The 72,089-nt window shown below is 42.0% G+C and overlaps 1 protein-coding gene across 1 annotated transcript; it reads left to right on the top strand.

Moving 5' to 3' along the window:
* Positions 1-19,617: 19,617 nt before the first annotated feature.
* On the top strand, positions 19,618-62,932 carry LOC132821677 (probable G-protein coupled receptor 149). The gene is made up of 4 exons (XM_060834386.1): positions 19,618-20,487; positions 22,403-22,595; positions 38,498-38,922; positions 62,360-62,932. Exons 1-4 carry the CDS (start codon positions 19,618-19,620, stop codon positions 62,930-62,932), a joined length of 2,061 nt encoding a protein of 686 aa, XP_060690369.1.
* The last annotated feature ends 9,157 nt before the right edge of the window (positions 62,933-72,089 follow it).

Here is a 72,089-nt window from a genome sequence, read left to right as displayed (position 1 = left end):
ACCAATCACAGTTCATTTGCCAACAAATTTGCATTCTTCTCTAACACGGTATAAATGTAGCTGAGTATTTACTTTGGTATTACTTGCGAATTGTCCTGATGTGTGGAAGACATAAACCTCTTCAGCAATATCATTGATGGTGAAAAATACTTGGCTTACTGGTGTTCTTTATGAAAGGGGATCCATCATCGTTACCCACATCTGAGTCAGTATCAAAAGTAATATCATTGATTTTTAACTGCGCTAGGAAATTGTGTAACTAGCTATTTGTTTCAAGGCAATTAGAGGAGGGCAAAAATGCTGATTTGCCAGAGATGTCCACATCTATGAAAGAATAAAGGAGAAAAAAAGACAAGCTTTTCATTGCTGTCTTCAAATCACAATCTTCAGTGCGGCGCAGGAACCAAGAGATCTGGCATGACATACAAAGATCTTTGAAGGAGTCAAGACAACTTGAGAAAACTGTGACAAATAAATCAAATGAAGATTTTGGTTTTACTAATAGACATGCAAAGCACAAAAACTTCGCTAAACTTTATAAATTACTGACCTCAATTAAAATATTGCATGCTGGGCATCAAATTTAGAAAGGATGTGAAGGTCTCAATAAGAACAGAGACAAGATTCATCAATATGACACCAGTGATGTGGGACTTCAGTGAAATGGGCAAGAGAAGTTGGGTTACTCTTTTTAGGATGGAGAAAGCTAAGGGAAGATTTAATAAAGCATTCAAAATCATAAGATGCTTTGAAAGTGCAATTAATGAGAAATGAGAGTGTTTTGATTTATTGCAAATAGCAGAAGAATTAAAAGTTAGACAAGGAGGATTTTTTTTAAATACGGTGAGCTGTTATGATCTAGAATTCACTGCATGAAAGGAGATGGGAACATCTTCAATAATACCTTTCAAAGGGGAGTTGGAAACATATGTGAATGGAAAAAAAAATTACATTACTTTGGGGAAATGAGACAAATTGGATTACTGGCAGAACCCCAACCAGCTAAATAGTCTCATTCTATGCAGTGGATTCTTACTTACTTTTCTGGAATCCAAGCCTGGTAGCAGATTGCAAACTGCATATCAATTCAGACCCTGGATGAGTTTCACAAGTGGCAAATTATTAAGTGTGGTTGGTAGCTAGTACTTATCTGTGTTCAAAATAGCAACAGCTGAAGTTAGATCATTCAACTAACTCAAATCAACAGATATGTTCAGGTGTAAATGACCAATCCTCCGTTAGGATCTACAGATGCTCCACAACAGTCAAGGAGTTAACCTGCTTCTGTCAACTACCAAAGCAATTATTAAAATAAAACTTGAATCAATAACTGCTTATTAAGCGTTGAAGCATAATTACATAAACGTGAATGCTATTGTTGATGATCCACCCAAACTTCCTTCTACCCTACTTAATCTTACTGCATCGACATATTATCTTATTCAATTCTCCAACATGTTCATACAATTTCACCTCAAGTTCATCAATGCTACTGACTTTGAACAACCTTGTTATAGTATATTCAATCTTCAAATGAAAGATTAATTAAATAAACCAGTTACAAAAGTCAGTGACTGATGACAAACTTATTGCTGAGGTCTCTAGTTGAGATTGACTGGAAAATAAAATAGAAAAGTTGTAAAAAAAAGGCTGCCAGTTCATGATCACTCATTTTGCAATAACTTACAAAGCCAAAAGGATCTGCCAACTGTTAGAGAGAGCAAGTCTGCACTTCAAAATGTCAAAAAGATTTTGAACCAAGGTTATCTTTACTGATGCTTTCACTGCAGTCTTTTGCAATACCAAGGCCACACACTGTGTGAAGATATTGACTTTGCCATGAAAGTATGTCCGAACAATATTGCAAAGAGGGAAGTTGCAACAGCATCAAAATTGCAGATAGTCTCTCTCAGAGATATTTTCTGACATATTTTATATATAAAATTACGTGTTTGTTAATCCAGCCACACATACATGGGGATGGAAAACAAAACTTAAGAGTAAAAACAAGCAAAATCGTGTGCTCAGTTAACAGAATTAAGTAATAGTATTACCCCTTTTGAGTCATGTGACGAGCAGCAATTATGCCTGAGCCTCAATGACAAAGTCAGTTTCACCATATTTTTTGTGCAAGCTTTGAGAATTGGGAGTTTTACTATAAATATGAAAAGTAATAAGCATGAAAGGTCCAACTAGTCCAGCAAGCCAGGCTTAAAATATGGAGTGGTGGAGGGTCAAATCCAATTAATCATTGTCCCCTCACCACATTCCATCTATCTTCAAAATAATCTCCTGGGAGAGAAAAGAAACAAGAGAGGGAAAATAAAAACAGAATCAACAAGGAACAAATCTTGCCTTACACCACCTCAGTACCTCCCCCAGCAATTGAAACTCAGCCAGAAGGTCATAAACAGAAACGTTTAAATGATCTTTCAAGACACTTGAAGAGATGCAATCTCTGCCCCAATCAAGAACTGCTCCAGCTCCCTCTTAAATACATTCATACTTCTTATGAGGCTGTAGCAGTCCAGAAAGCATTTTATTAGGTGTCACATCAAAGATAAAACAAAGTACTGTGTATGTTGGAGATCTGAAACGAAAACTGAAATTGCTGGAGAAACTCAGCAGGTATAACATCATGTGCAGGAAGAAAGCAGAGTTAATGTTTCGAATGCAATGAAACTTGACCACATCAAAGGTTAGTCTGGAAAATTAAAGCTCATGATGTTGTGGGCAACATATTAGCATAGACAGAAGATTGGCTAGTTCAACAAAACAGATGAGGCATAAGTGAATAATCCACAATTTACAAGTGGTATGCCACAGGGATTAAATCTAGGACCTTAATTTTTATAACTTTAAAAGCAGGAAGGAGAGTCTTTGAATATATTTAAGGCAGAGATAGATAGAGTACTATTAAATTGAGATGTTAAAGATTAATGGTGATGGTGGGGAAAAGTATTCAGATCACCCATGATCTTATTGAATGGCAGTGCAGGTTTGAGGGACTGAATGATCTGTTGCCCCTGATTCATATGTCCATCAGGAGGTGAGTGGGAGTTAGGGGACTACAATGTCACAACTGGTTTTGTGTGAGACTTATCAGCCTGTGTGTTCCATTGAGAACTTCCATTTTACTCATGTAGACATGTGTAATTTTGGTCCTTCTAATCTGTCATGTTGAGAAGACTGTCTTAAATGGGTAACCCCTTACTTTTAAACTGTGACCCCTAGTTTTAGATTCTCTTATAAGAGGAATTTTTTTTACATCTATGCTGTCAGAATTCTTCAGAATTTTATATGTTTCAATCAAGTCGCCTCTTATTCTCCTAATCTCTATCGGATACATGCTTAACCTGTACAAGTTTTCTACCCATTCCAGATATTATTTTGGTTAAACTTCCCTGAAGTCAGTGTCTTTCATTCCCACTTCAGACTTTGTTTCCATGTTACTAACTTCACTGCTCTTTTTGGAAATGGTCTGAGACGAAACTTGATGGTTCTTACCATGATGTTATGCTTGACCCTGGGATGAGCTTCCAATCATGTGGAAACACCATCCACAACACCAGCTTTTTTCACCTCAATAACATTACCTGGCTTTACCTACTTCAGATCAACTGTTATCTCCAGAACTGACTATTTCAAAACATTCCAGACTGGCGTCAGACTTTTAATTCTCTGTAAATGAGAATATTCTGCTGCCCATGTCCTGATTTGCATCATGTCTCATTCATTTTCAGCCCTGTACTCACTAAAGAATCCAGTTAACTCTTCCATCAACGTTAAAATCCTTATACTTGTTTGTAAATTCATCCATGATCACTCACTTCCCTATCTCTCCGATAACTTCGCAACATTCCGAGATGTTAGCCTTCATCTAATTCAGGCCTCTTTGAGAGTTCCCAGCTTTAAATGGGTCTGACAGAATCTGATTCGAGAGAAATAGGGTTAACATTCTGAGCCTGGTGTGATTTTTCTTTGGAACTCTCTTCCAGACTCAAAGCATTAATTCTGTTTCTCTGTCCACAGATGTTGCCAGGTCCGCTGAGTTTCGCCAGCGTTCTATCTGCTTCTTTCAGCTTTCCAGTATCCACAGTATTTTGTTTTTATCCCAATTTTAATTGCTCCGATATTGACAGTTGTGACTGCAGCTCTGCTAAACTTATGAAATTCCTTCCCCGTATCTTTCAGCCTCCCTCCTTCCTCTTTCCCCTTTTACAACACCTGTTAAAACCCCAAACACGTTTTTGGCCATCTCATCACGTATCTTCTTATGCAATTCAATGCCACGTTTTATCATACTCTTTTGAGGTACTTTGGGATGCTTTATGTTAAAGGTGCTATATAAATGCATGCAGTTGTTGTGTTTGTTCATAGAGTCATGGTGTCATTGAGTCATAGAGATCTACAGCATGGAAACAGACTTTTCAGTCCAACTCGCCCATGCTGACCAAATATCCCAAATTAATATGGTCCCATTTGCCAGCACTTGGTCCATATCCCTCTAAACCCTTCCTATTCATATACCCATCCAAATGCCTTTTAAATATTGCAATTGCACCAGCTTCCACCACTCCCTCTGGCAGCTCATCCCATAGACACATCACCCTCTGTGTGAAAAAGTTGCCCCTTCGGTCTCTTTTTATATCCTTCCTCTCTCACCCGAAACCTATGCCCTCTACTTCTGGACTCCCCCACCCCAGGGAAAAGACTTTGTCTATCCTATCCATGTCCCTCATGATTTTATAAACCTTGATGATGTCACCCCTCAGCCTCCGTGCTCCAGGGAAAACAGACCCAATCTATTCAACCTCTTCTGATATTTCAAATCCTCCAACCCTGGCAACATCCTTATAAATCTTTTCTAAACTCTTTCAAGTTTCACAACATCTTTCTGATAGGAAGGAGTCTAGAATTGCACACAATATTCCAAAAGTAGCCTAACCAACATCCGTACAGCCAGAACATGACCTCTCAAATCCTGTACTCAATGCTCTGACCAATAAAAGAAAGCATACCAATCGCCTCCTATCTACCAGCGACCCTACTTTCAAGGAGCTATGAACCTGCATTCCAAGGTCTCGTTGTTCAGCAACATTCCCTAGGACCTTACCATTTAGTTTATAAGTCCCACTAAGGTTAGCTTCCCCAAAATGCAGCATCTCAAATTTATCTAAATTAAACTCCACCTGCCACTCCATCTGCCCATTGGCACATCTGATCAAGATCCTGTTGTAATCTGAGGTAACCCTCTTTGCTGTCCACTACACCTCCAAATTTTGGTGTTATCTGCAAGTTGTTGTTGTTCTTCTCCTTCTGCACAAAATTCATAACCACAATGCTTTGCAGCCAATGAATGAAATATTTATGACTCATGATCATTGCTGCAGTCGATGAAACGCAACAAAACAAATGGTACACTGCAAACTTCCACGAGCAATTTGTTCATGACCAGAAAATCTGTTTTCGAAACAGACAAATATTGGCCAGAAAACTGGTAAAACTCCTTTTTCTTCTTCTTTAAGAGCCTTGGGATGTTGTAGGCTTTCCTAGGAGGGCAGTCATGGCTTTGGTTTAGGAGAAAGTGAGGACTGCAGATGCTGGAGATCAGAGCTGAAAATGTGTTGCTGGAAAAGCGCAGCAAGTCAGGCAGCTTCCAAGGAGCAGGAGAATAGACGTTTCGGGTGCCCAAAACATTGATTCTCCTGCTCGTTGGATGCTGCCTGACCTGCTGCGCTTTTCCAGCAACACATTTTCAACTTTGGTTTACTTGTGTCATGGGAGCGAAGCCTACATTTTGTGGAGTGCTGATGGCTCTGCGTTGGTATTGGGAGGAATGCACAGCAATGAGCTTGATGTCTTTCCATATCAATATAGCACTTGACTAGCATGAATTATGGGCGGCACAGTAGCCCAGTGGTTAGCACTGCTGCCTCACAGCGCCAGAGACCTGGGTTCAATTCCCGCCTCAGGCGACTGACTGTGTGGAGTTTGCACATTCTCCCCGTGTCTGCGTGGGTTTCCTCCGGGTGCTCCGGTTTCCTCCCACAATCCAAAGATGTGCGGGTCAGGTGAATTGTCCATGCTAAATTGCCCGTAGTCTTAGGTAAGGGATAAATGTAGGGGTATGGGTGGGTTGCGCTTCGGCGGGTCGGTGTGGACTTGTTGGGCCGAAGGGCCTGTTTCCATACTGTAAGTAATCTAATCTAATCTAATTACCGTACCGAATAAAGCAGTCTGATTGGTGCTGAATCCAATAGTTTTCATTCCCTTCACATTAGCCAATTAACAGTAGCACAGTGTGTACCATTATGGATTGTGCTGTTGAAAAGCATCCAAGCTCCTTGAAGAGCACCTTCCAAGCTCTCGACCACTATCCTCGACAAGGACAAGGGCAACAGATACATAGGCACATTACTGCCTGCAGATTTCCCCTCCAAAGCACATGCCATCCTGACTTAGAAATATATTGCCATTTTTCCAACCATGCTGACTCAATGCCTTGCAACTCCCTCCCTGACAGCGTAACACTGGACAGCAGAAGTTCAGCTCAGCACAACCTTCTCAAAGGAGAGCAAGGGATAGGCAATAAATTCTGGCCCAGTTGGTAAATTCCTAAAGAAATGTTTATTAACAATTACCTGATGCACGGCAGGAATATTAAGAGGGCAGACAAATTAAAGAAAATGGACAGGTAAGATACACTGAAAAATGAGTGAGAAATGATGCTGTAAGAAATGTAGTTCCCCAGCTGTAACTCCGTTCTTGCCTCTAAGTTAGAAAGCTGCAAACTTATGGATCGCCCTCGGGAATCGAGCATAAAATCTAGGAGTGAAATTTGCAGGTGGCGGTATTCCCATGTCTCAGCCGCTTTTGTCCTGGTGATTATGGTTTATTTATTTGGGAAGATGCTATCGAAGGAGAGTTGGTGAATTTCTGCCCTCCACCTTGTATATTGCAGTCTCCGATGCGCAGATCATGATGGATTGGTTACTTGCAGGTACTGTGACAGTCAATCTCACCACCCTCAAATTTCCTCACCATGTGCATCATGCCACTGCAAGACGTCCACTTGCAGAAGCCGCATGGCTGGGAGAAAAGTGCATGCGCTTAACAGGCTGTGCTAGATAATTCCTGATGAAGGGCTTATGCCCGAAACGTCGAATTTCCTGTTCCTTGGATGCTGCCTAACCTGCTGTGCTTTAACCAGCAACACATTTTCAACTGTGCTAGATTTCTGTTTTGTGTTCTGGCTTGCTCAATTCTTACAGGCTAAAAAAAGTTTTGTGACGGCAGAAATATGCTGGGAACTGATGTGTAAAGCCAATATATTACAGCACAAGAAACACAAGATGCTGTTCAGCCCATCGTGTCCATGTACCCTTAGCAAAAGCAGTATATCTCGTTCTGTTCTTTTGCCCATTGTCTGTCGTCCTGCAGTTTAATTTTCCTTCAGCTGCTTATCTCATAACTCCATGCAGGATGAAGAACCATTCCGGGGAATTCTATTGCACCCCACATCCAATGTCAAAGTGACGCAAGCTGATGAGAAGCCCCAGTTAGATATCGCGAATGGAGACCTCATGTGTCTCCACCCTTTAAAATAGCAGCAATACTCTCCATGTCCCACGGGCACAGATCCAGAGGTGGATCTGCAGCTGCATCAACTGCAGAGTGACCGTCAAAAACTATTAAGGTGAAGCAATAATAGTGATGAACCTGGCCCATCCCAAAAGAAACCGAAAACGTACAATTTCCACGCAGAATGGGAAAATGAGTTTCTGTTCATAATGGTTGACAGGCCGCTTACTTGCGGAACGCTTCAGAGAACACCTCAGGGACGCCCGGACAAACCAACCCAACCACCCCGTGGCTCAACACTTTAACTCTCCCTCCCACTCCACCGAGGACATGCAGGTCCTTGGACTCCTCTACCGGCAGAACATAACAACACGATGGCTGGAGGAGGAGCACCTCATCTTCCGCCTGGGAACCCACCAACCACAAGGTATGAATTCAGATTTCTCCAGTTTCCTCATTTCCCCTCCCCCCACCTTGTCTCAGTCGGTTCCCTCAACTCAGCACCGCCCTCCTAACCTGCAATCTTCTTCCTGACCTCTCCGCCCCCACCCCACTCAGGCCTATCACCCTCACCTTGACCTCCTTCCACCTATCCCACCTCCATCGCCCCTCCCCCAAGTCCCTCCTCCCTACCTTTTATCTTAGCCTGCTTGGCTACTCTCTCTCATTCCTGATGAAGGGCTTATGCTCGAAACGTCGAATTCTCTATTCCTGAGATGCTGCCTGGCCTGCTGTGCTTTGACCAGCAACACATTTTCAGCTGTGATCTCCAGCATCTGCAGACCTCATTTTTTACTCTAAGTGCTTTTATATGTCACCAAAGTTTTTGTAGAAGTTAAAAGGAGAATTTGGAATGATACACAGCAGATTGAAGGTTAGTTTTACCTTGGAAAATATGCTTCTCCAAAAGGGGCCTCACAATGTTGGGGGCCTGGGTTCAATTCCACTCTCGGGTCGACTCTCTGCTCGTACGTTCTCCCCATGTCTGCGTGGGTTTCCTCCGCAGTCCGAAGATGCCCAGGTTAGGTGATTTTGTTGTGCCAAATTCCTCATAGTGTTCAGGTAATGTCTAGATTCGGTGCCTCAGTCAGGAGTAAATGTCGAATTAGAGGGAAAGGGTTACTCTTCGAAGGTTCGGTTGAGCCAAATTAAATGATTCAAGCTGAAGACTGGTTTGGAAGCCTGTGCTAAATTAATGCCTGCAGTAATACATCATTTTGTTTTTGGGAGAAGGTGAGGACTGCAGATGCTGGAGATCAGAGCTGAAAAATGTATTGCTGGAAAAGCGCAGCAGGTCAGGCAGCATCCAAGGAGCAGGAGAATCGACGTTTCGGGCATTCCTAAAGAAGGGCTTTTGCCGAAGCGTCGATTCTCCTGCTCCTTGGATGCTGCCTGACCTGCTGCGCTTTTCCAGCAACACATTTTTCAGCATCATTTTGCATTTGCTGTCTTCTGGCAAAACACAAGAAATCATTCACAGATGGTCAAGTAATTAAAAAGCAATAACTTTGGCCACTGAGTCCTCATTCAAAGGCTTTAAGAACAAAAAAATAACAATGGCAATGCAGAACCTGACACCCAGTGTTTCCAACAGTTGCAAGACAAGTGACATTTTTGTCCGACGATATTTTTCAGCAACTGCAGAAAGATCTGAAGGATTGGGAATGCTTACTTCTGTTATGCCAGAGGAAGTGGTGGAGGCTGGTACAAATGCAACATTTAAGAGACATTTGGATGGGTATATGAATAGGAAGGGTTTGGAGGGATATGGGCCGGGTGCTGGCAGGTGGGACTAGATTGGGTTGGGATATCTGGTCGGCATGGACGTGTTGGAGCCAAGGGTCTGTTTCCGTGCTGTACATCTCTATGACTCTATGACTGGCAAAGTATAGCTGACTGTTTTTGTGCACATGGCTTTTAAGGCCATAACTAAAGTGAATCTTCTCACCCTTTTGTTCCACAAGAGAGAAGAGAGGGAAGAGGGGTGAGGTATCTCCAAAAAATTCAAAAGATAAGTACTTGAGAAAAAAAATATTCCAGTCAAGGCAGTGGTTTTAATTGCAACTGATCGTGCACCCGCCATACTTGGCATAAATTTGGGTTTTGTTGCATTTGGCAGATATAATTCTATCTCCTATCTTTTGTCAATTACCATTATATAATCCACCAACAGGCATTAGAGAATATTTATGGACTTTTCTCATGTAATGAAAGTTGCTGTTATGGTGCAAACTTAATTTGAGGAACATCTCTTGAGCACTGCTTGTTTAAAACCTTATTTTACAAGCTCAATGTTGCTGATATGAATTAATCCTTCATGCTGATGTGAGATGGTTGTCAAGGGAAGGACCTGCAAAGATTTTCAGAACTAATGCCTGAAATCATCACTTTTCTTCAGTGAATGAATGAAGTATGCACTGAGCTGTCAGAGAGTGACTTGACTTTGAGTTCCTCACAGACATAATGTCTCAACTGTGAACTGCAAGGAAAGGACAGAGGCTTAATGCATAGGATCAGTACTATGAATGCATAAAAATGCAGACTGAGTTTGCATGCAATTAAAAAATAAAATGCTACAACACTGCCAGGGTCTGGAGAAAATGCTAAACTAAAATCCAAGACAAAAAAAGATTCTACCCACAAAATTTCTGTCCACACCTGAAGAAGTTAACAGAGAATTCAGGGAGTGATTTCAGATGTCAGATGGGAACAAATTAATATGTTTGTCTAAAATTCATTTTTTCAAGTAGACATTGGTGGGTTGTCTATCAAATTCGATTATATGTTTGATTTATGAAGCAGTGGAGTTGATGTGGAAATAATGACTTTGCAAAATGATACTGAGCTGAAAGTCAGATCAAAGGTTACCACTTCAACTCATAAATAAACTGCCTGCTCCTATCACATTCTGCATGTTTAAAGTGAAAGATTACTTTGGCTGCACATACCTCTGTGAGACAATGTTCTCCCAGCTGAATATATTCAAGTCCAAGTATCACACCAACTTCACAGATAACTATTCGATGTGCTGTATAGGACCAGCATCACAAACTGCAATCCAGACTTCAAGGCACTGACAGATAATATGCAGTCACAGGTGTCACACTGAGATTGGGAGTAGGGAAAAAATGAATAATGATATATATTTGGTTTTAGATTTATATATGTAATGGACGAGACACTCTCAGAATATTATAAGAAGGGAGCTTGGATTCTAATTTGTTATCTTTTCTTTATTTTAAAGGCACTTGTAAAATGCTGTGTTCCAGATGCAACTGGTCACACTACTCACCATTAAGCAAAACATAAGTTATTCAAACACAACAGTTAAAAATCAACAAAAATAAGAAGAACGTAGACTAATTTGACTCTATTGTAAAATTGAACAGAATAATAAATGTATTCACTATTACTTACTAACTGTTTGGTGATACAGTCTGTTCTGATGTAATGCAATTGTTCTGTTCCTGTGCAATCCCACGTTATAAGAGAGCCACGTAATAGCAGCATCATTTAAACCAATGGGACCAGAATCACACTATAGCCAATACCAGCAGGGAACGTTCATGTTCTAAAAATAATGGTGTAAATTCTTCAGTTGCGCTATAGCCAATTCGCATTGAAGAAATGCACATTATAGCAGAATTGCCTGCAGTAGCATCTCATAAACACATCCCATGGCAAAAAGTCAAATTCCAAAAACAGAGTTTCTCACATACAATGCCCGCAATAGGGAGAGAAATCCCAGCTTCTAGCTGCAACAGAGAGAGGGCAAAAGGAGCTTTAACCTCTTCAAGGCTCCAGCAGCCTCTGCTGAACATAAAAGCTGAAATAAGATTAGAAATCCTGATCGTTGAAGGCCAGCTACACCCATTCAGGCTACTTCTACTGTTGTAATTTAATTAAAAAAACAAAGCATCACAAGCTGTTTACAGTACCATAGACTGCTCAACGCCTCTCATTCAATCTCTCTTTTAAAAGAAACAAGGGCAAAATACACCATTTAAAGTCACAGCATCAATTATAGCCCGGAAGATAAACTGTCTATATTTTCTTCTGGACAGCTCTTAAGTTATTAATAAATACAAAAAGTCATCATGTGCTTAACAGCTGGAGACCACTGTTGTAGGTGGAATACATTGCTGCCACTGTGCACCAGTGGTGAAGGGGGAGAACTTTCATTAATGAGGTGCCAAACAAGTAGTCATAGAGTTATACAGCACAGAAACAGACCCTTTCATCCAATCAGTCTATGCTGAACATAATCCCAAACCAAACTAGTCCCACCTGCCTGCTCTTAGCTTATATCCCTCCAAACCTTTCCTATTCATATATCCATCCAAATATCTTTTAGACATTGTAATCGTACCTGCATCGACCACTTCCTCAGGAAGTTCATTCCGCACACGAACTATTCGCGGTTTAAAAAAAATTGCCTCTTATGTCCCTTTTAAATCTCTCTCCTCTTACCTTAAAAAATGTGCCCTCTAGTCTTGAAATTCCCCATCTTAGGGATAAGACAACTTCCATTAACTCTATCTATATGGTCTCATTATTGTATAAAGTTCTATCAGGTCACCTCTCAACCTCCTAAGCGCCAGTGAAAAACGTCCCAACCTATCCAAACTTTCTTTATACCTCAAACCTTCCATACCTGGCAACATCCTGGTAAATCTCCTCTGAACACTCTCCAGCTTGATAATATCCTTCCTTTAACTAAATGACCAGAACTGGACACAGTATTCCAGAAGAGGCCTCACCAATGTCCTGTACAACTGTATGTGTCCTGGGCAAATTAATAACATCTCTTTTCTGTGACTGCCTTTTTAATTCTCTCCTGGTCCCTGAATCTTTCTTCATCACTAATTCTCATCTGGTTTTCACTTTTTCTGTGGATCACTGTATTACATATAGCAGTCACTAACAGTGTTGCTGTCTATAAATATAGCAATCATTCCTATGATAAGTAACAGTAAGGCTGCAGTGGGAATCTACAATTCGTTAAACCATGCCTGTTTGATAGATGGGCAGTCAGCCAATATGTGATCCATCTATGGGTACTCGCTGGCCAGTGTCTAAGGTTGGAAATGTGTTGCTGGTTAAAGTGCAGCAGGTCAGGCAGCATCCAAGGAACAGGAAATTCGACGTTTCGGGCAAAAGCCCTTCATCAGGATGAAGGGCTTTTGCCCGAAACGTCGAATTTCCTGTTCTTTGGATGCTGCCTGACCTGCTGCGCTTTAACCAGCAACACATTTTCAGCTCTGATCTCCAGCATCTGCAGACCTCACTTTTTACTCAGTGTCTAAGGTTCCAAATATAAGAAATAAAAGGAAAAGATTCTGCATGACTTGCTTGTCCAAGCAGAACAAACAAATGACCATTGATTAGAAGATGCAAATGTGAGTCACACTTGCAGCCTGAGGCCTGCACAGTGGAAGCACTGATGGCCCTTGTGGTTATTGGGAAGAATCTGCAAGGGCTGGAACATTTGCTGGTCAGCTGCAGACAGAGAAACTCCAATTGTGGAGTAAGTTGATGGATGGACAAATCTCTATTCTTCCTGTACAAGTGACAGGCAGTTAAAAAGGCATACGGTATTGCCCAAGCCATCTCAGTCAGGACTGGGGGAGAATTTAGTGAGTGAGTCAGAGGCTGTGAGTTTCAAAGAATGAGGGAAGGAGTGAGCAAGAAAAGGAGAATGTGAAAAAATGACTGAGGTAAGAGTGTGAGTGATGGAAAGAGAGTGAGTGAGTAAAGACAGAGTCAAAAGGGAGGAAGAGGAAGAGGCAGGAAGTGAAAAAAAGGAAGGGAGAGACAGAAAAACAGACAGAGATGCTGGTGCTATGATCCCAGCTGATGTTATATCTGGATAAGTCAGATCTCAGACTGAAACTCTGATGGATAGATCATATTTTGTTTTACTTCTAGTTTTAACAAATTGGTCTTTCTTTCTCTCTCTCTCTCTGAGACATAGCACATAATATTGCAAATTCTTTTTTACAAATGTATTGATTTGGAATTATTTTGTTTCCTGAAACTGATGTTTACCATTGTGTTGAACATTATCTTTCAGAAATTTGCTCATCAGCCCCTCGGGTGAGTCAAAATTGAGATGTTGCCCTAACATGTGAAAGATTTGGGCAACTCTTCATTAAAAACCTTGCATATAACATTTATTTACATGATCCTTTGCAATAACACTCTTCAGTACTTTGTTTTCACTCTATGTGCTCTTCCATGCTGCACTGCATGGTGCAAATTAACACAGCAGCATAGAAAAGCCAACCTATTAAATGTTTCTGGAAATAAAGAGACCGAAGCTGGAATGTAATGAGGCATTGGGGATAAACTGGCAGGTGCACAGCTAAAGAATGGTGTGACATTCAGGTGTAGGCTGTCTGACGCCTTTCTGCCACCCTGCTGTTTATGCAGCAGCAGGTAAGGTAGCATATACTCTGACCACCAGAATTCATTTAAGTCAGTTAAGTGGCCAGTTCAGAACTTCTTCTGACTATCATTCATATTTTACTCTGCAACAGTCTCTGAGGCAAAGGGTCCTCCTTTGTGTGCGCTCTTTAACCTGTGAAAGGTCACCCAGGCAAAATCAGCAAATCTCATCAACGGAGCCGAGGTTGAGAGGATGGAGAGCACAAAATTTCCACAAAATGATGATAAAAACCGACAACCTGCCCTGGACTTCCCATGTAAATACAATGGTCAAGAAGGCATAACAATGCCTCTTCTTCGCTAGGCAGTTCAGGAAATTTGACATGTCCATAAGGATCTTCACCAACTTTTAGTGAAAGTGTGTAACAGCCTGGTATGGCAACTGCTCTGTCCAGGACTGTAAGAAACTACTGAAGGTTGTGTGCACAGCCCAAACCATCACAGAAGCCAACCTTCCATCTAGGGACTCCATTTACATGGCTAATTGCAGAGGAAAGGCTGCCAATATCATCAAATATCCATTGCATCCTGGTAATGCACCGTTACAACCTCTCCTGTCAGGCAGAAGATACAGAAACTTGAACGCACGCGCACACACATACACACACACACACCCCCCAACAGGTTCAAGAACAGCTTCTTCCTGCTGTTTTTAAAATGATGACTCTCTAACTTCAAATAATGTTGATCTTGCTACCGTTGATCTTCCTAGCACATGCCCTGTGTGGCGTAACCGGTATATCTCTGGCTATGTTTATTTTCACTTTATGATCTGTATGTCCTTGTTTACTGTGATCTGCCTGTTTGTAGACAAAACTTTTCACTGTACTTACATACATGTGATAATAAATCAAATCAAATCAAATCAAATCAAAGACGAGCACCAACACTTTGAAGTACTACTTACTTTGTTTTGAGAGCATTTATGTATTGATGCACCTGTTTCTACATTTGCAGCCCCATAAGTGGCCACCACCATCAATGGCACTGCTGAAGCTGTTGAACTATTGAAGATCTTATCATGCTGGTGTTAACATAGAACATAGAACATTACAGCGCAGTACAGGCCCTTCGGCCCTTGATGTTGCGCCACCCTGTCATACTAATCTGAAGCCCATCCCACCTATACTATTCCATGTACGTCCATCTACCTCTGACATCTGTCTTATACCTATCTCCCCTCACTTTAAAGTTGTGTCCCCTCATGTTTGCCATTGCCATACTTGGAAGAAGGCTCTCCCTGTACACCCTATCTAACCCTCTGATTATCTTGTAATGATAACAGCCTCAAGGCCCTCAGCCTTTCCTCGTAAGACATTCCTTCCATACCAGGCAACATCCTAGTAAATCTCCTCAGCACCCTTTCCAAAGCTTCCACATCCTTCTTATAATGCGGTGACCAGGACAGTACACAATACTCCTAGTGTGGCCATACCAGAGCTTTGTACAGCTGCAGCATAACCTCCTGGTTCCAGAACTCAATCCCTCTATTAATAAAGGCCAAAACACTGTATGCCTTCTTAACAACCCTGTCAATCTGGGTGGCAACTTTCAGGGATCTGTGTACATGGACACCAAGATCTCTCTGCTCATCTGCACTCCCAAGAATCTCACCATTAGCCCAGTACTTTGTATTCCAATTACGCCATCCAAAGTATATCATCTCACACTTGTCCACATTAAACTCCATTTGCCACCTCTCAGCCCAGCTCTGCATTCTATCTATGTCTCTCTGCAACCTACTACATCCTTCATCACTAACCACAACTCCACCAACCTTAGTCAGGTTTACTTTAGTGATGGAAAGGGATAGGTGTATTCCACCGAGCAAGAGTTACAGCCGGGGGAAGTGTATCTATTTTCACACTCTGCAGTATTTCTAATACCTCATCCTTGTGAACCTCAATCTCTTCTCGTCTAGATGCAACTATCTCTGTATCATTCTCGCTAACATTTTCATTTTCTATAGTGAACACTGTCGTAAAATATTTATTTAGTGCTTCCCCTACCTCCTCTGACTCCACACACAACTTCCCACTATTATCCTTGATTGGCCCAAATTTAACTCTCATCATTCTTTTATTCCTGACATACCTATGGAAAGCCTTAGGGTTAACCCTGATCCTATTCGCTAACAACTTCTCATGTCTCCTCCTGGCTCTTCTGAGCTCTCTTTTTTGGTCTTTCCTGACTTCCTTGTAACCCTCAAGCGCCCTAACTGAGTTTTCACATTTTGCCCTAACATAAGCCTTCTTCTTCTTCTTGACCAGGGATTCCACTTCCTTTGTAAACCACAGCTCACGCGTTCTATATTTTCCTCCCTGCCTGACAGGTATATACTTATCTAGGATACACAGGAGCTTTTCCTTGAATAAGCTCCACATTTTTAATGTGCTCATCCCCTGCAGTTTCCTTCCCCATTCTACGTTTCCTAAATCTTTCCTAATTGCATCGCAATTTCCCTTCCCCTGGCTGTAACTCTTGCTCGGTGGAGTACACCTATTCCTTTCCATCACTAAAATAAACCTGACAGAATTGTGATCACTGTCTCCAAAGTGCTCACCTACTTCCAAATCTAACACCTGGCCAGGCTCGTTACCCAGTCTGAAATCTAAAGTGGCTTCGCCCCTTGTAGGCCTGTCTACGTACTGTGTCAGGAAGCCCTCCTACACATTCTGGACAAAAACTGACCTGTCTATAGTACTTGTACTGTAGTGATCCCAGTCAATATTTGGCTAGTTGAAGTCCCCCATGACAACTATATATTTGGATAGTTGAAGAACCCCATTTTGTACCTTCATCCTAGCTAGAACTGCAGCCCTGCTTGCAGTCCCTAAACTGTTTGATAATAAAATGTGCTCCCAAGTCCTGCAGCCTGATGAACAGAAGTCACCCCTTTTCCCCATCTCTCGCCTCACACTATCAGCCTTCATGACAACAAAAAAAACTACAGCCACAATCTCAGATCAAAGGATTGAACATTTAGAAAGAATTGAGATGAGGAAGGAGAAAACTAATCTAGAGAGTTGGGATATTTTGGAATCCCTTCTGCCAAAGAGTTGGGAATCTTGGCCATTTAATATATTAAAGGCTGATAGTCAAAACACTGCCAATTTTGAGTGAATTTAGGGATGTGGGGTTAGGGTGGGAAAGTGGAACTGAAGCCAAAAATCTATGATTGAATATTGCAGCAGACTTGAGGGGACATGATTTGTCATCACATTCCTATATCCATGTGCTACAACTAACTGTGAAAGCCCAACTAGCAAGGTGGGAGATAAATAAATGTCGAGGAAAAAGTGAGGTCTGCAGATGCTGGAGATCAGAGCTGAAAATGTCTTGCTGGTTAAAGTGCAGCAGGTCAGGCAGCATCCAAGGAACAGGAAATTCGACATTTCAGGCCAGAGCCCTTCATCAGGAATGAGGAAAGTGTGTCCAGCAGGCTAAGATAAAAGGTAGGGAGGAAGGACTTGGGGGAGGGGCGTTGGAGATGTGATAGGTGGAAGGAGGTCAAGGTGAGGGTGATAGGCCGGGGTGAGGTGGGGGGCGGAGAGGTCAGGAAGAAGATTGCAGGTTAGGAGGGTGGTGCTGAGTTCGAGGGAATCGACTGAGACAAGGTGGGGGGAGGGGAAATGAGGAAACTGGAGAAATCTGAGTTCATCCCTTGTGGTTGGAGGGTTCCCAGACTGAAGATGAGGCACTCTTCCTCCAACCGTCGTGTTGTTATGTTCTGGCGATGGAGGAGTCCAAGGACCTGCATGTCCTTCGTGGAGTGGGAGGGAGAGTTAAAGCGTTGAGTCACGGGGTGGTTGGGTTGGTTGGGTTGGTTTGTCCGGGCGTCCCAGAGGTGTTCCCTGAAGTGTTCCGCAAGTAGGCGGCCCGTCTCCCCAATATAGAGGAGGCCACATCGGGTGAGGTGGATGCAATAGATGATGTGTGTGGAGGTGCAGGTGAATTTGTGGCGAATATGGAAGGATCCCTTGGGGCCTTGGAGAGAGGTAAGGGAGGAGGTGTGGGTGCAAGTTTTGCATTTCTTGTGGTTGCAGGAGAAGGTGCCGGGAGTGGAGGTTGGGTTGGTGGGGGGTGTGGACCTGACGAGGGAGTCACGGAGGGAGTGGTCTTTTCAGAATGCTGATAGGGGAGGGGAGGGAAATATATCCCTGGTGGTGGGGTCTGTTTGGAGGTGGCGGAAATGACGGCGGATGATACGCTGTATACGGAGGTTGGTGGGGTGGTAGGTGAGAACCAGTGGGGTTCTGTCCTGGTGCCAGTTGGAGGGGCGGGGCTCAAGGGCGGAGGAGCGGGAAGTGGAGGAGATGTGGTGGAGGGCATCGTCGATCACGTCTGGGGGGAATCTGCGGTCACCACTCAAACTGTTATTGTTTTTTCAGAAAAAGTTATCTTTGATCAGCAAAAGTCACTTCTCTATATATAAGAAAAATGCTACAAATTTGAAGAAGATAAGAACTTGGTCCCGTGTCCTGTGCCAGTATTTATCCCTCAACCAACATCACTAGGAATGGATTGTCTGATCATTACCGCATTGTTAGTTGCGAAAGCTTGCTGTGCACAAATTAATCACAATATTATACTCTTACCATTGTGACAGGATTGAAACGGCATTCTCTCTGACCCAGTTCTGAGGAAGGGTCACTGGATTCGAAACGTTAACTCTGCTCTCTCTCCACAGATGCTGCCAGATCTGCTGAGTTTTTTTTCCCAACAATTTCAGATTGTCTTTATTTCCTCTTTTGTTTCTTTCAATAAAAGGTGCGTCGGCCCTTATTATTTTTCGTCATACAGCATCCACGATGCACAAGCGTCACCTTGGGCGCTGTTAAAAAAGAAGTGATGCATGTTGCATATAAATTGTGAGTTTGCATTGTGTTTCTATGTTTGTTTTCTTTGATCAACATCATAGCACTTTGAAACCAAGTCTTAAGGCACGGGTAACTATAGCAGCATGGCAATAATGCATTGAGGATAGCATTTCAACAAGTGCAGATTGAAGAGTAAATGTATAAAACACGTGCAATCGCAAAGAGGGAGGGAGGAATTCTGATTTCCTGGGTGCTTATTGTACATGGATTGAGCGATGACGCAACTTGGGCGCGTCAGCTGAGTCGCCAACCTTATTCTCCGTCAATGTAAATGTGTATTTCAATGAAAGCGCGGATGGACTCTGTCTCTCCCTCTCTCTCTCTCTCTGTGTCGATAATCATTGAAGTTTTTGTTTTAATATCAATTTCCTCTGCATTCAATTGATCACAAACAAGAGATTCCGCTGAGTAGAGCGAAGCTGAACAGAGAGGGAAGGATTTCAAGTCCAAACTAAAGTGCCAGGGAAAGCAAGTAGAAGTAGCATTTCAGCACCAGGAGGGGAGGACAGCGACCAGGACACGCGTCCAAGGGAGTCCAGTTGCAGGAGTTCGAACAATGGGACAAGCAAGATAAGGCATGGCAACCGAAGCCAAGTGTCTGAAATCGGCTTTCATTAAGGATCACTACGTCTGAGACCCCCGTCGCCTGAGCTCCATGAACAAATCCCACTGGTTCAGCGGTGATCCCAAAGTGACGGGTCCCACAATGGACACTCCAGTCGAGGGGAAGTCGGTGAATGTCTATTTATTTTGTCTTACCCTCATCTGCACGCCCCTCATCTTCCTGGGCAGCGTTTACTCGCTGGCCTGCCTGCTGAGGACGAGGAACAAGAACTTCCTGGTGGTCATTATGGCTTCGCTTGCTATAGATGACCTTCTTTACGTGGTCGCTTTGTCCATGTTCATGTCCATGCAGTGGGGAAGGGAAAGGGTGCCCAGTTCTGTGTGCACCATTTCAGCCGCTCTCTATCTATTACAAGGGGTCTCGGCCGCTCTCAAGTCCTCGCTAATCGTTTCCTACAACTACTATACAACCAGGCGAGCCAGGCTTTTCAGAGGCAACCAGCAATCTGTTCCCATGATCTGGCTCCTGGTGATTCTATGGGCTATCAGTCTGCTAGTGAGCCTCCTGCCTGTCTTTGGGTGGGGCACTTTCATCCCAACACCATGGGGGTGCCTTGTGAACCACAGAAGTTCTTACGTGCCACTTCTCTTTGCTCTGTACTCCGCTTGCCTCCTCGTTCTCACCACCTTCTCCGTCCCCCTCACCTACAAACTGCTTTGCTCTGCGGGGCAGCAACAGACGCAGTTAAATCCCAGTTATCACCAAGTGACTAACAGTCCGGATCCTGCGGGTAACGTGTCCGCCTTGGAGAACCCAGTGGACAGAACTTTAAGGTGTCTCCCGACCGATATAAACTGGAGCTCTGATGTAAAAGGTCGGGCTGATGTGCTTCACTCGTCACATCGTCAAAGCAACGGCTTCAAACACAGGAACCAAACAGTCGAGTTCGCTCAAAAGCGCTTTTCCTTAATATTAGCCATGATGAAAGTTGTCCTGTGGTTACCATTGATGGTGAGTCTGTCTGTCTATCTATCTATCTATTTATCTATCTATCTATCTATATGTCTATCTATCTAACTATATGTCTATCTATCTGTCTATCTAACTATATGTCTGTACCTCTGTTTTGCCTCCTGGCAGCTATTTCTGGAGATAAATCACCCCAATCGTTTCATCTGAACAACTTTGGTAACGGCAGAAAGTGATTGTTCATGAGTCTAGGTTGAGAACTAATGATTGTGGGCGACTCTGTAGTCAGTTAAAGCCATGTGCAACTTAACGGTAAAACTGGGTGAGAAACTGCCACATATCACGAATCTAAAACCTCTCCTGTCAATCCGCTATTTTTCATGTTTTGGACAAATTGTGAAGAAACACCAAGGTGCAAACTGCAAATTTCCTTTCGAAAGGGAGTAAGAAATGTGAACGTGGAAATTATGATAGCCACATCATTTTGTATACAACGTCTTGGAAAAGGAACAAAATACTTAAACTAGAATGAATTTCTAGTTTGCAAAAGCAAAACTCGGAAGACATCTAGGCACGATCATGCAGCTTGGCTAATCACAAACATGGGTGTGTCTGCGTCAGTCAGAGCTCCTCAAACTTTTCCTATTGTGATCCCATTTTGAAGCTTGAAAATTGTCACGATCCCTGGAAGATGAACTGTGAGGAGATGGTGTGGGTGGGGGAACAGAAGATCTGAACTCGTTTGAGGGAGAAATGGGGAAGAGGGGAGTTTTGAGATGGTGAGAGGTGGTTGGGAAGTGGAAGAGACCCGCCTGTGAAATTGGGCGGGGAGGCTTTTGTAAGCTCTGGCGTAGGGTCTTTGATAGAACTATTCAATTAATCTCATTTTCCTGCTCATTCTTTGAGGCTTTGCAATCTGATCCTTCAAGTACTTACCCAATTCATTTTCAAAAGCTACTATTGAATTTGATTTAATGAGCCATTCAGGCAATACATTCCAGATCATGACAATTGGTTGAGGAGGGGGAAAAGGCTTAATTCCTCCTTTGGCTCTTTTCCCAGTTACTTTAAATCAGTGCTCTGTGTTTACTGACAGTCACCAATTCCAGCCTCTCTAATTTTCCATATAGCAAATGTTCCTCAGCTGAAATTCATTCAAGTAAATTGCCCCTGCAATTCTCGCCACAGCCTTGACCTTCTTCCTAAATTGTGGTGCTCAGGATTGTGCACAGTACGCCAGCTGAGGCCAAACCAATAATTTACAAAAGTTTAATATAACTTCTCTATATTTCTATTTATAAAGCCAAGGATCCCATAAGTTTTCTTAACAGTCTTATCATATTGTCCTGTCACCTTCAAAGATTTGTGTTCATTTAGTCCTGAGTCTTTGTATTTCTGTACTCGCCTTTCAAATTAGAATGTTTAGCTTTTTTTTAGATTAGATTACTTACAGTGTGGAAACAGGCCCTTCTGCTCAACAAGCCCACACCGACCCGCCAAAGCGCAACCCACCCATACCCCTACATTACAGGCAATTTAGCATGGCCAGTTCACCTGACCTGCACATCTTTGGACTGTGGGAGGAAACCGGAGCACCCGGAGGGAACCCACGCAGACACGGGGAGAACATGCAAACTCCACACAGTCAGTCGCCTGAGTCAGGAATTGAACCCAGGTCTCAGGCACTGTGAGGCAGCAGTGCTAACCACTGTGCCACCGTGCCGCCCACAGTGCTCACAAAGCTTATATGAATCTTTTAGTTTTCTCTGCCAAAATGCATAGTATTTCTGTTAGGTTTTTTGACACCTGAATTGCATTGCAAACATTTGTCTTCTTGCTAAAATAAACAAAATTTCTACATTCCATGATCATGATTTATATCTCTGTTTCAGAGATTGATTATTTCAATGAGATTATGTGGCGGAGTGACCAACTGATTGTACTCTGTGTTTCACAGATACAACTGCTTGTCCATCATGTCACCAAACTTGAGAAAGAGCCCTTCGAATCTTTGGGTTTTGTCCTGACCTTGCTGGCAGCTGCTATAACACCAGTGTTTGTTCTGTCTGAAAGATGGATTCATCTGCCATGTGGCTGCATCATCAACTGCCGAAAAAATGTGTACACAGTCGCATCAGAACCAGCCAGAGGTAAGAAACATTCTAGAATACTTCTTAAGGGCATACAATCAACATATGTTGGTGAGGCAATGCAAGTGAAATTTGGTGTTAACTATTTAAAAAAGAGAAAAAGAGGCTTCTGTTTAGGAAAGTATGGATCCCCCATATGTTATCTCTGATATTAAATCTTCTTATTAATACAAATACAGTTCACTGTAAGTGTGAAAGCATTCTTGGTACATAGAAAATACAGTGGTAATTTACACTAACAAAGCACCGTTGACATGGTTAGAAGTCCAGTGGGAATCTCTCCCAACAATTTGTAGGGGAGTTGAAGAGCTGACCTAATATATTTTTGAAGAAGTCATACCAAAGACAATTATCCAACTACAAATAGTAGTTGTTAAAAGTGCTGTATAAAGGTAAAAATCACACAACACCAGGTTAGAGTCCAACAGGTTTAATTGGAAGCACACTAGCTGTCGGAGCGATGCTCCTTCATCAGGTGATAGTGGAGCTGTGTGGTGTTGTGTGATTTTTAACTTTGTACACCCTAGTCCAACACCGGCATCTCCAAATCATGACTATCATAAAAGTGGTCTTTATTTCACAAGCAGTAGCGTACAGGGAATTTGGACTGTCATTTTTATGAGGCTGACATCCAGAACATGAGCATCACTGGCTGAGCCAGCATTTATTGCCTATCCCGAGTTCCCCTTGAAAAGGTAACGGTGAGTTGTGTTCTTGTACCACTGAAGTCTATTCTTTTGTGGGTAAATACACAATGCCACTGGGATGGAGTTCCTGGACTTTGACCCAGCAATAATGAAGAAATGCTAATATATTTCAAAGTCAGGATGGTTAGTGGGTTAGAAGGGATCTTTCATGTGGCGATGTTCCCATGCATCTGCTGCATTTGTTCTGCTGGTCATGCATTTGGAAGCTGCTGCTGAAGGAGCCTCGATGAATTATTGCAATGCATCTGATGCTACAGAGCGGTGGTGATGGAGAAAATGAAAGTTGTGAATGTGATGCCAATCAAGTGGGATTCTTTATCCAATGCGGTGTCAAGCCTTTCTGAAATTCTGCAGTGCATCTTATAGGTAGTACACACTGCTACTATTGAGTATTGGCAATGGAGGGACTGAATGTTTGAGATGTAGTATCAATCAAGTGGGCTGCTCTGTCTCAATGGCGTCAAGTACTTTGAGTGTTGGAAAAGTTGCACCCATCCAGGCAAGTGGTGAGTATTCCACCACATTCCTGACTTGTGCCTTGTAGATGTGGACAGGCTTTGGGCATTCAGGATGTTGGTATGTACTGGGCTAATGGTCGAATACTTGGTAGTGTGGATGAGCAGAGGGATCTTGGTGTCCATGTACACAGATCTCTGAAAGTTGCCACCCAGGTAAATAGGGCTGTGAAGAAGGCATATGGTGTACTGGCTTTTATTGGTAGAGGAATTGAGTTCCGGAGTCCTGAGGTCATGCTGCAGTTGTATAAGACTCTGGTGCGGCCGCATCTGGAGTATTGTGTGCAGTTTTGGTCGCCAAACTATAGAAAGGATGTGGAGGCACTGGAATGGGTGCAGAGGAGGTTTACCAGGATGTTGCCTGGTATGGTAGGAAGATCGTATGAGGAAAGGCTGAGGCACTTGGGGCTGTTTTCATTGGAGAAAATAAGGTTTTGGGGTGACTTGATAGAGGTGTACAAGATGATTAGGGGTTTAGATAGGGTTGACCATGAGAACCTTTTTCCACGTATGGAGTCAGATATTACGAGGGGGCATAGCTTTAAATTAAGGGGTGGTAGGTATAGGACTGATGTTAGGGGTAGATTCTTTACTCAGCGAGTCCTGAGTTCATGGAATGCCCTGCCAGTAACAGTGGTGGACTCTCTCTCTTTATGGGCATTTAAACGGGCATTAGATAGGCATATGGAGGAAAGTGGGCTAGTGTAGGTTAGGTGGGCTTGGATCGGCACAACATCGAGGGCCGAAGGGCCTGTACTGCACTGTATTTTTCTATGTTCTATGTTCTATTGTAGGCAAGCAACCACTTTCTGAAACTCACATAGAGGTTGAAGAGGCTGAACTGCCACATTTTGTGAGGATAATGGTAGAGCAGTTCAAAATATATTGTGATGATTCACAATAAATGGGCAATTAGCAACAGTCAAGAAACTTGACAACATCCTCTGGAATTATTTGAGGATGTAACTCTGAAGATGGACGAGGGAGATCCAGTAGATGTAGTGTGCCTGGATTTTCAGGAAGCTTTTGATAAAGTCCCACATAGGAGGTTAGTGAGCAAAATTACGGTGCATGGTATTGGGGGCAAAGTACTAACTTGGATTGAAAGTTGGTTGGCTGATAGGAAACAAAGAGTAGTGATAAACGGCTCCATTTCGGAATGGCAGGCAGTGACCAGTGGGTACCTCAGGGATCAGCACTGGGACTGCAGCTTTTTACAATATATGTTATTGATATAGAAGACGGTATTAGTAATAACATTAGCAAATTTGCTGATGATACAAAGCTGGGTGGCAGAGTGAAATGTGAGGAGGATGTTAGGAGATTACAGGGTGACCTGGAAAAGTTAGGTGAGTGCTCAGGTGCATGGCAGATGCAGTTTAATGTGGATAAATGTATGGTTATCCACTTTGATGGCAAGAACAAGAAGGCAGATTACTACCTAAATAGAATCAATTTAGGTATAGGGGCAATACAGAGAGATCTGGGTGTTCTTGTACACCAGTCAGTGAAGATAAGCATGCAGGTACAGCAAGTAGTGAAGAAGGCTCATAGCATTTTGGCCTTCATAACAAGAGGGATTGAGTATAGAAGCAAAGAGGTTCTTCTGCAGCTGTACAGGGCCCTGGTGAGACCACACCTGGAGTACTGTGTGCAGTTCAGGTCTCCAAATTTGAGGAAAGACATTCTGGCTATTGAGGGAGTGCAGCGTAGGTTCATGAGGTCAATTCCTGGAATGGAAAAACTGGAGCAACTGGGCTTGTATACCCTTGAGTTTAGAAGACTGAGAGGGGATCTGATTGAGACATATAAGATTATTGAAGGATTGGACACTCTGGAGGCAGGAAACATGTTTCCGCTGATGGGTGAGTGCCAAACCAGAGGACACAGCTTAAAAATACGGGGTAGACCATTTAGGACAGAGATGAGGAAAAACTTCTTCACCCAGAGAGTGGTGGCTGTGTGAAATGCTCTGCCCCAGAGGGCAGTGGAGGCCCAGTCTCTGGATTCATTTAAGAAAGAGTTGGATAGAGCTCTCCAGGATTGTGGAATCAAGGGTTATGAAGATAAGGCAGGAACAGGATACTGATTAAGGATGATCAGCCATGATCATATTGAATGATGGTGCAGACTCGAAGGGCAGAATGGCCTATTCCTGCACCTATTGTCTGTCCTGGACAATGAATCGCATTTGATTGCCTGTTAGTAGCAATAGAGTACCATCCATAAAATCACTGCAGAAATCATTAAGGCTTCTTAGACTGTGCCTTCTAAACAAGAAAAAACACTATCATCTAGAAACTCAAGAGCATCACATTTCTGGGAATACGCATCACCTTCAAGTTCGCTTCCAAGCTATTCACCATCCTCTCTTAAAAATATTGCCATTCTCTCCCTGGCCTGTCATTGGGTCAAATTCCTGGAATTCTGTCCTGGACTTCATTGTTGATATACCAACACCAAATGGATTAAAGTTGTTCAAAAAGAGAACTTAGCATCTCTCAAAGGCAACTATGGATGGGCAATAAATGCAGGCTGAGCCAGTGACACCCATATCCCCTAAATGAGCAACATGAAAGAACTCTTCCTCACTGCACGTTGCTACATAATTTCCACACGATTCAGACCCCTTAATGTTTCAGAAATTTTTTCTCTTTTGTTTGACATAAACGACCACTACAAAATTGTAATGAATAAAAATTTTGCATGGCTTTGTATAAAGACTAACAATTTATCCACATTTTAATTTCAATGCTCATATATATCGGGACCATCAATGCTGTCTCAAAGTAATGAACACTGCCTACAGCAAATTAGACTAGCTTTGCTTGTTATATTGTGCCCCACGAGTTGGCAAGAGGCATGAGATAGAAATGGCATAAATCCCTTTACAGGGCATCTGGAATCTCAGTGAACAAGGTAACCAGCTGTGTATCTATATAACCAATTAGATCGACACTTGTGAAATTGGCAGCACAAAACATGAGTAGGAAGTGTCTGTTAGACTGGTTGAATAAAAATTAGCGCAACTGGGGCCACACAGCTTTGTTGGGTTGAGAGAAAGAAGAAATGCCGAAAAAAGTGCAAAAAGGATAACCTCATTTTTAAAAAGGCCCAACAGTAATTAAAACCTGAAAAATTTACAGTTGTGACATTATTTTTCAGTGCCAATGAGGTGCACCGATGTACTTAACACTCACCACATCACGAGAAGAAAACTGAGATTTGAAGAGCTAAAAATGGACCAGGCTCATTATAAGAGATCAGATTATTTTGTCTCGTATGATACCACAATGAGTTTGAGTTCGAGACAACAGGATCGGGGATAAAGCAATTTCAAGAACTGTCTTCAGGCTTAGCTTCAAAGACACGCTAGTTGTAAAGCGTTAATATTAATTACTGCTGTACATAATAATTGGAGCCATACTAGGCTCTAACATTGGGTAAAGACTAATCGATCTTCATCGTTGTGCTCATGTTCATGTGCTCCCTCAATATTTCTTACTGGAGTTGCCTAACTCTTCCCACATTGTACTATTTATGCCCAGGTATGTGCAGCTCTGTGATATAACTGCAAGATAGCTCAAGGATCTAGAACCCCTTACAGGGATCATAATATAAGATCATGACATTGATTTGAAGCACACCACATATTAACACAACCCATATCTAGCCTGCACTGCTTAGAGGCAGTCTATCACCCTTAACACAGAGGTACATTCATTGTGTACAGCAATTCCTGGAGGTGTGTCCAAGGCATCTGTAAAACATATAGTAAAGAAATTCAGAGCGATAAGTCATTTCATTTTATGTGCATTGTTGGGAGTGCTGTTATGGAATAATTCCTTTTGTGTGTGATGTCCTTTATTACAGGATATTGGCCACGAGGATGCTGTAATGGAATATGACAGAGAGATGGAAAGTTGTGGATATGGGGATGAGAGTTTAGAGGAGTAGAATTGAAATGACCAGTCTTGGATATGCAGACTGGTGCAAAGGGGTTCCGGACACTTTCTTCCTTCCTCCTCCTCCTCTTCTGATTCATTTGCTTCCTTTGAGTCATAGAATCATAGAATATACAGCATGGAAACAGACCCTTCAGTCCAACTTGTCCATGCCAACCAGATATCCCAAATAAATCCAGACCCATTTGCCAGCATTTGGCCCATGTGCCTCTAAACCCTTCCTACTCAAACACCCATCCAGATGCCTGTTAAATATTTTAATTGTACCAGCCCCCACCACTTCCTCAGGCAGCTCATTCCCTACATACAACACTGTCTGTGTGAGAAAGTTGCCCCTTAGATATTTTTTAAATCTTTCCCCTCTCACCTTCAACTTATGTCCTCTAGTTTTGGACTACCCCACCATAGAGAAAAAACCTTGTCTATTTACCCTGTTCATATCCCTCATGATTTTATAAACCTCCATAAGGTCACCTCTCAGCCTCTGAGACTCCAGAGAAAATAGCCCCAGTCTATTCAGCATCTCCCAATAACTCAAATCCTCCAACCCTGGCAACATTCTTGTAAATCTTTTCTGAACCCTTTCAAGTTTCACAACATTCTTGCTGTAGCAGGGAAACCAGAGTTGCATGCAATATTCCAATATCCTGTGCAGCTGCAACATGACTTCCCAACTCCTATACTCAATGCACTGACCAGTAAAGGTAAGTGTACCAAAAACTTCTTCACTACCCTATCTATCCGAGATTCCACTTTCAAGGAACTATGAACCTGCACTCCAAAATCTCTTTTTTCAGCAACACTCCCCAGGCCCTTGCCATTTAATGTATAAGTACTGTCCTGATTTGCTGTTCCAAAATGCAGCACCTCACATTTATCTAAGTTAAACTCCATCTGACACTCCTTGGCCCATTGGCCCATCTGCCCATCTGATCAAGATCCCATTGTGCTCATAAATAACCTTCCTTGCTGTTGTCTAATTTTGGTATTATCTGCAAACTTACTAACTATACCTCCTCTATTCACATCCAAATCATTTCTTTAAATGACGAATATCAGTGGACCCAGCACCAATCCTTGTGGCATCACATTAGTCACAGAATTCCAGTCTGAAAAACAATCCACCACCACCACTCTCTGCCTTCTACTTTTGAGCCAGTTCTGTATCCAAATGGCTAGTTCTCCCTGTATGTCATGTGATCAAACCTTCTGTATTGCCACCTGAGGTGACCCTGAATGCCATGTGGCAAGACCTGCACACGGTTGAGCATGAACCTATGGAGAATGGTGCAGACTACTACAAATGAGAATGACTTTTGGCTGTACTAGAAACATTTGTTAGGAATACCAATGACTTGCTCCACAATACTCTTGGTGGCAGTATGATTTTCATTGTAAGTACATAGTGGAATTATGGTTTTTGGTGCATGGGAGTCAAGAGAAGGTGGAAAGCAGGTAGATTTTGATATCAGAGTTAGACTCTGGTTCACCATATTAGTTCAAATATTTGAGGTATGGTGGGTGCAGGAAGAAAGTACATGACCATAAGATCATAAGACATAGGAGTGGAAGTAAGGCCATTCCGCCAATCAAGTCCACACCGCCATTCAATCATGGCTAATGGGCATTTCAACTCCACTTACCCGCATTCTCCCCGTAGCCCTTAATTCCTTGTGACATCAAGAATTTATCAACCTTGGCCTTGAAGACATTTAGCAACCCGGCCTCCATTGCACTCTGCGACATGAATTCCACAGGCCCACCACTCTCTGGCTGAAGAAATGTCTCTGCATTTCTGTTCTGAATTGACCCCCTCTAATTCTAAGGCTGTGTCCACGGGTCCTAGTCTCCTCGCCTAATGGAAACAATTTCTTACCGTCCACAATTTCCAAGCCATGTATTATCTTGTAAGTTTCTATTAGATATCCCCTTAATCTTCTAAACTTCAATGAATACAATCCCAGGATCCTCAGCCGTTCCTTGTATGTTAGACCTACCATTCCAGGGATCATCCGTGTGAATCTCCGCTGGACACACTCCAGTCCCAGTATGTCCTTTCTGAGGTATGGGGACCAAAACTGGACACAGTACTCCAAATGGGGTCTAACCAGAGTTTTATAAAGTCTCAGTAGCACAACGGTGCTTTTATATTCCAGCCCTCTTGAGATAAATGACAACATTGCATTCGCTTTCTTAATCACGGACTCAACCTGCATGTTTACCTTTAGAGAATCCTTGATCAGCGCTCCTAGATCCCTTTGTACTTTGGCTTTACGAATTTTCTTAACAGTTTTGAAAGTAGTCCATGCTTGTATTCGTTTTTCCAAAGTGCAAGACCTCGCATTTGCTCACATTGAATTCCATCAGCCATTTCCTGGACCACTCTCCCAAACTGTCTAGATCCTTCTGCAGTCTCCCCACTTCCTCAGTACTACCTGCCTGTCCACCTAAATTCGTATCATCTGCAAACTTCACTAGAATGCCCCCAGTCCCTTCATCTGATGACTGACAAGATATCAGGCATTCCGTGAGGTGATGTTTTGGTGTACAATCATCCGCTGACTGCTCAAAGAGTGACACCTTTTGTGTTTGTGCTATATTTCTCCACTAATATGAAGGCCTCACAGAACGATGTATATGTAGTTAATGGCTCCTGCTCAACTGAGAATCCCACTAGCCTGTCAAAAAGGCATTCTCATGCCTAATGCTGCTCCTTGACAAGAAAGAAAACTATGCATTAACTTCTTGTGACACACAGTTCTTCTGCCAATTTCATAATGACATTGTAAACATGACATGTTGGCAATATTGCCTGTGCTTTCCTGGAAGGATCTGCTGTTGTAGAAGTTAAAAACCATAATGAGCTTCACCATTGCTAGCAGCAGTATCTTCACCATGCTGTGTGCTGGTAGGCCCAGTTGTTGTAAATGGTGCAGCACAGTGACTACATCTTTGGTACAATATAGCTATTTCTATCAGGTACAGTTCTTGCCTGATGATGGAGGTGGAAGAATTTCTCCTTGAAGGTTCCAGATGGATTCATTGTGAATCATCTTCCTCCTCCCTCCCATATGTATTTATTCCTCTCTGCTACCCACACTCAATCAATCTATCATGTTGCAGCTAAGAGAAACAGCAATTAAAGCTCCCTTCACTGAAAGCAAGCTTTCTGAAGATAACCATTCCTCAGATATCCTTGTCAACACCCAACAATTACTTGTTCTGAATCTAAAAATTCTTCCAAACTCCTGTAACATTGAAAATTATCCTTCTGTGAGCTCTGCAGTTGTGAAAGAAAGATGTAATCACTTTGTTAGAAAATCTCTCAAATGCAAATAAGTGATTCCTTGTGATTTGAGCTCAAATGTACTAATAAAATGTAAGTTTATTATTCAGATACTAATAGGATGACTATTACAGTTATACAGCTCATTCATTTAACCCAGTTTCCTGCAAACTCAAGGTGATCAGATTTGGCTTCTGCAGATCTTGAATTACTAATCGTACTTTGAGTTCTGAGCACAGAGAGACTGTCCTTGACGTTCAATGCTTAATTTGTGAATTGTTACCAGGATATCTTCTTGCCAGAATTCCAGGCTTGAACTTTACAAAGGACAATCCCAGATTCATTATTCTGGTCAACAGTGAAATTCATACCTCACACGGGATGTAGCCAACATGTCTACCATTCTTTCTACTTACATTGTTCTGACTGATCTCTGAGGTTAACACAATTCCTTCATGTCACAATGTGAATAACTTCTGGATACAAGCAAATCTTAACATGCTTTACCTGCAAGTACCATGTTGCTTCCTACATTGCTACAATGCTTTGTTAATTGGCTGACTGCTGCTGCTTTATCTAATGTCCTTAAATAGCCATATTAAGGTGGTGCCGTGGGTATGGATACCTTTGTAGTATTTAAGAGTAAGTGTTTAGGAGACTTGTATGGTCCAACATGGAAATTATGATCGGATCCATCTGGGTGCTCCTTACAAAAGCAGCAGAATTTAGAATCACTTAAATAGTCACTTAAATTCCCATGATGAGATTACATTCCATAGTCTGCACAGATGCAGGAACATCACACTGTTCAATTGATCTGCATAGGAAGCCAGGCAGTAAGATTTGGTTTTGTAAAGCTAATGATGTTGTAGTGTGTCTCTGACAGCAAAACTTCCATTTCCTCATTTAAACAAGCATCTGTTCTTGCCTAAATTTGTTCCTGCTTTTACAGTTAAATCATTGTGACAACCCATTGTGTCATCATTATTTTAGCCCATAAATTCCACTTCTTTATCATTTACATATTCAATATGGCTCTTTAAAAATCACAGGGAGAATGTACTCTTTCCATAAATGTACTCTATACCCCTTTCCATGAAGATTAAAGGTCATCATCACCATTTGGCAGATCTCTTTTGTGGAGTGCAGCTTTAAATTCGAGTTTACTCACAATTTGCAACTAATCCAAATCCAGATGAACTGGAGTAATCAAACATTTTACTCCATTGTAAATCCGCATTAGAAAGGAAATCATTTCTTTCTAACAGCTTTTCATTAGACTTCCAGATGAAGTCTCGGCTGGAAATGGTGGCATAAATCCATGATCTTCTGTGACAAAATCAAAGGCCAACAAAATTGTTAAGTCCCTGGATGTAATACACAGTTTAGTCATGTTAGCTCTCAATATGTAGAGGCTATTCTATAAAAAAAAATCCATTTACCTAACAACTGTGTGTGTATTTTTTTTCAATTTTCTTTGAAGTGGCACATTATCAAAAGAGAGTTGCTTCCACAAGAGATTTCATTCGCAACAGTAAAACTGACTGGACAGCTGGTAAACATGAAAGGCATCATTAAAGAGAAAAAATTGCATTTCATAAGCAAAGCTTCCATTCCAGTTACTACTCTTGTAAATTATTGCAAAAAGTGAAAATAATAATTCACTTCAAAACATTTCACTTACTTTGCCAAAAAGGGACAGACTATTACAATGATTAACATATTTGTGGAAAACTATATACGAGAGGCAACTATGAAAGAATAAAACAGGAATGATTCTACAGCTGCCAAATTTAAGGAAGAAACCGGATAACAAATTGCTACCATGAATAAGTTGGTGACTCCTGAGTAATGATATTGAGGTGAAAGGAAGTCAAATCACATGGGGTTGGGGGAATATACCTATATAGGATAAAACAAGTCTTTTTCTGAGAGGCAGCAAGAGACTGGTGCGGTACCACAGTGTTTGGACCCCAGCTAGACACAATAGATATTAATGATTTAGATGAGGGTATTAAATGTAAGCTCACCAAGTTTGGGAGTGTATTGCAATGTAAAGACATATTGGTGGTCTAAGCTGGTTGTCAGTTGAAGTTCATTTTTTGTTCCTGCTTCTTTTCTATAACTGTTCATCTAACTTCTTTATCCAGAGAGTGATTAAAACGTGGAAGTTACTGTCACAGGGAATATTTGGGTGGATGACAGATATATTTGAGGAAAAACTGGTTGAATGTTTGAGGAAAATAGAGATAGAATGATACACTGATAGATGACAAAATAATTTGAGCTATTGATTTTCCAAGAATGCAATGAGTAACATGCCTTAGTTCAAGATAGCCCCGACACATTTTTTCATCAAGTGATTTTCTGAAAATATGAAATCTATGTTCACAAAGATTAAATGTGCTGTGGCAATGTATTATGCAGTGAAGTAATGCCTGATACCATTAGCAGTTTACATTAAATTGTATAATAGCACTTTATTCTAAATTGCCTAATTCCCTTAATGGGAGATCATCTTCTGTCATTGACCTTACAACAGCTTCTGTAAGCAATTGATTGTCTAATCACAAAGAAAAAGCTATGTATGTTTGAGAATACCACTGGCCAGGGTATGTTCCATAACATCTGAAAGTTGAATATCCTACTTATTGTCAAGAGATCCATTTAGGCACACAGATGATTAATAATGCACACATCTGATGTCAATCGAACTGAGTAAAGAATCAGTACATTTTTGTGTAATTGTAAATCACAAGATGTCACTCGCAAGACCGACATTGATTTGCCCATTCCTAATTGCTCTTCAGAAATTACTGGTCAGTTGTCTTCTTGAGTACAATGGAACGGTTTGTTATACTGTTCCAGCGGGCAGTTAAGAATTAGTAATGTTACTATGGATCTGGAGGCACATATAGGCCAGATCAGTAAGAGTGGGAGATTTACTTCCTCAAGGGACATTAAACAACCAGATGTTTTTCTTCACAGCTGATAATTTCAAGGACATTTTTACTGAAATCAGCTTTTTTGTAAATTCCCAGTTTATTTAAATTAATTGATTTTAAATTTCCTGATAACCATGGTGGGAACCAAACTCACATCTCTAGTTGATTAGTTAGACTAGTACGAACTAATTTCATTACTAGTCCAGCATCATGACCAATAAGTCATTATACCTTCTCAACTTTCATGCAATATTAAGACAGTTTACAACAAGGTGGTCATTTCATTTTGCAATATGATCATTTCATCATCAGTTTGTAATTACAGAAATTAATCATTAAAGAAATTAATTGTGACATCATTATTCAATAGACTTTTCAATACTATTAACTTTGCAAACTAAAGTTCATTTTATCACTGCATATATTCTAAGCAATTAAACTTTTATTTAAAAAATGGTTAAAATGCTATTCCTAAATTTATTTCTGAATAATAAATCTTCTGCTCATGCATTTGAAATACTTTCAGATTTCACTATTGAGAACTGTGGCAGAGAAGAACTGAGAAAAATAGTGACTCAACTGTTAAATTGCTTGAGTTACACCCTGACGCTTTTGCCCGAAACATCGATTCTCCTGCTCCTCGGATGCTGCCTGGCCTGCTGTGTTTTTCAGCACCATATTTTTCAACTCTGGTACTCCAGCATCTGCAGTCCTCACTTTCTCCTAGTTGATCTTACACCCTGACGGATCAATTCGTCAGCTCAATCCATCAATTTGTAACCGTCATGTGACACACTTTCTGTTTTTCATTCAGAAGTATATCTTGGATGATTGTATTCTCACGAACATACACAATTTGAAAGTTTTAGGTTATAATTTAAATCCAAACTATGATATTTATTTGTTCTTTTGAGACGTTAACCAATAAGGCAACAAGAGACTGCTTGATGACTTAATTTGGGAAACTTTGCATAAGATGCAGAGTAATACCTATCAAACAGGATTGATTTATGGGCTTACTATGACTCAGTTTATGTAGATTGAAGGGATGGTACTTATTCTCTGGTCTCACTTTTACACATCCAGGACCATCTACTTCCTGAATGCTGCTGCTTATTAGCTCTTCTCAAACCATAAGCCAGAACACAATCAATTCTGTCATTATATTGTGATTGGCTTCACAGCAGTAATGCTCATATCTCATTTGTTTCAGAGGTGCTTGATCAATCTCTAATTGTGATGTGGAAGTGCCAGTGTTGGACTGGGATAGGCAAAGTTAAAAATCAAACACCAGGTTATAGTTCAACAGGTTTATTTGGAAGTACAAGCTTTTGTACAAGCTAGTTACCTGATGAAGGAACAGCGCTACAAAAGGTTCTGCTCCTGAATAAATCTGTTGGACTATAGCCTGGTGTTGTGTGACTTCTAACAATCTCTGACTGGCTGCCAATGGTGATAAACAGTGACTGATATCACCTCCCACTATCTCTGAACTTAGGTGTCAATTTCCATGGGCCTATACACTTCATTGTGATCTGTTATTGTTACTTCTATGACTTCTACTTTACTGTATTTTTATTATAGTTTTATTGTATTTTTATTACCCATTTTGGCCCATGAGATGAGGCGAGACTGAATGGCCTTGTTAATAAGGTTGCAGTTGACTAAGTGTGGTATCAAAGAGCTCTAGCAAATCTGGGGTCAGTGGGAATTAGGGAAGAATGCTTCACTGGCTGAAGTCATATCTGATGGTTATGGTGGTTGAGGTCAATCATCTGCAGGTAATGTCTTGGCCCAACAATCTTCAGATGCATCATCAGTACCCTTCACTTCAGCATAAGGTCAGAACTTGCAATGTTCACTGGTGACTGCACAATTTTCAGTATCATTTGTGACTCCTCAGACACTGAAGCAGTCTGTTCCAAAATGCAACAAGACCTTGATAATGTTTGGGCTTGGGCAGACAAGTGGCAAGTAACATTCATGCCACACAAGTGCCAGGTAATGACCATGTCTAACAAGAGAGAATTTAAATATCATCCCTTGACATTAAATGACATCATCATTTCTGAATCTAGACTAACAACATCCTGGGATTACTGTTGATCTGTAACTGAAGTGGACTAGTTATATAAGCACTATGGGTACAAGAATAGGTGAGAAAATAGGAATCTTTCAGCAAGTTATTCTCCAAAACCTGTCCACCATTTATAAGAAACAGATCAGGCATGTGATTGAACATAGGTGCAATCATTAGTGAGTATTTCCTTTCTGATCTAATAATGTAGTTAAGGCAATTGATGACGCAGTTGAATAAGGTTGGTCCTAGGACACTACCCTGAGGTACACCTGCAGTGATGTCCTAGAGCTGAGATGATTGAATTCCACCAACTACAACCATCTTCCTTTTTGCCACATATCACTTCAAACAGTGGAGAGATTTTCCTTACACTCCCATTGATTCCAGTCTTGCTAGGCTTCCTTAACCCTAAATTTTCTAGAGTTTAGAAGAATGATAAATGAATGTATTGAAGTGTACAGGGCTCTAGAATGTAGATGTAGAAAGGAAGTTGAACCAGGGGCCATAGTCATTGGCCACTTAAAAGTGGCATGAGGAGGAATACTATTACTCTTAGCAAATCTCTACCTTGTGACTGTAGAGTTTCAATAGTTGAACATATTCAAGATTGATAGATTTCTACATGTTAATAATGATATCTGGATGGTGCAAAACCCTGGCATTGAGGTAGAGGATCAGCTGTAATTTGGTTTAATGGTGGAGCAGGCTCAATGGGTCAAATGGCCTACTTGCATTCCCATTTCCTTTATTGCTAAACCATGTGCTATCTAATGTAGCAAATATATCTCTCAAATTATTTCCTAGCAATTAGGTATTAGTTCTTTGTTGAGAAGCATAATTCATTAATAAACCTTCAAAACAACAGTGATTACACTTGAAAAGTTTAGGAGTTGTTCAGCTTTTTGGCACACCTTAAAAAGTGCAATATAATTTCAAGTGTTGTCTCTATTTTCCTAGTTTGAAAATAGTTCATGAAATCCAGAGAGTATACTAAGAATCTTCATTTAATTTAAGAGAAACATTATTCATTTTAAAATGGCAAAATGTGTGAACACAGAAAAATTGAGGTAATGAAGAACAATAAAGGCAATACTTTGGCATCTAAAACTGAGAAAAAATATATAGTCAAGTTTTTTGAGGTACAATGTCCAAAACACTAATAAATCTTTTAGCTTCAAATCCTGACTGCCCAGCTGGGACAAGCTGGCATTTTCTGTTCTACCAAAAACTAGTCATTGACTTCTCAACAATGATCTCCTGAAAATAGTTACATTTTGTATCATGCAGAGCTTGGAACATTGCTCTTTTTGAGGGTTATGTAACTTTGGATCAATATGCCCCAGAAAGCAGTGGAGGCATGCAATTCAATATTTTTAAGACCGAGTGAAATAGATCCTTGTTGGCAAAGAGCATCAAAGGTTACTGGTTAGTCAGGAATGCAGATTTTTAAAAATAAAATCAGCCATGGTCTTATTAAATGGCTGAGAAGAACTGAGGAGCTGGATGGACTACTTCTGCTCAATCTTTATACATTTATTTGCTTAAAACCATTTAATTTATCCTCTTGTAAGGAGTAATATCTTATCATTTTTACGTATTTATTTTTAGCCCTCAATCAAAATGACAAGAAATTATTGTGTTAATGTCACATGATGATTGTAAAAGCAAGAAGTGCAAAATTTTGTTGCTACATTTTTACTTTAAACCAGCGACTATACTTCAGCAAGTACTTAATTTGCTGTTAAGCATTTTGAGACATCTCGTGATCATGAAAAAGCTACATAAATATAAATCATTCTCTCTATCATAGCTATAATCTCTGCAGTGTTCAGCATGTCTTGTTTTGCCTGCTTATCAGTAACCATTTTGCACACAGCAGCTTCCTCCTAAAATATAATTTAATTTAGATGACCAGTTTGAAGGAGATATTCTATGCCTGTCTAAGAGAGCAAATGCCAGACCCTAGTTTAACACTTCTTCTGAAAGGTGTTGTCTCTGACAGTAGAGTGTTCATTTGGGCTGCGTTCAGAGTGCTGACCTAGATTATGTGTATAAATCCCAGACAGTGGGCTTTAACCTTCAACATCTTAATGCAAAGAAAAGAACACTGCTAGCTGAACCTTGGCCGGCCTTGTTCCTCAACTGGTGCAATGTTTCCTAGCCTCTCTCTCCTCACAATCTTAGTGACAATATTGGGTGAAACAAAAACCAGAGTCCCTAATTCTGGACACAAACTTTCTCCACTGCATTTACAAAATGCCTTTATTTGTGCCAAATTGTTACAAATTTATCTCTAATAGAATTGCTTTCATAAATTGAAATGTATAAATAATTGTTTGATATGACTATTTTAGCAATATTAAACAATGGTTATTCATTGACAAATAATTTTGACTTTATCTAGCAAAACGAAGAGGCTTCGAATTCAACCTGTCATTCCAGCAAGGATACGAGGTGTATAAGATATCCCAAGCAAACAGCTGCAGTGTTGAAGAAAACAAGTCTCCGTCACACCATAGTCTGACCGCCTTCGCATCAGAGTGCAGCAAATTTGCCCCGGTCCAACAAAAGGAAACTCAGAGCGTCGCCAGGATCGAGATCAGCACCACCGCTCCTCGGGACAGCTCCCTGCGGGGTTCAACAGACCAGAGCGCAGAGGCGTGCAAAGTCACCACTCATCAGGACAAGGGGAACAGCAAGGAACCCAGAAGGTCAGGCGCAGCTACCCCGGAAGGCTCAGAGCGCAAATTAGCCCAAGAGGAAGGACGCAAGTTGGAGCTGGTTGACTGGGAGTGGTGTCGAAGCAAGTCTGAAAGGACTCCACGACAGGTGAGTGCGTTTACAAGTGCATCATCAAGCATATTCTTGGTTGATATATCTAACCAAATCCGAAACCCAAGGTTTATTGTAGAAAGAATCTTGAAAGAAATTTCGAGTGTCGCTCTGTAGGAACATCTTTCACACCTGAATGAAATATCTTTGTTAAACAAAGATGGTAACCTCTATTTATTTACATAGGTAAGCTAGTGAATGACGTAACACACAAATTCTTGCAATAAACTCTTAATGTTGTGAATATTTGTAATTAGATTAGATTAGATTACTTACAGTGTGGAAACAGGCCCTTCGGCCCAACAAGTCCACACCGACCCGCCGAAGCGCAACCCACCCATACCCCTCCATTTACCCCTTACCTAACACTATGGGCAATTTAGCATGGCCAATTCACCTGACCCGCACATCGTTGGACTGTGGGAGGAAACCGGAGCACCCAGAGGAAACCCACGCAGACGCGGGGAGAACGTGCAAACTCCACACAGTCAGTCGCCTGAGTTGGGTATTGAACCCGGGTCTCAGGCGCTGTGAGGCAGCAATGCTAACTACTGTGCCACCGTGCCGCCCACAAATGTATAACACAATGTTATTATTGGGAATGTTTTCAGGCATTGCCGGTATTCGCTTTGGGAATTCCAACTGGCACAACACTTCTGTTACTGGACATGTATTTTTCTTGAGTTTTTTTTTATCCCAAGAAAGTTCTGGCCTAAAGTAGGCACATCGCAAATTTGCCCAGAGCCAGAACAGGGAGTGAACTCTGTGCTGTTGACACAGTTGTGATTCACACAAGCCTTCTGAGACCAAACTAGCCTACAGGAAGCCTGAGGTAATGTGGCATGTAAGTTATAATCTGGAGCTATGAATAGTGATTGTGAAGGGTCCAGTTTCATTCCACTGCATTGGTGATTTGGAACCTCAACAAATCTTGCGTCTGTCCTTGCCATGTGTTTGAAGGATTTGTAGGTTGATACACAGCCTGTTTGGTTGTATCATGGATACATGATTCTTGACCATGAAAAACTGATTTGAACTCAGAGCTTCCAGCTCAGATGCAGGAATGCTATTCAATATGCCACGAGACTGAATTGACTATATATTAACAGTACAATTTCATTCATTCCCCACCATCTCTCTCCTGTCACTACCAGCACTACCGCTGCTCAATTTTTCTTCCTTTTCTGAAGAATCAGTTTCACAGGTATTGGCAACACTCAAGTGTATAATCCAAATGCTGATGCAATCCCAAAAAATGATTGTTGCCAGGTTGTTCAACAATTATTCAGCAATCATGATATTCACATTACAATAACACATGATTATTTACACAGAGACATACAATTCATACAGAATCTGAATTGTTATAGTGCAGAATGATGCCACTTGGGTCCTACATACTCCTTCAACACCAACCAGGAGTAGAATTAAATTAATATAAATGAAAACAAGAGAGTTCTCACTTGAGCCCCACAGAGAATTTATCATTCAGAAACTCATCACTAATGCTGGAGGAGTATTCCATAGCCAGATTAGAGTTTTTTCATTCTTCCGTGGAAAGTGGGAGTCACTGGCTAGGCCAGCAGTTTATTGCCCATCCCTAATTGCCCAGAAGACAGTTAAAAGTCAACCACATTATGTAGGTCCAGAGTCATGTGTAGGCCAGACCAAGTAAGGACATCAGTTTCTTTCCCTAAGGGATATTAGTGAACCAGGTGGGTTTTTCCTGACAATTGCTGAAAATGTGATGCTGGAAAAGCGCAGCAGGTCAGGCAGCATCCAAGGAGCAGGAGAGTCGACGTTTTGGGCATGAGCCCTTTTTCAGGAATGAGGAGAGTGTGCCAAGCAGGCTAAGATAGAAGGTAGGGAGGAGAGACTTGGGGGAGGGGCGTTGGAAATGCGATAGGTGGAAGGAGGTTAAGGTGAGGGTGATAGGCCGGAGTGGGGGTGGGGGCGGAGAGGTCAGGAAGATGATTGCAGGTTAGGAAGGCGGTGCTGAGTTGGAGGGTTGGGACTGAGACAGGTGGGGGGAGGGGAAATGAAACTGGAGAAATCTGAGTTCATCCCTTGTGGTTGGGGTGTTCCTAGGCGGAAGATGAGGCTCTCTTCCTCCAGCTGTCATGTTGCTATGGTCTGGCGATGGAGGAGTCCAAGGACCTGCATGTCCTTGGTGGAGTGGGAGGAGGAGTTGAAGTGTTGAGCCACAGGGTGGTTGGGTTGGTTGGTCCAGGCATCCCAGAGGTGTTCTCTGAAATGTTTTGCAAGTAGGCGGCCTGTCTCCCCAATATAGAGGAGGCCACATCAGGTGCAGCGGATGCAGTAAATGATGTGTGTGGAGGTGCAGGTGAATTTGTGGCGGATATGGAAGGATCCCTTGGGGCCTTGGAGAGAAGTAAGGGGGGAGGTGTGGGCGCAAGTTTTGCATTTCCTGCGGTTGCAGGGGAAGGTGCCGGGAGTGGAGGTTGGGTTAGTGGGGTTGGGTTGGGGGGTTGGGTTTCCTGACAATTGGCAACAGTTCATGACCATCGTTAGACTCTTAATTCAGATTTTTTAAAAAAATTGAATTCAAATTCCATCATCTGCTTTGATAGGATTTGAACCCATATTCCCAGAACAAGACCTAATCTCCAGATTGAAAGCCTGGCCATTGCCGCCGCTAGTTATTAAATCAAGCCTATGTCACTCTTCTCAGGTGGACCTAAAAGATCCTTTGGCATTATTTCAAGCAGGATAGCTGGTCATTATCATATTGGTGTTTGTGGGAGCTTTCTATTCATAAATTGCCTGCTGCATTTCCTACGTTACAACAATAATTACATTTCAACAGTATAGAAGCAAAAAGGTCCTTTTGCAGCTGTACAGAGCCCTGGTGAGACCGCACCTGGAATATTGTGTGCAGTTTTGGTCTCCAAATTTGAGGAAAGACATTCTGGCTATTGAGGGAGTGCAGCGTAGGTTCATGAGGTCAATTCCCGGAATGGCGGGACTACCTTATGCTGAAAGATTGGAGGGACTGGGCTTGTATACCCTTGTGTTTAGAAGGCTGAGAGGGGATCTGATTGAGACGTATAAGATTATTAAAGGACTAGACACTCTGGAGGCAGGAAGCATGTTTCCACTGATGGGTCAGTCCCGAACCAGTGCTCACAGTTTAAAAATAAGGGATAGGTCACTTAGAACAGAGTTGAGGAGAAACTTTTTCACTCAGAGAGTGGTGGATGTATGGAATGCTCTGCCCCAGAAGGCTGTGAAGTCCAAGTCTCTGGATACTTTCAAGAAAGAGTTGGATAGAGCTCTTAAGGATAGTGGAATCAAGGATTATGGGGATAAGGCAGGAACAGGATACTGATTGAGGATGATCAGCCATGATCATAATGAATGGTGGTGCAGGCTCGAAGGGCAGAATGACCTACTCCTGCACCTATTGTCTATTGTCTATTTTATTGGATATAAAGAGCTGCAGGATGCCTTTTGATTGTGAAAAGTCCTACTAAAATTCAGTTTCTGCATTTCATTACAACTGTACTCCCATACTAAGACCAAATTATAAACTGCATTTTAATTCCCCTCACACTTTTTGTAAAGCAGAAAGAAATTTTCATTTATGTGTTACCAGGAGACAAGTCTGTTAGAAATTGAGAAATATTTTGTTTCTTTGTGACATCGCTCCTTTATTTGATATTAAACTAGAAATTATTATGTATCTCAGGAGTGGGCAACGTGCTTTGGGAAATGTAGTGTTTATTCACTCTCTGTAGGAAACCACAACAAATTGGATTAAAGAAAATATATATCAAGAACTGGAAAGAGATAGAAAGGGGTTACATTCTGTTCACTGCTTTCCTCATGTCTCTGCATAAATGTTTCATAGCTCTCATCCTTAGGTTCAAATCCCTCTATGGCTTAACTCCTGCCCTACCCTTCCCTCCCCTATCCTTCCAAAAACTGTGTATTGTTCTATTCTTTTGTATAACCACAAATTCTTTTGTCACTCTATTGGTTGAAATGCATTCAACTCTTCATATCCTATGGCTGGAATAGTCACTGTCCGGATCTTTGCCCAATTTTCCCATTTTAAAGCATGCCTTATAACTTGGTTCCACCTGAGTCTTTTACCGTCTCCTTATGAGGTCTAAAGTCAAATTTTATTTGAGGCACATTCTGGTGGAGCACATTCTTGTTATATTTTATAATATTAAAGATGAAAGCTATACAACATTAAAACTAACTATAACACAAATGCAGCCAGTCAGCAAATCAACTCTGTACTGGTGTTTTACAAATCAATTCCAAACCAATGTCATTGTCTTGCTTTGTCGCTGTGTCTCTACTTGACCCTCAGGCTTTCAGAATTCTGCCAATCATACCTTAGTTCACACTAGATTTTATTCAGTTGTATCCCCACATCCCACCCTTTCTGTTCTGACAATCTCTCGGCTTAAAAATTCTGTTATTTTCAAATATCTGTTACACCTTATCCCTCCCTATGTTTGCAATGTCCTCCAGCTCAATCCGGGATCTCTACATTCCTCTAATTTCCAACATTTTCACTATTACATAGAACATAGAACAGTACAATGCAGTACAAGCCCTTCGGCCCTCGATGTTGCATCGACCTGTGAAACCAACCTGAAGCCCATTTAACCGACACTATTCCATTCTTGTCCATATACCTATCTAATGACCATGTAAATGCCCGTAAAATTGGCAAGTCTACAACTGTTGCAGGCAGTGTGTTCCACAACCCTACTACTCTCTGAGTAAAGAATCTACCTCCGAATTCTATCCTATATCTATCACCTCTCAATTTAAAGCTATGCCCCCTTGTGCTGGCCATTGCCTTCTGAGGAAAAAGGATGTAACTGTCCACCACATCAAACCCTCTGATTATCTTATATATCTCAATGAAGACACCTCTCGACCTTTTTCTCTCTAACAAAAACAGCCTCAAGTCCCTCAACCTTGCCTTGTAAGACCTTCCCTGCATACCAGGCAACATCTGAGTAAATCTCCTCTGAACCGTTTCCAAAGCTTTCACATCCTTCCTATAATACAGTGACCAAAACTGCATGCAATACCCCTAGTGCGGCCGCACCAGAATTTTGTACAGCTGCAGACCTCATGGTTCTGAAACTCGCTCCCTCAATGAATAAAAGCTAACACACCAAATGCCTTTGTAACAGCTCTATCAACCTGGGTGGCAACTTTGGGGGATCTATGTACGTGGACACCAAGATCTCTCGGCTCATCTACACAACCAAGAATCTTACATTTGCCCAGTACTCTGCATTACTCCTTCCAAAGTGAATCACCTCACACTTTTCCACATGAAACTCCGTTTGCCACCTCTCAGCCCAGCTCTGCAGTGTATCTATATCCCTTGGCACTATCCACAACTGTATTGACCTTAGTGTCATCCGCAAAATTACTAACCCATCTTCCTACGCCCTCATCCAGGTCGTTTATAAAAATGACAAACACCAGTGGACCCAGAACAAATCCTTGTGGTACACCACTAAGTAACTGAACTCCAGGATAAACATTTCCCATCAACCACCACCCTCTGTCTTCTTTCTGATCCAAACCGCTAAATTGCCCTCAATCACATGCCTCCATATCTTGTGCAGTAGCCTACCATGGGGAACCTTATTAAACGCCTTACTGAAATCCATATACACCACATCAGTGGCTTTACACTCATTCACCTGTTTGGTCACCTTCTCAAAGAACTCAATAAAGTTTGTGAGGCATGACCTTAAGACCATAAGGCATAGGAGTGGAAGTAAGGCTATTCGGCCCATCGAGTCCACTCCGCCATTCAATCATGGCTGGTGGGCATTTCAACTCCACTTACCCGCGTTCTCCCCGTAGCCCTTAATTCCTTGTGACATCAAGAATTTATCAATCTCTGTTTTGAAGACATTTAGCGTCCCAGCCTTCATTGCACTGTGCGGCAATGAATTCCACAGGCCCACCACTCTCTGGCTGAAGAAATGTCTCTGCATTTCTGTTCTGAATTTACCTCCTTCACAAAACTGTGTTGACTATCTTTAATCAACTTATTTCTTTCAAGATGATTATAAATCATGTCTCTTATAACCCTTTCCAACACTTTACCCTCAACAGTAGTAAGGCTCACTGGTCTATAATTATCAGAGTTGTCTCTACCCCATGTCTTGAACAAGGGAACAACATTTGCTATCCTCCAGTCTTCTGTATTATTCCTCTAGACAATGACAACATAAAGCTCAAAGCCAAAGGCTGTGCAATCTCCTCCCTGGCTTCCCAGAGAATCCTAGGATAAATCCCATCCCACCCATGGGATTCATATATTTTCACACTTTCCAGAATTTCTAACACTTCCTCCTTGTGAACTTCAATCTCATCTAGTCGAGTAGCCTGTTTCTCAGTATTCTCCTCAACAATATTGTCCTTTTCCAGTGTGAATACTGATGAAAAATATTCAATTAGTGCTTCCCCTATCTCCTCTGACTCCACACACAACTTCCCACTACTGTCCTTGACTGGCCCTAATCTTACTTTAGTCATTCTCTTGTATCTTAAATACCTATAGAAAGTTTTAAGGTTTTCCCTAATCCTATCTGCCAACAACTTCTCATGCCCCCTTCTTGCTTGTCTTAGCTCTCTCTTTCGGTCTTTCCTGGCTAACTTGTAACTCCCAATCACCCTAACTGAGCCTTCACATCTTATTCTAACATAAGCCTTCTTCTTCCTCTTCGCAAGAGATTCAACTTCTTCAGTAAACCACGACTCCTGTGCTCAACAACTTCCTCCCTGTCTGACAGGTACATACGTATCAAGGACTCGGAGTAGCTGCTCCTTGAATAAGCTCCACATTCCAATTGTGCCCATCCCCTGCCATTTCCTTCCCCATCTTATGCATCCTAAATCTTGTCTAATCACATTGTAATTATCTTTCCCTCAGCTATAGCTCTTACGTCTGGTGTATACCTATCCCTTTCCATTAGTAAATTAAACATAACGAATTGTGGTTACTATCACCAAAGTGCTCACCTACCTTCAAATCTAACACCTGGCCGGGTTCATTACCCGGTACCAAATCAAATGTGACCTCACCCTTGTTGGCCTGTCGACATACTGTGTCAGAAAACCCTCCTGCACACATTGTCAGAAAGTGACACATCTAAAGTACTTGAACTATAGTATTTCCAGTCAATATTTGGAAAATTAAGCCCCCCATAACAACTACCCTGTCACTCTTGCGCCTATGAAGAATTATCTTTTTTATCCTTTCCTCTAAATCTCTGGAACTATTCGGAGGCCTATAGAAAAATCCCAACAGGGTGACTGCTCCTTTCCTGTTTCTAATTTCAGCCCTTACTACCTCAGTTGATGAGTCCTCAAACGTCTTTTCTGCAGCCGTAATACTATCCTTGACTAACAATGCCACGGTCCCATTGCTTTGACCATCTTCTCTCTTCTTACTGAAACATCTAAATCCCGGAACCTGCAACAACCATTCCTGTTCCTGCTGTCCCCATGTCTCCAAAATGGCCAGAACATCAAAATCCCAGGTAAAGACCAAAGCTGCAAGTTCGACCACCTTATTCCAGATGCTCGTGGTGTTGAAATAGACACACTTAGAGTCATTGAGTCATAGAGATGTACAGCATAGAAACAGACCCTTCAGTCCAACCCATCCATGCTGACCAAATATGCCAACCCAATCTAGCCCCACCTGTCTGCACCCAGCCCATATCCTTCCAAACCCTTCCTATTCATATATCCATCCAAATGGCTTTTAAATGTTGCAATTGTACCAGCCTCCACCACATCCTCTGGCAGCTCATTCCATACATGTACCACCCTCTGCGTGAAAAAGTTGCCCCTCAGGTCTCTTTTATATCTTTCCCCTCTCACCCCAAGCCTATGCCCTCTAGTTCTAGACTCCCCACCCCAGGGAAAATGCTTTGCCTATTTATCCTATCCATGCCCCTCATAATTTTGTAAACCTCTATAAGGTCACCCTTCAGCCTCCGACGCTTCAGGGAAAACAGCTCCAGTCTGTTCAGCCTCTCCCTATAGCTCAATTCCTCCAACCCTGGCAACATCCTTGTAAATCTTTTCTGAACCTTTTCAAGTTTCACAACATCTTTCCAATAGGAAGGAGACCAGGATTGCATGTAATATTCCACCAATGGCCTAACCAATGTCCTGTACAGCTGCAACATAACGTCCCAACTCCTGTACTCAGTACTCTGACCGTAAAGGAAAGCATATGGAATACCTTCTTCACTATCCTATCTACCTGTGACTCCACTTTCAATGAGCTATGAACCTGCACTCCAAGGTCTCTTTGTTCAGCAACACTCCCCAGGACGTTACCATTAAGTGTATAAGTCCTGCTAAGTTTTGCTTTCGCAAAATGAGGCACCTCACGTTTATCTGAATTAAACTCCATCTGCCACTTCTCAGCCCATTGGCAAATCTGATCAAGATCCCGTCGTAATCTGAGGTAACCCTCTTTGCTGTCCACTACACCTCCAATTTTGGTGTCATTTGGAAACTTACTAACTGTACCTCTTATGCTCGCATCCAAATCATTTGTGTAAATTACGAAAAGCAGAGGACCCAGCACTGATCCTTGTGGCACTCCACTGGTCACAGGCCTCCATTCTGAAAAACAGCCCTCCACCACCACCCTCTGTCTTCTACCTTTGAGCCAGTTCTGTATACAAAATGGTTAGTTCTCCCTTTATTCCGTGAGATCTAACCTTGCTAACCAGTCTCCCATGGGGAACCTTGTCGAACATCTTACTGAAGTCCATATAGATCACATCTACCACTCTGTCCTCACCAATCCTCTTTGTTACTTCTTCAAAAAACTCAATCAAGTTTGTGAGACATGATTTCCCACACACAAAGCCATGTTGACTATCTCTATTCAATCCTTGCCTTTCCAAATACATGTACATTCTGTCCCTCAGGATTCCCTCCAATGACTTGCCCACCACTGACATCAGGCTCATTGGTCTATAGCTCCCTGGCTTGTCCTTACCACCCTTCTTAAACAGTGACACTACATTAGCCAACCTCCAGTCTTCTGGCACCTCACGTGACTATCGATGATACAAATATCTCAGCAAGAGGCCCAGCAATCACTTCTCTCACTTCCCACAGAGTTCTAGGGTACACCTGATCAGGTCCTGGGGACTTATCCACCTTTATGCATTTCAAGACATCCAGCACTTCCTCCTCTGTAATTTGGGCATTTTTCAAGATGTCACCATCTATTTCCCTACATACTATACTTTCCTTGTCCTTTTCCACAGTAAATACTGATGAAAAATACTTGTTTAGTATCTCCCCTATTTTCTGCGGCTCCACACAACGGCCGCTTTGCTGATCTTTGAGGGGCCCTATTCTCTCCCTAATTACCTTTTTGTCCTTAATGTATTTGTAAAAGCCCTTTGGATTCTTCTTAATTCTGTTTGCTAAAACTATCTCATGTCCCCTTTTCTCCCTCCTGATTTCCCTTTTAAGTATACTCCTACAGCCTTTATACTCTTCTAAGGATTCATTCGATCTATCCTGTCTATATCTGACATATACTTCCTTCTTTTTCTTAACCAATCCCTCAAGTTATAAGACCATAAGACATAGGAGTGGAAGTAAGGCCATTTGGCCCATCGAGTCCACTCCGCCATTCAATCATGGCTGATGGGCATTTCAACTCCACTTATCAGCGTTCTGCCCGTAGCCCTTAATTCCTCGAGACAACAAGTTCTTTCGTCATCCAGCATTCCCTGCACTTACCAGCCTTTCCTTTCACCTTAACAGGAATATACTTTCTCTGAATTCTCGTTATCTCATTTCTGAAGGCTTCCCATTTTCCAGCCATCCGTTTACCTGCAAATAACTGTCCCCAATCAGCTTTTGAAAGTTCTTGCCTAATACCGTCAAAATTGGCCTTTCTCCAATTTAGAACATCAACTTTTAGACCTGGTCTATCCTTTTCCATCACTATTTTAGACCTAATAGAATTATGGTCGCTGGCTTCAAAGTGCTCTCCCACTGACACCTCAGTCACCTGCCCTGCCTTATTTCCCAAGAGTAGGTCAAGTTTTTCACTTTCTCTCACACGCTGAATGAGAACATTTTCTTGTACACACTTAAAAAATTCTTTTCCATCTAAACCTTCAACACCATGGCAGTTCCAGTCTATGTTTGGAAAGTTAAAATACACTACCTCAACCACCATATTATTCTTACAAATAGCTGAGATCTCCTCACAAACTTATTTTTCAATTTTGCTCTAACTATTAGGGGGTCTATAATACAATCCCAATAAGGTGATCATCCCTTTCGTATATCTCAGTTCCACCCAAATAACTTCCCTGGATGTATTTCTGGGAATATCCTCCCTCAGCACAGCTGTAATGCTGTCCCTTATCAAAGACACACTCCCCCTCCTCTCTTGCCTCCCTTTCTATCCTTCCTGTAGCATTTGTATCCTGGAACATTAAGCTGCCAGTCCAGTCCATCCCTGACCATGTTTCTGTAATTGCTATGATATCCCAGTCTTCATGTTCCTAACCATGCCCTGAGCTCATCTGCCTTCCTTGTTAGACCCCTTGCATTGAAATAAATGCAGTTGAAATTATTATTCCTACCTTGTCCCTGCCTGCCCTGACTATTTGACTCGCTTCTGTTCTCAACTATACCAGTCTCAGATCGATCTCTTTACTTACTATCCTCCTGGTTCCCAACCCCCACTATACTAGTTTAAATCCTCCTGAACAGCTCTAGCAAATCTCCCTGCCAGTATATTAGTCCCCTTCCAATTTAGGTGCAATCTGTCCTTTTTGTGCAGTCACTTCTACCCCAAAAGAGATTCCAATGATCCAAAAATGTGAATCCTTCTCCCTTGCACCAGCTCCTCAGCCATGCATTCATCCGCTCTATCCTCCTATTCCTGCCCTCACTAGCTTGTAGCTCTGGGAGTAATCCAGATATTACTACTCTCGAGGACCTCCTTTTTAAATTCCTGCCTAACTCTCTATAATCTCCCTTCAGAATCTCAACCTTTTCCCTTCCTATGTCATTGGTTCCAATGTGGACAATGACCTCTTGCTGGCCCCTCTCCCCCTTGAGAACATTCTGCACCTTCTTTGAGACATATTTGATCCCGGCACCAGGAAAGCAACACACCATTCTGATGTTTCGCAGTTGGCCATAGAAATGTCTGTCTGTACCTTGGACTGGAGAATCCCCTAACACAATTGATCTCATGGAATCCGACGTACCCTCATTGCATTAGAGCCAGTCTCAATACCAGAAACTTGGCTGTTCATGCTACATTCCCCTGTGAATCGATCAACCCCTACATTTTCCAAAACAGCATACTTGTTTGCAATGGGGATAGCCACAGAAAACTCCTGCACTACCTGCCTACTTCTCTTACCTTTCCTGGAGTTAGCCCATCTATGTGACTGTATCTGAGGCTTTACCCTCTTCCTATAATTGCCATCCATCACATACCGTTGCTGTTGCAAATTCTTCATTGCCCCTAACTGTCTCTCCAACCAATCCATTCAATAAAATAGGATTTGCAACCAACAGCATTTATTGCAGATATAATCCACAGTAAACCGTAAACTCTCCTTAAACTCACACATCTGACAAGAAGTGCACATCACTCTACTAAAGGCCATTTTTGCTCCTTCACAATCTACAGACCCAGATAATAACACCATCTTATTCCTCTACAAAACGCTGCCCCAGGTTAAATTAAGAGTTATGGCTTATATTTTATGCTTAATCAAGTCAAACCAACGTTTTCTTGCTGGTGTCCTTTTGCAACCCTGAAATCGGATCTCTCGACTAGCAACTTCCCCTGTACTCAAACTGCAATTTAATTTCCTATTCCTCCTGCTGAATTAGTTTAAACCCACTTGAAGAGCATTCACAAATTTTATCCCAGGATATAGGTACTCCTCTGTTTCAGGTGAAGACCATCCTGTTTGTAGAGGTCCCACCTACCCCAGAAAGAGCCCCAATTATCCAGGAATCCAAAACCCTCCCCCCTGCACCATCCCTGTAGCCATATGTTCAACTCTTCTCTCTCCTTATTCCTCGCCTCGCTGGTAGGTGGCACAGGCAACAAACCAGAGATAACACACTGTTTGTTCCAGCTCTAAGCTTCCACCCTCGCTCTCTGAATGTCTGCCTTAAATCCCCATCTCTCTTCCTACCTATGTTGTTGGAGCCAATGTGGACCACGACTTGGGGCAGTTCCCCCTCCCCCACAAGGATCCTAAAAACGCGATCAGAGACATCACGAACCTTTGTACCTCGGAGTCAACACACCAACTGTGAATGTGTTTCACTTCCACAGAACCTCCTGTCTGTCCCCAGTAGTAGCCCTGTCTCTAGACTTAATTGCAGGAAAATTCCTCCCTGTCTGCTGAACTACTGTGCTTCTCTGCATCTTTTATATGAACATAAATAGAAGTAGGCCATTCAGCCCTTTAAGACTGTTTCAACAGTTAGTAAGATCATGTCTGATGTGGCAGTGGCCTCAACTCCATTCTCCTGTTTGCCCACAACAATCCCTTGACTGTCAAAAGTCTATCAACCACAGCCTTGAAACAATTGAATGACCCAGCCTTCTGTACTTTCTAGGGAAGAGAATTCAACACCAATACACCTTTTGCACAAAATAATTTTCCTCAGCTCCTTCTTAACAGTGAGATTGCTTATTTTTAAACAGTCCCCCGTTCTCGGAGAAGGAGAAACAACTTCTCAAAATTCACCCTGTCAAGTCCCCTCAGAATTCATGTTTGCCTTCATGAGACCACCTCTCATTCTTCTAAACTCCAGAGAACACAGGCCAAATTTACCCAATACCATCCCGTAGGAGAAGCCTCTCAGCTCAGAAACTAATCTAGAAACTTTTTGGTGTGCAGTCTTCAATGCAAGAGATCTTTTCTTCAATCTAGAAATCAAAACCACATATAAGATTCCAGATGTGATCTCATCAAAGTCCTGTGCAAATGTTCTTCTTTAAGATACTCCTTAAAACTTAATTCTTTTTGGTTTCCTGACAGTGTGTCAAGTTGGCATCTTATTCTATTCCTGCATAGCAGCTTAAGAAGTGAAACTATGTTAAAGGTGCTTTGTAAATACCCATTAGTATTATTACTATTGATACACTTTATTTTTAATGCAGTCACAACCATGACCAATTCCTGCTCTATTAGCAACTGTACAAATGCATGTCTCCTCGACTCACAATTTTCAATCAATGACTGCCTTATCAACAATCCTTCAAACAGGGCAACGGTTTTGTCTCAAATAAAAGCAAAATGCTGGAAATCTGAAATTAAAAAACCCAGAAAATACTAGAGAAACTCAACAGGTCTGGCAACATCTAGCATTTTTTTTTTAAAATCAGAGTTAAAACATCAGAGTTAATACTTCGAATCTAATATGACTCACCTGACTAGAAATGTTATCTACGTTTCTCTGTCCACAGATACTGTCAAACCTGCTGAGTTACTGCAGCACTTTCTCATTTTTTATTATAAGTTTCCCCTTGTCTCCTGAAAAAACCCTTTATTTATTTTTTAATTTTGATTTCATCTCCTCATTGCTCCAGTGAAAATGTCTCAAATTTCTTTCTATAATAAAATTGTCTCTCATTTCTGGCAAATTAACTTAAATAGAGTTGCGGCACGGTGGCACAGTGGTTAGCACTGCTGCCTCACAGCGCCTGAGACCCGGGTTCAATTCCCGACTCAGGCGACTGACTGTGTGGAGTTTGCACGTTCTCCCCGTGTCTGCGTGGGTTTCCTCCGGGTGCTCCGGTTTCCTCCCACTGTCCAAAGATGTGCGGGTCAGGTGAATTGGCCATGCTAAATTGCCCGTAGTGTTAGGTAAGGGGTAAATATAGGGGTATGGGTGGGTTTCGCTTCGGCGGGTCGGTGTGGACTTGTTGGGCCGAAGGGCCTGTTTCCACACTGTAAGTCTAATCTAAAAAAAAAGAAGGGAAAGAAGTTTAAAACAAACCAATTAACATTGAGCTTACATTTTCACATCAAAACTCATGAATGCCATTTCTGTTGTCATTAATGGAAGTTCTAGGGGAAGCAGAAATTCTAAAGTAAGAGTATATCATTGTCACATTGTTCACAGGTGGGGGAAGAACTCCAAGCTTATCCGTTTGTTTCAATGATAATTGCAGAGAATGTTTTGGGGAAAAGAATCACAATGCCACTGAAAGTATCAAGGCAAGTCTTGCTGTCCCCATACAAAGCTCTGAGGGTTCTGTCATTTGTAATGCCGATACTAAATCTGTAAGACTTGGTGCCACGCTGGCTCATAGTACCAGGAACCTGAGTTCATTCCTCGTGTCAGATGCCTGTGCGTGGAGCTTGCACATTCTCCCTGTGTCTGTGTGGGTTTCCTCCCACAGTCCAAGGATGTACAGGTTAGGTGAATTGGCCATGCTAAAATTTAGGGATGAACACCATGGGGAATTTTAGGTTAGATGCATTAGTCAGGGGTAAATGTAGGGAAATGGGTGCGGGTGGATTACTCTTTGGAGGGTCGTTGTGGATTTGTTGGGCCAAATGGCCTGTTCCCACACTGTAGGGATTCTAAGATTCTAACTCCTTATTCATGCTATCTTGTGTGTGATCATTTTGGGCAAAGATCCCAGGCAAATAATGGAAATCAGCTTAATTTTAGAACATATACTAGTGTTCCTTGCTTTCTTCAAGGTCATCTTGATGGATGAGGAAGAAACAACATGTATATATTATTCACAAATCCATGCGTTCAGCTTAGTGTTAAAGCCTGCAATAAATCACCCAGCCCAGGTAAACTGAAACCTCACACATGTTCAGCATCCTTTTAAATTCTGTACAGCTGTGCAGGTTTGTAGGGTAAACCAGCATGAAAAGAGACCACTTAGCCCAATCATACTATGATGCACATAAGCTATTTAATTAGTGCCAAGCTTTTCCCTGTGGCCCCTATAAATTTTCACCTCTTCAAATAGATGTCCAAATTCACTACAAAAATTAATATTCAAGCTGCCTTCAATCAGCCCCAGAGGCAATGATTTCCAGATCATAACAACTGCTATGAAAGATGATCTCATCTGTCTTTTGCATTCTCTGTAAAATGCTTTCAATCTCTGTCATCTCATTATTGATTCTTTTGGCAATGAAAATACTTTCTCCATACTGACTCCATCAAAACCATTTTTGTTTCAAGATTTTAAAAACCTTCATTGAAACCCCCCCAAATCTTGATTGCACTAAGAACAGTTTGAGGATATGTGTGCTTCTCTTTTCCCACAAAGGGAACAGCAAAACATTCTTTTCTACATTTAGTTCTTAAGGCCAAGGTAAGTCAAAATGTACAACTCAGTATGTATTCAGAAATTAAATAAGAACAAACCTACTGTGGTACAAAAGAGTAAAACTCAAAAATTCTCAGCAGATCTGATATCAAGTCTGTGCAGAGAGAAGCAAAGTTATTGGTTGAAATAATCCCGATAAAAGGACACCATGTGAATTCTGATCTCTGTTTCGTTCTCTACGGATGTTGAATATCTCCAGCTTTTTCTGCTTTGTTTGAATGTTGACAGCACCTTTCTTGAACTCAGGACATCCCAAGATGCCTCACAGCCAAATGAAAACTATTCCTGAAGTACTGTCATTGTTGCAATGTAAGGATAGGTAGAAACCAATTTGTACGCAGTAAGATCCCACAAACTGCAATGAAATAAATGACCTGATAACCTGTTGTAGTGAAATGTGTTGAGCAAAACCACCTTGCTCCTTTTCAGGAGTGCCATGGATATTCTTACCATCATCTGAGTGAGTACTGAGGACCTCAGTTTCCTACTGAACAAAAGAAAGCATCAGTCAGAGCAAATATTCATATGATGTTTACAAAGCTGTAGACTCATAACATCCAGGAACAGGATCTCCTCTAGTGCTGATTATAGTAGGATCAAGCCTTAATTATAAAGGGATATCAATGTTGAAGCTGTTTTGTTTTCACCTTTGCTTACATTATTCCGAAATTTGAAAAATGAAAGAAGAAAGTTGATGTGAAATGAAAGGCTCCATGCAGCACTGAACCAGTTTTCAGGCATCTCAGTTAGACAGATGGCTGTTCATGGCTGTCAGACTGCTCCAGTAACTGTCATGCACTATTGACAGCATCTCTCCCAGGAGATTGGCAGTCAGTGAGCTATTCTTTTTACATCAGCCATTTATCTCCAGAAACTGTTTGTCAAAACTTCACCTTGGCATTCAGAATGTGCAGCCGCCAAGCAGCAGAAACCGAGTCATCTTGACATCTCAGTGGGGCGTGTGTTGCCATTGGCCTTCTAAATCATTTGTTACTGCATGAATGAGAGCTGTCAGATTGTTAAGTCAAGGATGGAGACTAATTGTCTCCACTCTGCAGAGACTTTACTCTTAGATGCAACTTCTGAAATATTTAACACAAGGACAAAATGAAACTTGGGAAAAAGAATGAGAGGATCTAATTTAAAAAAAAACACAGTTTGAACTATACACTGTATTCAACTGAGCACTGACTTAACTCAGTTAACAGCAATCCTGGCTTTCTGTAACCTATTGCTCCAGTTCCACACGTAGTTCATGAAAGACCTATGTGCCACTTCCAATCTTAATCAGTCAAAGCCTTGCTGAAAATAATTAAATGACTTACTTCATTTAAAATAAAACTTTAATCAATGTTGCACTAATGAGAAAATGCCATAAAACGACCAACATTTTATCAATATAGGGCACAGTTTCAACATTTTGAAGTTGTGAACTGAGAGAGTGACAGTGAATGATGCTTTATCCAGGAAAAAAAACATAGGCAGGTGAGTGGAATGGGCGGCAGATGAAATTTATTGCAGAAAAGTATGAACTTGTTCATTTTGGCTGGAGGTTCACAGGGAAGCAATGTGAAACAAAGGGCACAATTCCAAAAGCAGTGCAGGATCAGAGAGACCTGGGTTTACATGTACATAGATCATTGAAGGTGGCAGGACAAGTTGAGAGGGTGATTAAAACATAGGAGGATGAGACTATTCAGCCCTTTAAGCCTGCTCCATCATTCAATAAGATCATGGCTGATACTCTGTCTCAATCCTATATTCCTGCTTTCTTGTCATCTTGCGGCCTTTAAAACCTCAACATGTATCAATTTCTTTCTTGAATATATTGCCTCCTGCAATAGCAAATTACATGGGTTGACCATCCTCTGAATGAAGAAATGTTTCCTCATCTCAGTCCTTATGGTCTATCTCATGTCCTCAGACTGTGTTGTTAAGTCCTAGAGACCCAAAAGGGAAAATCTCCTTCCTACATTTAGTCTGTCCAGCCCCATTTGAATTTTAGATGTTTCAATCAGATCCCCTCTCATTCTTCCAAACTTGAGTGAATCCAGGCCCAGTCAAACCAATCTGTTTTCATATCACAATCTTGCCATCACAATTATCAGTTTAGTGAACCTCTGCTAAACTGCATTTCTGGCAAATATGTCCTTTCTTAAGTAGCGTGACCGAAGCCGCACACAATTCTCCAGGTATAGTATTACCAAAGCCCTGCATAAATTCAGTAAGATATCTCCCTTACCTGATTGATTCATTGGCAGGATAACATATGAAGAGCAACTCAATCAATTGGAGCTATATTTATTGGAGTTTAAAAGAATAGGGGAGGATTTATAGAAACCTATAAAACCCTAGCAGGGCTTGACAAAGTGAAAGTAGGGAGAAAGTTCCCAATGACAAGGGTGTCCAGGGTCATAGTCAAAGGATATTCAGTAGGCCATTTAGAACTGAGAAGAGGAGAAATGTCTTCGCCCAGACAGTGGGGAACCTGTGAAATTCTGTGCCACAGAAAATAGTTGCGGCCAAAAATGTGATGTTTTCAAGAAAACGTTAGATATTGTTCTTTGGGCTAAAGGAATCAAAGGATATGGGAGAAAGTAAGAACATTGTACAAGTTGGATGATCATATTAAAACGCAGAGCAGGTTTGATGGGCTAAATGTCTGTTCCTGTGTTCAATGTTTCTATGTTTCTGTACTTCTGAGCTCGAATCCTTTTACAATGAAGGCCAATATACCATCAGTCTTCTGAACTGTTTGCGTCACCTGCCTCTCTACCTTCATTGACTGGAGTACAAGGACACCCACATCGCTTTATACATCCACACTTCCCAGAACACTATGATCTAAAGAATAAACTGCCTCTCTGTTTTTCACTCTGATGTGTGCAACTTCATATTTATCCACATTATCTCGACCAATGCAACTTGTTTGATTGCCCTGTTTCCTCCTTGTGTCCTTCTCACAACCACAATCCCATCTAGTTTTATGCCATCAGCAAACATGAAAATATTGTATTTGGTTACCTCATGGAAGTGATTAATATACATCATAAATCGTCCTGAAGCCTGACCTGCTGTGCTTTTCCAGCCCCTAAAGGCTGTGCTTGTTAATTGTTACTTGGTTATTTGTTTATTTAGATGATTTGATAATGGGTCTACTTAACATGTTAGCTGGACTTGTGGTGCTGTGGTAGTATTCCTATCTGAGCCAGGAGGCCTGAGTTCAAGTCCCACCTGCTGTAGGGGTGTGCAATAACATCTCTGAATGGGTTGATTAGAAAATATTTTGGAAACAAGCTGGGTACCTCAAACATCTGTTCTGGTTTTGAGAACCTCATTCAAGAGACTGCACATCACAACCTGAGCCACCTCATAGAAATACCATCTGTGTTCTTCCACATGGCAAAGAGGGGTTTCCTTGTGTGCCATACATTATTCCAAATGTGGCCTAACTAAAATTTGATACAGCTGCAACATTTTTTATATTCTATGTCTTCTTGACTACCTTATCCATTTGTGTTGCCACTTCTGAGGAACTGTGGACCTGTACACTTAGCTCTCTCTGTATGTTGATCCTACTAATAGTTCTGCCATTTCTTATATACCTGTACTTAGGTGTCCCAAAATACACCACCTTATATTTTTTCCAGATTAAACTCTATCTGCAATGTATCTGCCCAAGTCTTCAATTTATCTATATTGTGCTGTATCCTCTGGCAATCCTCCTCATCCTCTGCAGATCCCAATATTTGGGTCATCCGCAAACTTATTAATCAGGCCATCTACTTTATCCTCCAAATCATTGATATGTACTACAAACATTAAGGTTCCCAGTATCGTTCCCTGTGGAAAAGCACTGGTCATAGGTTAGAAAAGCACCTTTTCATCACTACTGTCTGTCTTCTATGACTACGTTCATTCTGTATCCATCTTGCCAGCTCAATGTAGATCCCACATGGCTTCACCTTTTATATCAGGCTGCCCTGAGGAACCTTGTCATAGGCCTTAATAAAGTCCATATCGACAATATCTACTGCCCTGCCCGCATTAATCTTCTTTGTCCTTTCCTCAGAAGACTCCCTCCACCCCCCAACAAAGCTTTGCTGACTATTCCTAAACAGTCCATGCTTTTCCAAATGTGAGTAAATCCTACCCCTAATCTTTGCCCAATAATTTCCCTACTGCTGACATACGGCTTCCCCCTGCCGTATTTTCCTGAATTATTCCTGTTGCCCTTTTTAAAAAGAGGAACAACATTGACTATTCTCCTCTGGGACCTGTGTGACTCTCTTCACCCACCTCCCTCAGCAGTCTGGGATAGATCTCAGCAGGTCCTGGGAACTTGTCCACCTTCATGCTTTTCAAAATCCCAACACCTCTTCCTTTTTTATATTCACATGCCTAGAATATTAACATACCCCTCCCAAAACTCATCATCCATCATGTCCTTCTGTTTTCTGAGTATCAATGCAAAGTATTCATTAAGAACCTCATCCACTTCCTTCAGCTCCAAGCCTAAAATCCCTCCTTTGTCCCTTTCCCTAGCTACCCTTATGCTCCTTATATAATATCAAATGCCTTAGGATTTTCCTTAATCCTGTTTGCCAAACACATTCATGATCCCTGTTTGTCTTCCCAAATCCTCATTTGAGTTCTTTCCTACCATCTTTATTTTCTTCAAGTGCTCTGGCTGTCTTCAGTTTCCTAAACCTTTTGACTAAGCTCACAAATTTTCTTATCATCTATGATTCCTGAATTTTGCTGTCCTCATCCTTCATTTGCACAGGAACATGTTGGTCCTGAACTCTCATCAACTATTGATTAAAGGATTTGCATGTGCCAAATGTGGATTTACCTTCAAACAGCTGCCTCCAATCCACACTGTCCAATTCCTGCCAAATAATTAGGCTTTCCCCAAGTTAGTACATTCACCCAAGCATGACTTTTATCCTTATCCATAAGTAACTTAAAACTTATGGAATTATGTTCTCTTTTCCTGAAATGCTATCCCACTGAAACTCTGATCATCTAGCCAGGCCAATTCCCCACTACCAGGTCTAGTATAGTTCCTTCCCTAGTTGGACAGTTTATATATTATTTCAAAAAATAAACTGTCCTGGACGCAGCTAATAAGTGCCCCACAATCCAAACCCCTGGCATGAAGCAAGTCCCAGACAATATAGGGAAGTTGAAAGCAACCACCAAAACAGCTCTGTTTTCATTTTCTTTTTTCCATCATCTGTCCATATATCTGTTCCTCTATCACCTGCTGGCTGTTGGTAGACCCTCAGTCAAAGCCCATCAAAGTGATTGCATGCTTCTTATTCCTGAGCTCTATCCATATGGCCTTGCTGGATGAGTCCCCAAGGTGTCTGCCCTTGATCCAGCTGTGATATTCTCTCTTATCCCATAGTGCAACTCCCCATGTCTTTCACATCCCTCTCTGTCTCACCCAAGCATCTATTCTTTTGTTAAGCATTGCTGTAGAGTCACAGTTAAGCCAATTCTTTTATCTTGTCTGTATTTTAGCTGTAGTGTGAAAATAAGGTGTGATTTGCGTAACATTGAATAGTTTGACCAATCAAATTGATTCTGGAATGCAATGCCTTACACTTAGCTTTAAAATAAAATAAGAAAACATTAATGTCTAGATTATCTTAATATATCCTGTGCCTGCTTAGAGACATCCTTGACACTAATACCTGTCTGTGCCCCTTACTATAAAAGTCCCCTATAAATACTGCTTGCCTATACTTTGACCATCCCTGCTGTATGAAAGTGCTAGTTGTGGAGCGTCTGATCTGGCTGCTGCTGTTGCTTTCTGCTTGGAGGCCATCCCTCCCAACAGTATCAAAAATGGTCTACACATTTGAGAGGGGAACAGCCACTCTGTCGCCATCTGTGTAGCCCTTATTGGTGATGTGACCAGCTCTGTAAACATACTGTCCACCAGGTATGTCCTATACAAAAGAGCAGGACAAATCCAACACAGTCAATTAATGACCAGTCTGTTCTTGATCATCAAGGTGGTAAAAACAATGGCTGCAGATGCTGGAAACCAGATTCTGGATTAGTGGTGCTGGAAGAGCACAGCAGTTCAGGCAGCATCCAAAGTGCAGCGAAATCAATGTTTCGGGCAAAAGCCCTTCATCAGGAATAAAGGCAGTGAGCCTGAAGCATGGAGAGATAAGCTAGAGGAGGGTGGGGGTGGGGAGAAAGATGCATAGAGTACAATGGGTGAGTGGGGGAGGGGATGAAGGTGATAGGTCAGGGAGGAGAGGGTGGAGTGGGTAGGTGGAAAAGAAGATAGGGAGGGAGGACAAGTCCGGACAAGTCATGGGGAAGTGAGGAAAGGGGTCATCAATATTGTTGTCCAGCAGCTCTTCCTTAGTAACCTGCTTACTGATGCTCAGTTTTGGACCCATAGGATCACTCAGCTTTGGATCTCACTTCAACCTTTGCATAGGCCTGCGTTTGAGATTGACTAGAGTAACCATTAATTAGCCCAGGCTGTGGAGCGGTTTGACTGCCTGCCTCTCTTCTATACCAAAGGTGGATAGTGGCCAGCTGTGCCTCATTACAGACCAGGGACCCGGGTTCAATTCCAGCCTCAGGTGACTATCTGTGTGGAGTTTGCACATTCTCCCATGGCTATGTGGGTATCTCTGGGTGCTCCAGTTTCCTCTCACAATCCAAAGATGTGTAGGATAGGTGGATTGTTCCATAGTGTGTAGGCTAGATTGGTTAACTTCTGTAAATGTAGAGTTATGGGGATAGGGTGGGATGCTCTTTCAAAGGTCAGTGCAGGTTTAATGGGCCAAATGGCCTTGATTTGCACTATTGGGATTCTATGATTCCATTTTATAATTCAATGTCTACGTTCGAGTGTCCTTGGAGAGGGAATGTTCAGTGCCCACAAGTACCTTTGAAACTTTTAGAATGAGATGAACACCATGGAGGCAGAGATGCATTATCTCCCTCATAAATTCCACTTTGATTTGTTCCCTCCTGGTTTTCCCTCACCTTTTTAATCTTTGTTGTTGTTACGTTGTCCCTGGTCGAATATGGTGGGTTGGGTGATCTGGTCAGGCCTTATAAAAGAAAAGCTGGATTCTTAAAATAGAAAGAAAAACTAACTGGAGTGAAGGGTTTGAGCAGGCTGGAGAGCCTCCTTGTCAGCTTGCTCTTGGCTTGGCTAAAATCATCATCGATAAGGCAACATAGTGAACCATTGAGGCAATTGTACCTCCCAACTGCTTGCAAGTCTTCCTATAGCTCCAGCTGTGAACAGATCCACTTGGAGAGAGTACACATGGCGTCTATCAGTACCCATGATGCATTTAAAGACAGGTGGTCACCACAGGGGCTAGGATTCATTGTATCCAACAATAACACTATTTTGATCTCATCCCATCCTTTGATTTTCACTTACTCATTTTGCTGTTTGCTCCACTGCCCCTAATGGGAAGTGTTTGCAACTCATTAATTAAATAACTTGGTGGTAGGGTTTTGAAAAAAAACACAGAGAACTCTTTTCCACTTGGGTGATTTGCTTCTGACAGGGAAAGAGTAGGGAAAATAAGGATGTAATCTGGTGTTTAATCTATGGATTTACATTAAAACCCTTGTAAAACGCTGAGAGCATTTCGCTGTCTCATTCAGCAAATGGATATCAGTCTATTAAAACAGTTCTTTACTGATTCTCTTTCGGTTTGATAACCTTTCCAGCAGGTTTAAAGGTGTTAGTTATTAAAGTTATTATTATTTTAGATTTTAGTTAAGATCTTAGATGAAAAGCCACAAGCAAGAGCTATGCAATAGCGTGTGATGAGGAACAGGTAATCTCTGAGCTATGAATGCCCACATATGATTCAATGATTTACAGTATTCCACCGCAAACTTCTATACAGCTCAAGTGACAATTTTGGGATGAACAGGTTCATAGCAAGGAAAGCATGTTGCTCTGTCATCAAGGAATTACTAATGACGATACTGATGTTCTTTTTTTGTCCTTACACCCAGAGAACAGATGGATTGTCTATCCCGCTGTGTGCGTTTCAGGGAACAGTCTCGCTGCATGCTCCGACCACCGGCAAGACCCTCTCCTTGTCCACCTACGAAATCAGTGGGGAGGGGTGCAAGATAACTCCAGTGGCCAAGAAGGTCGAGGTGTATCGCTCCAAGAGCGTGGGGCATGAGCCCAGTGCTGAGGACATGCCGGGCTGCCTGGCTGACACCAGTGTCAAAATCCACCTGGAGGTGCTGGAGATCTGTGAGAACGAGGAGGCGCTGGACACTGTGTCGATTGTCAGCAACATCAGCCAGTCTTCGGCACAAGCTCGCTCACCGTCCTTGCGCTACTCGCGTCGTGAGAACCGTTTTGTCTCGGTGGACCTGGCCGAGTCGGCCTCCTACTCACTGATCATCCCCACTGGCCACTCGGGTAGTGACATCAGCATATCGATCCCGGACACAGTGGAGGCTCACAGACAGAACAGCTGCAAACAGCACCACGACAGATCCGGCTACCAGGAGGAGATACAGCTCCTGAATGAAGCTTATAGGAGACAAGAGGAAATGTCTAATAATTGCTGAGGGAGCCTGTATGTGTATGTTTTGTGTGTGCGCCATGTATGTCTGTGTGTGTGTGTGTGTGTGTGTGCGCCATGTATGTCTGTGTGTGTGTGTGTGTGTGTGCACCTCTTACATTCCACCAAATCTTACTTAGGGTAAATGCAAAGTGAGGTCCAGATCTGAAGGTCCATTCCTAGTCAACATTGAAATATCTAAAACAAATGAAACAGAAAACAAAAACAGAACCAATTCTGAAGAAGGGTAATGGCACTCAAAAGTCATGCTCTCCACAGATGCAACCAGATCAGCTGAGTTTCTCCAGCAATTTCTACTTTTTTGTTTCAGACATCCAGCATCGGCCATTCTTTGTTTTATTACTGTCAAATTTTCTAATTTTGGTTTACTTTTGAGTGACTCCTATTCACAGCTAACTCACTCTTAAGATGAAAGGTATAATTACTGTCCCCTTCCTTTACTTTACACTTTCTCCAGATCTACAGATTTATGGGCATGAGTTTCCTTTGTAATCACATCCCAATACAACTGTCATCTTAACGCAAACTGATTATTTGGCTTAAGAGATGGCAGAATATTGTTTGTCATTGTTGCACATTACTAAAATACATCCTGTTACAACAGTGGGAGTTATTTGGAGCTCAGGCCTATCTTTAGGGTTGTTTTAAAATATCTATTAACACTACATTATTGTTAGATCACAGAACAGCATGTTCTAAGTTACAGTTTAACCTCATGGCAGAACACCAATATATGACTACAAAGGTCATCATTATATCCCAGCATAGCGCAGAGCTCGTCTGCACACGCCCAGACATTCTCAATCTTTGTCCACTTTCTGAACTCACAAAAATGGCCCCAAATTTTAAATGCATCTTTCCTTCAATAACCTTGCTTGGTGAGCCATTTCTCACCATTGCAACCTGATTTTCATTACCACCAGTTTTGCTGGGACAGAATCTTTTGGTCTCCACTATTGAATATTGTCAGTGGTGACTGGGAGGGTGTCCAGGAAGTTTAAAACCAAAACGGACTCTTCCGGGGAGGCACCACCGGTTGACTATCTGCCAGTGGGAGGTGACTCAGGATATCTGCATTAACCATTTGGTTTCCTGAATGGTGTTCTAGCTTGCACTTGTACGAACTGAGAATATGGGCCCAACACTGAATTCTACTGGAAGCTTCGGCTGCACCGTCTTGTCTTCCATCAGTACCCTAGCCGCGGTTTGTGATTAGTTACTAAGATGAAGCTTCCTCACACCAAAGATGACTACCAAACCGTACTTCTCTATCTGAGCATATTTGCGTTCGGCATCAGACAAAGTCCGGGAAGCATACGCTTTCGGGCATTTCTCTCCATTGAGCAACCAGTGAGCCAACAGTAACCTGCTCCCCTATGGGGAGGCATTGCATTTCAGCACTACCAGTCATAGTGGGCCAACAGCTTAAATGACAAAAGTTACTTTTGCACTTCTCTAAAGGCATGACCATTTCCAAGGCTGACCCTTTTCCAATAGCAGGTACAAGGGTGCTGAGATAGAGGCCAGGTTATGTATAAATTTTCTATAATAATTCACTAATCCAAGGAAAGTTTAAGCTCAGGTACAGACGTGGAAACTGGGGCTCCTTTGATTGCCCTCACTTTCTCTTCCAATGGGTGTAACCCCAGTTTTGTCAACTCTAACTCAAATAGGTCACTTGGAGCACCCAGAACACATTTTTTTTTCTTCTAAGGGGTACATCCTTCTGGGAGAAACATTTAAGCACTCTGTCCAAGTTGTGCAAGTGCTCTTTATTGGGCTTTCCTGTTATTAATATGTCATCTAGATAAATGGCAACTTGGGGTAGCCCTTGTAAAATTTTATCTATGGTTTACTGGAAAGGGGCATAGGCTGATGATGCCCCAAATGGCAGCCTTGCACATTGATACAAATCCTTTTGGGTATTAATTGTAGAGTATTTCTGGGACTCTTGACAAAAGTGAACCAAGCTGTCAAGCTTTGTTATGGCTGGTGCTGAAAATTCTGCAAACTGCACTGGTTTGATGATTCCTTTGCTCTCCAGCCTCCTGATTTCCATCTCTACTCTTGCCCCCAAGGCAAATGGAACCAGGTGGGTCATGCAAAATCTTGGAATTGCTTCCTGATCAACAAGTAAAGTAGCTTTGGCCCCTTTGATAGCCCCAAGCCCTTCCTGAAAAACTCCTCGGTATTTCACTAGGACTTCACCGAGGCAGCCATTTTCTAATCAAAATATTTTGAGCCAATCTAGGTGAATCTTTCTCAGCCAATTGCACCCCCGTAGGCTTGCGCCCGAGCTTCTTGCTACCATCAGAGGAAACTGTACCAACGGCTTCTCATAGGAAACTGGAACTGAAGTCATATCCTTAATTTGCAACATACATTTCCCGGTGTATGTTCTCAGATTGGCCAAGGTCTTGTGCAAATTCAAGGCTTGTAGACCTGAGTGAATCATGTTAATGATAGGATCTGCAACCACAGATACAGCTGCTCCATGCGACCTCCACGGGAACTGCGTGACCATTTAACCAAACATTAATTTTGATTTTGCTAAGCAATATATTTGTTCCAACTCCCATGTAGGGGGACTTTCCAGGGTGTGCACTCGCCTGGGGACCGGCCTATGAGTTTTCTTATTCAGTTCAGGCCTTGTAGGACTCCCTTGCTGTCTCGGGTCTGCATACTGGCAGCAACTGCAATGGCTTGCCAGCCCAGGTCCTGAAGAACCTTTCAGCTATTAGGCCGGGCTCAACTTTGTTGTGGGTTCTGCTGTGGGCTGGCCGAGGGTACCTCTGCTCAGGATAAGCCCTACACGAGGCTCTGTAATTGCCTACACTCGAGTCGTGTCGCTAGTACATTCAGACCAGTAAGGGAGTCCACTTCCATTGGGATGCCCTGTAGCTCTCATTCTCCACTTGTTATATTTTCTAATGACAGAGCCAGTTGTAGTGCCTGCTTGAAGTCCAGTTGAGCTTCAGCTAGTAAGTGCTCCTGCATGGTTACATCATTAATCCCACATACCAAACAGTCTCTCAGCATCTCATTCAGAGTACTCCCAAAATCACATGCCTCTGCTGGTCATCTGAATCTCGTCAAAAGTCCTGATATGGAATCCCCCAGTTCTCTAACTATTGAGTAAAACTGATAGCATCTCAGAATTAGAGGTGGTTTGGGGTTGTAATATTCCATAACCAATTCCGTCAATTCTTAGAAAGTGTTAGTGTCTGTGCTCCTGGGAAAGTTAAGCCCCTTATAACCAAAACTGATGCAGGTCCACTAACAGTCAGATGGATTACTTACTGCTTTTCACCTGCCCAATGTCATTTTCCCAGAAAAAATATCACGTTCTTTCCACATATCGAGCCCAGTCTTCAACAGAAGGATCAAACATCAAGATTCCCAAATAAAGGCATGATGCCAGAAATGCCTAAAACAAGGTGACTGTTGTGAACAAATATTCTTCAGGCATATACGCTTTCCCCCTAACTACACAAAGGCCAGTGTCCCATCACCAAGTCACCCTTTATTTACTTGTACTCAGTACACTGTCTATGGCAATCCAGTTCAATGTCAGTCTGCTGAACTGATGAGATTGTTTACATTTTTTTGGGAGGACTTTTCCACACAGTACACTGGCTATGGCTAGCCAACTCAGAGTCAGTCCCCTGAACTGAGGAGATTGTCATCTCCTGTTTATATATTTTTTTCTTTCCAGTACCCATGCCATTTGTATGCGGGTGTAGGACACAATGAAGAACAACAAATGCATAAATCTTTATTTATATTCCACCACCAGGAAGGAAACACCCAAGCAGCCAGTGACAAGCAGTATCCTTCTCAACAAAGGGCAATACTGAGTCATCAAAAAGATAAAAGGGGGTCGGGGCAAGGATTAAATCAAAATAGAGTTGGAAGGGGAAATAAAGCACTCTACACCCTGTGATGCCCATCTCTCCCTGAAAATCCCAAGGGTATTGACAGATACCATATGGTTCTTCCCTAGGAACACCCTGGCCCGCGTGGAAGAGGGGTGGGCAATCAGCCATTGTGATGCCCTCCACGACCAACTGTCTGGACCTGTTTATGCCCAGCCTGGCCAGGCCCAGTGCAGACCGACGAGGAGGTCCTCTGACCTACCCACCTCCTCCAGACCGAGTGATCTCCTGTTTATATATTTTTTTTAAATTATGAGACTGAACCAGCTGCCTCAGAGCCAGGTCTCAGAATGAACAGAACCTCTGAGACTCCTTTTTTTTTGTGTTTTTTGTTCTTATTTTAGGTGTAAGACACAGTGAATGAACAATGAGTGTATAAGTCTTTATCCATGTTCCACCACCAGGAAGAAAGGAAACACATGAGTGGCCAGTGACAAGCAGTGCCCTTCACATCAAAGGGCAATGCTGCATGATCAAACAGTGAAGGGGAGGGCAGGGATCAAATCAAAGTAGAGTTGGAGGGGGAAATAATGCACTCCACTCTCTGTGGTGCCTACCTCTCCCTGAACAACTCCAGGGTGTTGGTGGACACCGCATGCTCCTTCTCCAACAACACTCGGGCTCTAACATAACCGTGGGAGAGGGGCAGGCAGTCGGCCCTAACAACCCTCTCCACGGCCCGCTGCCTGGACCTGTTTATGGCGAGTTTGGCCAGGCCCAGGAGCAGACCCACAAGGAGATCCTCTGAACTACCCTCTTCCCCACCCTACACACACTGGGTGATTTTCTGCTTATATTTTTTTTTAATCAAAGGGCAATGCTACATTCCTGTTTGTTTTTTTTCTTTTTTTTTCCTCTAACCTCCACACTACCGCCTAACTGCGGTAGTACTTATTTATTTTCCCCAGCACCCATGGTGTGTGTGTGCAGGTGTGAGACATAGTGAGAGACACAATGTGCATGAATCTTTATTCAATTTCCACCGCCAGGAAGATAGGAAAACACCCGAGTGGCCTGTGACAAGCAGTTCCCTTCACATCAAAGGGCAATGCTGTGTGATCAAACAGTGAAGGGGAGGGCAGGGACTAAATCAAAATAGAGTTGGAGGGGGAAATGATGCACTCCACTCCCTGCGGCATCCACCTCTCCCTGAACAACTCCAGGGTGTTGGACACCGCGTGCTCCTTCTCCAAGAACACCCGGGCTCTAACATAACCGTGGGAGAGGGGCAGGCAGTCGGCCCTAACAACCCCCTCCATGGCCCGCTGCCTGGACCTGCTTATGGCTAGTTTGACCAGGCCCAGGAGCAGACCCACAAGGAGGTCATCTGACCTACCCTCTTTCCCCCCCTACACACACTGGGTGATTTTTTTGCTTATATTTGTCAGCCAGGACTTTCCTGATTGGTCCAGATTAACATCCCCAATCCAGGATCTCATAGTCAACAAGATCCAGTTGGTTCCAATCACTACGGAATCCCATGTAGGCCTGACCAGGTAAGGATGGTAGAGTTTTGGGTTTATTTTCTGATTGCACTAAAGGAGGAAAAGTGAGTCTTTTAGTTTGCAATTTGTCTACTGCCTTACTGCCAATGCTGGATAGATGGCTGCTGTCTATGGGATTATTCTCAGTCTTTCCAAGCAAATTAAGTACTTGTTTTTAAGTCATTGTAGCATCACCTATCTCTGACAGTTAAACCTGGATTTAGGAAGATGGGAACATTGGAACTTGTGAGGGCTATTCCACCTCTTGAGTCTGTTATGCCATTTAATTCTGTCATGCTTAATCTATATAGCAACTCCATCTGAAGAAGTCAAATTGGACTAAGAACATTAACTCATTTTCGCTCACCAGAGATGTTGCTGGGCTTGATGAGTTTCCCCAACAATTTTTGTTCTTATTGAAGATTTCAAGTATCTGCAATATTTTGCTTTTAACAGTAACTCCATCCACTGCATTGGATTCATATTTCTGATTGCCCTTTGCTAAATAAAGACATAACAAATAGCATAGCTTGATAATTTCCCAATGTTGTGATTTGCGTATTTAAAAGCCCTTATCTATGAAGAAGTGCTTCTTGACATCTCATAGAGTCATAGTGTCATATAGCATGAAAACAGACATAAGAACAAAAGAACATAAGGACTAGGAGCAGGAGTAGACCGTCCCGGCCCTTCGAGCCTGCTCCGCCATTCAATACGATCACAGCTGATCTTTTCGTGGACTCAGATCCACTTACTCGCCCTCTTACTGTATCCCTTAATTCCTTCATTGCTCAAAGGTTTGCTCAAAGGTAAGCTCAAACCTTAGCTTTAAAAACATTTGCTGAATTAGCATCAACTACTTCACTGGGCAAGGAATTCCATAGATTAACATAAGTGAAGAAGTTCCTTTTCAATTCAGTCCTAAATCTGCTCCCTCTAATCTTGAGACTCTGCCCTCTTGTTCTAGCTTCACCTGCTGGTGGAAATATCCTCTCTACTTCTTTCTAATCTATTCCCTTCATAATTTTATACATTTCTATAAGTTTCCCCTCTCAGTCTTCTGAATTTCAATGAATATAATCCCAATCTACTCAGTCTCTGACCTCAACTCTGGATCAATCTCGTGAACCTCCTCAGCACCCCCTCCAGTGTCAGTACATCCTTTCTCAAGTAAGGAGACTAAAACTGCACACAATACTCCAGGTGTGGCCTCACTAACACTTCATTCAGCTGCAACATAGCCTCTCTGCTTTTAAACTCAATCCCTTCAGCAATGATGGACTAAATTCCATTTACCTTTGTAATTACTTGTACCTGCAGACCAACATTCTGTGATTCATTGACAAGGACACCCTGGTGCCTCTGCATAGCAGCATCTTGCAACTTTTTACCATTTAAGTAATAATCCTTTTTTTTTAATATTTCTCTTACCAAAATGTGTGTTTTCACATTTATTTTACATTGTATTCCATTTGCCAGACCTTTGTCCACTCACTCAAGTATCTATATTCCTCTCCAAAGTTTCGCAGTCTTATGCATACTTTGCTCTGCCACTCATGTTAGTGTCATCTACAAATTTTGACACCCTACACATGGACCTTAACTCCAAATCATCAATTAATAATTGCGGTCCCAACACCAAACCCTGAAGCACACCACTGGTCACTGATTGCCAACCAGAATAGCACTCATTTATCCCCACTCTTTGCTTCCTCTTAGTTAACCAATCCTCTTCCCATTCCAAAACTTTACCCCTAACACCATGTATCCTTATCTTATGCAGCAGCCTTTTGTGCAGCACCTTGTTGAAGGCCTTTTGAAATCTAGGTGCACCACTGGGACAGCACGGTGACTCAGTGGTTAGCATTGCTCCCTCACAGTGCCAGGGACCCAGGTTCGATTCCTGTCTCGGGTGACTGTGTGGAGTTTGCACATTCTCCTCATGTATGTGTGAGTTTTCTCTGGGTGCTCTGGTTTTCTCTGACTGTCCAAAGATGTCCATGCTAAGTTGCCCATCGTGTCAGAAGGAAATGGTTGGGTGGGTTACTCTTTGGAGGGTTGGTGTGGACTTGTTGGGCCAAATGGCCTGTTTCCACGCTGTAGGGAGTCTAATGTAATCAAACATCCACTGTTCACCTTGCTTGTAATGTCTTCATCGAATTCCAAAAGATTTGTCAAGCATGACCTGCCCTTAGTGAACTCATGCTGTATCTGCCCAACTGGACAATTTCTACTGAGATACCTTGCTACTTCTTCCCTGATAATAAACTCCAACAGCTTCCCCACTACACAGGTTAAGCTAACCGGTCTATAATTCCCTATCTTTTGTTTACGTCCCTATTTAAACAGTGGGGTTATATTTGCTGTTTTCTAATCTGCTGGAACTGGCAGAGTCCAGTGAACTTTGGAAAATTACTGCCAGTGCACCTGTTATTTCTCCCGCCATCTCTTTTAGTACCTTGGGATGCATTCCATCAGGGCCAGGAGACTTATCAATCCTTAGCTCCATTAGCTTGCCCAACACTACCTCTTCCGTAATAATGATTGTTTCCAGTCCATACCTACCTTTGTCTCTTTGTCAATTACTGGCATGTTGTTAGTATCCTCAACTGTAAAGACCAATACAAAATATCTGTTCAATGCCTCAGCCATTTCATCATATCCCATAACTAAATGCCCTTTGTCATCCTCTAAAGTGCCAACTTTTACTTTAGCCACTCCTTTTCATTTTATATATTTATAGAAAATTTTGCTGTCTTCATATTCTGTGCTAGTTTTTTTCTCATGTTCTTTCTTACTTTTTCTTTATGGTTCTTCTTGCGGCTTTCTGTTGACCTTTAAAGTTTTTCCAATCTTCTAATTTCAAAAACTTCTGTTTTTGGCCACTTTGTATGCCTTCTTTGTCAATTTGATAGCTTCCCTTATTTCCGTTGACACCCATGGCAGATTATCACTTTTCTTACTGTCCTTCCTTTTCACTGGAATATACTTTTGCTGAGCACTTTGAAAAAGTGCTTTGGAAGTCCTCCATTGCTCGTCAACTGTCCCACCATAAAATCTTTGTTTCCAGTCTATTTTAGCCAAATCCTCCTTCATTATGTGCAGTCTCTCTTGTTCAAGCATAGGACCCTGATATTGGATTTTATTTTCACACTATCCAGCTGTATTTTAAATTCAACCATACTGTGATCACTCCTTCCAAGAGGATCCCTGACTATGAGATCATTAATTATTCCTGTTGCATTACATAGGACCAAGTCTAGGATAGCTTGCTCCCTCGTCAGTTCCATTACATACTATTCATGAAAACTATCATGGATACACTCAACAAAATCCTCCCCAAGGCTGCCCTGACCGAGTTGGTTTGATCAACCTACATGCAGATTAAAAGCCCCCATGATAATAGCCATACCAATTTTCCAGGCATTAGTTATTTCCTTGTTTATTGCCTGCCCCGATATGATGTTATTAGATGGTGGCCTATAGACTATGCCTATCAGTGACCTTTTCCTCATAGGTTTTTTTAATTTCCACCCAAATGGATTCAATCTCATTCTCTATATAACTTATATCATCTCTCAGCACCACCCTGATGCCATCCTTGAATATCAGAGCTACGCCATCTCCCTTACCTTCCTGTCTGTCCTTCTTAGTAGTCTGGTACCCCTGGATATTTAATTCCCAGACATGACCATCCTGTAACCATGTCTCCATAATGGCTACC

The sequence above is a fragment of the Hemiscyllium ocellatum genome, chromosome 13, assembly GCF_020745735.1.
Source record: "Hemiscyllium ocellatum isolate sHemOce1 chromosome 13, sHemOce1.pat.X.cur, whole genome shotgun sequence".
Lineage (NCBI taxonomy): Eukaryota > Metazoa > Chordata > Chondrichthyes > Orectolobiformes > Hemiscylliidae > Hemiscyllium > Hemiscyllium ocellatum.
This window is presented reverse-complemented; position numbering and strand designations above follow the sequence as displayed.

What these genes read in the sequence shown, in the direction of transcription:
- LOC132821677 (XM_060834386.1), top strand. Translation starts at nt 19,618, where the DNA reads ATGGACACTCCAGTCGAGGGGAAGTCGGTGAATGTCTATTTATTTTGT. An exon ending in TCCTGTGGTTACCATTGATG is followed by an intron (nt 20,488 to 22,402) that starts GTGAGTCTGTCT and finishes TGTGTTTCACAG; the next exon opens with ATACAACTGCTTGTCCATCA. An exon ending in CGCATCAGAACCAGCCAGAG is followed by an intron (nt 22,596 to 38,497) that starts GTAAGAAACATT and finishes GACTTTATCTAG; the next exon opens with CAAAACGAAGAGGCTTCGAA.